Raw genomic sequence first — 69,758 nt, 5'->3', positions numbered from 1 at the left:
TTGTTATTACATCTTTTTAAAAAATGAACAATACATAAGAATATCCCTTTGTTGAACCTTGTTATTACATCTTTTTAAAAAATGAACAATACATAAGAATATCCCTTTGTTGAACCTTGTTATTACATCTTTTTAAAAAATGAACAATACATAAGAATATCCCTTTGTCTATGAAGTATGAATTCCCTAAATAAATCATAATCCACCAAATGGTCAAACTGAGCACAATCGATTTCATGAGTATTGCTGTTTGGTTCGCAGAATGTTGCTGAAGGAATTTGAATTGAAATAGGAATCTGTCAGGAATTTGAATCCAATTTCATATGCTGTTTGGTTGGCAGGAAATGAAATTGGAATTAATTCCAGATTCTGTTTGGTTCGTAAGAAATGAAATTGGAATTCATGTAAAATGACAGAATTGCCTTTTTTTCTGTTTTGTCTAAATTTTACTTTGTTTTTTAAGTTATATGTAAACATATATTATATAAATTATTGAAATAGTAAAATTTTAATTTATTGATTGAACATTCATGCAAACATATTATGAAAATCATGTTAATAAACATCATAAGTTAAAGTCATTCCACTTCGCATCATAATAATGTTACCAAAAAGCATATCAATATTTCGATACATCCCTATCTAAGATAGCAAAAACTTGCAAATCCAAAATACCAAGCAACATCCTAATAAACATCCCAAAAGAGCTTAAAAATCCAAAATACGAATTAACATCCTAATTAATAATACTACTCATCTTTAAAATCTTCGGAGGGATCTTCTCACTCAATTCGTTAATCTTCATGTCAAATTTAATACCTTGACTCAAATCCTTTGATATTTCTTTAAGAGTGTGTTTGGTTGACAGGAAATGATTGGAATTCGAGGGAAAAGGATTCCAATTCCCTCGAATTCCTGTGTTTGGTTCAACTTAAGGAAGGAAAGAGAATCCTAAATGAGGAAAACATTCCCTCATACATTGGAAACTACATTCCTTTAACAAACTGATGGAAATCTAGGAAAGTGAAATTTTACCATTATACCCGTTTTATTTTAACAAAACCCTTATAAAAACAAAAACCCTATCACAACGTCTTCCTCAAAATCGGACTCACCTCACAGCCGACATCACAGTGTGCTCGTCTTCTCCATTTTTTCATCAAAATCGAATTGCAGGCTTCATCAAACGCAACTCGTTCTCCATCTCTTCATCAAGTATGTGTATCGATACAACTCCCAATCGTGATTTCTCTTGCTGTCACTCTCTGGCACACTGTGTCTCTCCCTCGTAATCTTAATTCTACCCACTATTTATTGTATTGAAAAGTCGATTATAGGAAAATCGATTATCTGTTTTTATTCAGTAATGAACGATTTTTTTGAAACATGTATCCAGTTGTTTCTTGTTTTCTGATGAATAACACTGAACTTCTCTTTTCGATTTCCAGAAAATCGATTTCAGTGAATATAAAGTTTGTTCCTTTTTAGTTTTATCACTAATATCGTAGACAACAGAATATGATCTGTTTTTCTGTTGATCCAAATGCTTTCTATTGATTCAAACGTGAAAAACAAATGTGAAAATCAAATTAAATGTGAGAATCAAATTGTTCATCTTTTTTCTGTTTTGTTTAAATTTTACTTTGTTTTTTAAGTTATATGTAAACATATATTATATAAATTATTGAAATAGTAAAATTTTAATTTATTGATTGAACATTCATGCAAACATATTATGAAAATCATGTTAATAAACATCATAAGTTAAAGTCATTCCACTTTGCATCATAATAACGTTACCAAAAAGCATATCAATATTTCGATACATCCCTATCGAAGATACCAAAAACTTACAAATCCAAAATACCAAGGAACATCCTAATAAACATCCCAAAAGAGCTTAAAAATCCAAAATACGAATTAACATCCTAATTAATAATACTACTCATCTTTAAAATCTCCGAAGGGATCTTCTCACTCAATTCATTAATCTTCATGTCAAATTTAATACCTTGACTCAAATCCTTTGATATTTCTTTAAGAGTGCGTTTGGTTGACAGGAAATGATTGGAATTCTAGGGAAAAGGATTCCAATTCCCTCGAATTCCTGTGTTTGGTTCAACTTAAGGAAGGAAAGAGAATCCTAAATGAGGAAAACATTCCTTCATACATTGGAAACTACATTCCTTTAATAAACTGATGGAAATAAATCCATACTATCTAGGAAAGTGAAATTTTACCATTATACCCGTTTTATTTTAACAAAACCCTTATAAAAACAAAAACCCTATCACAACGTCTTCCTCAAAATCGGACTCACCTCACAGCCGACATCACAGTGTGCTCGTCTTCTCCATTTTTTCATCAAAATCGAATTGCAGGCTTCATCAAACGCAACTCGTTCTCCATCTCTTCATCAAGTATGTGTATCGATACAACTCCCAATCGTGATTTCTCTTGCTGTCACTCTCTGGCACACTGTGTCTCTCCCTCGTAATCTTAATTCTACCCACTATTTATTGTATTGAAAAGTCGATTATAGGAAAATCGATTATCTGTTTTTATTCAGTAATGAACGATTTTTTTGAAACATGTATCCAGTTGTTTCTTGTTTTCTGATGAATAACACTGAACTTCTCTTTTCGATTTCCAGAAAATCGATTTCAGTGAATATAAAGTTTGTTCCTTTTTAGTTTTATCACTAATATCGTAGACAACAGAATATGATCTGTTTTTCTGTTGATCCAAATGCTTTCTATTGATTCAAACGTGAAAAACAAATGTGAAAATCAAATTAAATGTGAGAATCAAATTGTTCATCTTTTTTCTGTTTTGTTTAAATTTTACTTTGTTTTTTAAGTTATATGTAAACATATATTATATAAATTATTGAAATAGTAAAATTTTAATTTATTGATTGAACATTCATGCAAACATATTATGAAAATCATGTTAATAAACATCATAAGTTAAAGTCATTCCACTTTGCATCATAATAACGTTACCAAAAAGCATATCAATATTTCGATACATCCCTATCGAAGATACCAAAAACTTACAAATCCAAAATACCAAGCAACATCCGAATAAACATCCCAAAAGAGCTTAAAAATCCAAAATACGAATTAACATCCTAATTAATAATACTACTCATCTTTAAAATCTCCGGAGGGATCTTCTCACTCAATTCGTTAATCTTCATGTCAAATTTAATACCTTGACTCAAATCCTTTGATATTTCTTTAAGAGTGCGTTTGGTTGACAGGAAATGATTGGAATTCTAGGGAAAAGGATTCCAATTCCCTCGAATTCCTGTGTTTGGTTCAACTTAAGGAAGGAAAGAGAATCCTAAATGAGGAAAACATTCCTTCATACATTGGAAACTACGTTCCTTTAACAAACTGATGGAAATAAATCCATACTATCTAGGAAAGTGAAATTTTACCATTATACCCCTTTTATTTTAACAAAACCCTTATAAAAACAAAAACCCTATCACAACGTCTTCCTCAAAATCGGACTCACCTCACAGCCGACATCACAGTGTGCTCGTCTTCTCCACTTTTTCATCAAAATCGAATTGCAGGCTTCATCAAACGCAACTCGTTCTCCATCTCTTCATCGGGTATGTGTATCGATACAACTCCCAATCGTGATTTCTCTTGCTGTCACTCTCTGGCGCACTCTGTCTCTCCCTCGTAATCTTAATTCTACCCACTATTTATTGTATTGAAAAGTCGATTATACGAAAATCGATTATCTGTTTTTATTCAGTAATGAACGAGTTTTTTAAACATGTATCCAGTTGTTTCTTGTTTTCTGTTGATTAACACTGAACTTCTCTTTTCGATTTCCATAAAATCGATTTCAGTGAATATAAAGTTTGTTCCTTTTTAGTTTTATCACTAATATCATAGACAACATAATATGATCTGTTTTTCTGTTGATCCAAATGCTTTCTATTGATTCAAACGTGAAAAACAAATGTGAAAATCAAATTAAATGTGAGGATCAAATTGTTCATCTTTTTTCTGTTTTGTTTAAATTTTACTTTGTTTTTTAAGTTATATGTAAACATATATTATATAAATTATTGAAATAGTAAAATTTTAATTTATTGATTGAACATTCATGCAAACATATTATGAAAATCATGTTAATAAACATCATAAGTTAAAGTCATTCCACTTCGCATCATAATAACGTTACCAAAAAGCATATCAATATTTCGATACATCCCTATCGAAGATACCAAAAACTTACAAATCCAAAATACCAAGCAACATCCTAATAAATATCCCAAAAGAGCTTAAAAATCCAAAATACGAATTAACATCCTAATTAATAGTACTACTCATCTTTAAAATCTCCGGAGGGATCTTCTCACTCAATTCGTTAATCTTCATGTCAAATTTAATACCTTGACTCAAATCCTTTGATATTTCTTTAAGAGTGCATTTGGTTGACAGGAAATGATTGGAATTCGAGGGAAAATGATTCCAATTCTCTCGAATTCCTGTGTTTGGTTCAACTTAAGGAAGGAAAGAGAATCCTAAATGAGGAAAACATTCCTTCATACATTGGAAACTACATTCCTTTAACAAACTGATGGAAATAAATCCATACCATCTAAGAAAGTGAAATTTTACCATTATACCCCTTTTATTTTAACAAAACCCTTCTAAAAACAAAACCCTATTACAACGTCTTCCTCAAAATCGGACTTACCTCACAGTCGACATCACAATGTGCTCGTGTTCTCCATTTTTTCATCAAAATCGAATTGCAGGCTTCATCAAACGCAACTCGTTTTCCATCTCTTCATTAGGTATGTGTATCGATACAACTCCCAATCGTGATTTCTCTTGCTGTCACTCTCTGGCGTACTCTGTCTCTCCCTCGTAATCTTAATTCTACCCACTATTTATTGTATTGAAAAGTCGATTATAGGAAAATCGATTATCTGTTTTTATTCAGTAATGAACGATTTTTGAAACATGTATCCAGTTGTTTCTTGTTTTCTGTTGATTAACACTGAACTTCTCTTTTCGATTTCCAGAAAATCGATTTCAGTGAATATAAAGTTTGTTCCTTTTTAGTTTTATCACTAATATCATAGACAACACAATATGATCTGTTTTTCTGTTGATCCAAATGCTTTCTGTTGATTCAAACGTGAAAAACAAATGTGAAAATCAAATTAAATGTGAGGATCAAATTGTTCATCTTTTTTCTGTTTTGTTTAAATTTTAATTTGTTTTCTAAGTTATATGTAAACATATATTATATAAATTATTGAAATAGTAAAATTTTAATTTATTGATTGAACATTCATGCAAACATATTATGAAAATCATGTTAATAAACATCATATGTTAAAGTCATTCCACTTCGCATCATAATAACATTACCAAAAAGCATATCAATATTTCGATACATCCCTATCGAAGATACCAAAAACTTACAAATCCAAAATACCAAGCAACATCCTAATAAACATCCCAAAAGAGCTTAAAAATCCAAAATACGAATTAACATCCTAATTAATAGTACTACTCATCTTTAAAATCACCGGAGGGATCTTCTCACTCAATTCGTTAATCTTCATGTCAAATTTAATACCTTGACTCAAATCCTTTGATATTTCTTTAAGAGTGCATTTGGTTGACAGGAAATGATTGGAATTCGAGGGAAAATGATTCCAATTCTCTCGAATTCCTGTGTTTGGTTCAACTTAAGGAAGGAAAGAGAATCCTTAATGAGGAAAACATTCCTTCATACATTGGAAACTACATTCCTTTAACAAACTGATGGAAATAAATCCATACCATCTAGGAAAGTGAAATTTTACCATTATACCCCTTTTATTTTAACAAAACCCTTATAAAAACAAAAACCCTATTACAACGTCTTCCTCAAAATCGGACTTACCTCACAGTCGACATCACAGTGTGCTCGTCTTCTCCACTTTTTCATCAAAATCGAATTGCAGGCTTCATCAAACGCAACTCGTTCTCCATCTCTTCGTCGGGTATGTGTATCGATACAACTCCCAATCGTGATTTCTCTTGCTGTCACTCTCTGGCGCACTCTGTCTCTCCCTCGAAATCTTAATTCTACCCACTATTTATTGTATTGAAAAGTCGATTATACGAAAATCGATTATCTGTTTTTATTCAGTAATGAACGATTTTTTGAAACATGTATCCAGTTGTTTCTTGTTTTCTGTTGATTAACACTGAACTTCTCTTTTCGATTTCCAGAAAATCGATTTCAGTGAATATAAAGTTTGTTCCTTTTTAGTTTTATCACTAATATTATAGACAACAGAATATGATCTGTTTTTCTGTTGATCCAAATGCTTTCTATTGATTCAAACGTGAAAAACAAATGTGAAAATCAAATTAAATGTGAGGATCAAATTGTTTATCTTTTTTCTGTTTTGTTTAAAATTTACTTTGTTTTTTAAGTTATATGTAAACATATATTATATAAATTATTGAAATAGTAAAATTTTAATTTATTGATTGAACATTCATGCAAACATATTATGAAAATCATGTTAATAAACATCATAAGTTAAAGTCATTCCACTTCGCATCATAATAACGTTACCAAAAAGCATATCAATATTTCGATACATCCCTATCGAAGATACCAAAAACTTACAAATCCAAAATACCGAGAAATATCCTAATAAACATCCCAAAAGAGCTTAAAAATCAAAAATACGAATTAACATCCTAATTAATAGTACTACTCATCTTTAAAATCTCCGGAGGGATCTTCTCACTCAATTCGTTAATTTTCATGTCAAATTTAATACCTTGACTCAAATCCTTTGATATTTCTTTAAGAGTGCGTTTGGTTGACAGGAAATGATTGGAATTCGAGGGAAAATGATTCCAATTCTCTCGAATTCCTGTGTTTGGTTCAACTTAAGGAAGGAAAGAGAATCCTTAATGAGGAAAACATTCCTTCATACATTGGAAACTACATTCCTTTAACAAACTGATGGAAATAAATCCATACCATCTAGGAAAGTGAAATTTTACCATTATACCCCTTTTATTTTAACAAAACCCTTATAAAAACAAAAACCCTATTACAACGTCTTCCTCAAAATCGGACTTACCTCACAGTCGACATCACAGTGTGCTCGTCTTCTCCACTTTTTCATCAAAATCGAATTGCAGGCTTCATCAAACGCAACTCGTTCTCCATCTCTTCGTCGGGTATGTGTATCGATACAACTCCCAATCGTGATTTCTCTTGCTGTCACTCTCTGGCGCACTCTGTCTCTCCCTCGAAATCTTAATTCTACCCACTATTTATTGTATTGAAAAGTCGATTATACGAAAATCGATTATCTGTTTTTATTCAGTAATGAACGATTTTTTGAAACATGTATCCAGTTGTTTCTTGTTTTCTGTTGATTAACACTGAACTTCTCTTTTCGATTTCCAGAAAATCGATTTCAGTGAATATAAAGTTTGTTCCTTTTTAGTTTTATCACTAATATTATAGACAACAGAATATGATCTGTTTTTCTGTTGATCCAAATGCTTTCTATTGATTCAAACGTGAAAAACAAATGTGAAAATAAAATTAAATGTGAGGATCAAATTGTTCATCTTTTTTCTGTTTTGTTTAAAATTTACTTTGTTTTTTAAGTTATATGTAAACATATATTATATAAATTATTGAAATAGTAAAATTTTAATTTATTGATTGAACATTCATGCAAACATATTATGAAAATCATGTTAATAAACATCATAAGTTAAAGTCATTCCACTACGCATCATAATAACGTTACCAAAAAGCATATCAATATTTCGATACATCCCTATCGAAGATACCAAAAACTTACAAATCCAAAATACCGAGAAATATCCTAATAAACATCCCAAAAGAGCTTAAAAATCAAAAATACGAATTAACATCCTAATTAATAGTACTACTCATCTTTAAAATCTCCGGAGGGATCTTCTCACTCAATTCGTTAATTTTCATGTCAAATTCAATACCTTGACTCAAATCCTTTGATATTTCTTTAAGAGTGCGTTTGGTTGACAGGAAATGATTAGAATTCGAGGGAAAATGATTCCAATTCTCTCGAATTCCTGTGTTTGGTTCAACTTAAGGAAGGAAAGAGAATCCTAAATGAGGAAAACATTCCTTCATACATTGGAAACTGCATTCCTTTAACAAACTGATGGAAATAAATCCATACCATCTAGGAAAGTGAAAATTTACCATTATACCCCTTTTATTTTAACAAAACCCTTCTAAAAACAAAAACCCTATCACAACGTCTTCCTCAAAATCGGACTTACCTCACAGTCGACATCACAGTGTGCTCGTCTTCTCCACTTTTTCATCAAAATCGAATTGCAGGCTTCATCAAACGCAACTCGTTCTCCATCTCTTCGTCGGGTATGTGTATCGATACAACTCCCAATCGTGATTTCTCTTGCTGTCACTCTCTGGCGCACTCTGTCTCTCCCTTGAAATCTTAATTCTACCCACTATTTATTGTATTGAAAAGTCGATTATACGAAAATCGATTATCTGTTTTTATTCAGTAATGAACGATTTTTTGAAACATGTATCCAGTTGTTTCTTGTTTTCTGTTGATTAACACTGAACTTCTCTTTTCGATTTCCAGAAAATCGATTTCAGTGAATATAAAGTTTGTTCCTTTTTAGTTTTATCACTAATATTATAGACAACAGAATATGATCTGTTTTTCTGTTGATCCAAATGCTTTCTATTGATTCAAACGTGAAAAACAAATGTGAAAATCAAATTAAATGTGAGGATCAAATTGTTCATCTTTTTTCTGTTTTGTTTAAAATTTACTTTGTTTTTTAAGTTATATGTAAACATATATTATATAAATTATTGAAATAGTAAAATTTTAATTTATTGATTGAACATTCATGCAAACATATTATGAAAATCATGTTAATAAACATCATAAGTTAAAGTCATTCCACTTCGCATCATAATAACGTTACCAAAAAGCATATCAATATTTCGATACATCCCTATCGAAGATACCAAAAACTTACAAATCCAAAATACCGAGAAATATCCTAATAAACATCCCAAAAGAGCTTAAAAATCAAAAATACGAATTAACATCCTAATTAATAGTACTACTCATCTTTAAAATCTCCGGAGGGATCTTCTCACTCAATTCGTTAATTTTCATGTCAAATTCAATACCTTGACTCAAATCCTTTGATATTTCTTTAAGAGTGCGTTTGGTTGACAGGAAATGATTGGAATTCGAGGGAAAATGATTCCAATTCTCTCGAATTCCTGTGTTTGGTTCAACTTAAGGAAGGAAAGAGAATCCTAAATGAGGAAAACATTCCTTCATACATTGGAAACTGCATTCCTTTAACAAACTGATGGAAATAAATCCATACCATCTAGGAAAGTGAAAATTTACCATTATACCCCTTTTATTTTAACAAAACCCTTTTAAAAACAAAAACCCTATCACAACGTCTTCCTCAAAATCGGACTTACCTCACAGTCGACATCACAGTGTGCTCGTCTTCTCCACTTTTTCATCAAAATCGAATTGCAGGCTTCATCAAACGCAACTCGTTCTCCATCTCTTCGTCGGGTATGTGTATCGATACAACTCCCAATCGTGATTTCTCTTGCTGTCACTCTCTGGCGCACTCTGTCTCTCCCTCGAAATCTTAATTCTACCCACTATTTATTGTATTGAAAAGTCGATTATACGAAAATCGATTATCTGTTTTTATTCAGTAATGAACGATTTTTTGAAACATGTATCCAGTTGTTTCTTGTTTTCTGTTGATTAACACTGAACTTCTCTTTTCGATTTCCAGAAAATCGATTTCAGTGAATATAAAGTTTGTTCCTTTTTAGTTTTATCACTAATATTATAGACAACAGAATATGATCTGTTTTTCTGTTGATCCAAATGCTTTCTATTGATTCAAACGTGAAAAACAAATGTGAAAATCAAATTAAATGTGAGGATCAAATTGTTCATCTTTTTTCTGTTTTGTTTAAAATTTACTTTGTTTTTTAAGTTATATGTAAACATATATTATATAAATTATTGAAATAGTAAAATTTTAATTTATTGATTGAACATTCATGCAAACATATTATGAAAATCATGTTAATAAACATCATAAGTTAAAGTCATTCCACTTCGCATCATAATAACGTTACCAAAAAGCATATCAATATTTCGATACATCCCTATCGAAGATACCAAAAACTTACAAATCCAAAATACCGAGAAATATCCTAATAAACATCCCAAAAGAGCTTAAAAATCAAAAATACGAATTAACATCCTAATTAATAGTACTACTCATCTTTAAAATCTCCGGAGGGATCTTCTCACTCAATTCGTTAATTTTCATGTCAAATTCAATACCTTGACTCAAATCCTTTGATATTTCTTTAAGAGTGCGTTTGGTTGACAGGAAATGATTGGAATTCGAGGGAAAATGATTCCAATTCTCTCGAATTCCTGTGTTTGGTTCAACTTAAGGAAGGAAAGAGAATCCTAAATGAGGAAAACATTCCTTCATACATTGGAAACTGCATTCCTTTAACAAACTGATGGAAATAAATCCATACCATCTAGGAAAGTGAAAATTTACCATTATACCCCTTTTATTTTAACAAAACCCTTCTAAAAACAAAAACCCTATCACAACGTCTTCCTCAAAATCGGACTTACCTCACAGTCGACATCACAGTGTGCTCGTGTTCTCCATTTTTTCATCAAAATCGAATTGCAGGCTTCATCAAACGCAACTCGTTCTCCATCTCTTCATTAGGTATGTGTATCGATACAACTCCCAATCGTGATTTCTCTTGCTGTCACTCTCTGGCGCACTCTGTCTCTCCCTCGTAATCTTAATTCTACCCACTATTTATTGTATTGAAAAGTCGATTATAGGAAAATCGATTATCTGTTTTTATTCAGTAATGAACGATTTTTTTGAAACATGTATCCAGTTGTTTCTTGTTTTCTGTTGATTAACACTGAACTTCTCTTTTCGATTTCCAGAAAATCGATTTCAGTGAATATAAAGTTTGTTCCTTTTTAGTTTTATCACTAATATCATAGACAACAGAATATGATCTGTTTTTCTGTTGATCCAAATGCTTTCTATTGATTCAAACGTGAAAAACAAATGTGAAAATCAAATTAAATGTGAGGATCAAATTGTTCATCTTTTTTCTGTTTTGTTTAAATTTTACTTTGTTTTCTAAGTTATATGTAAACATATATTATATAAATTATTGAAATAGTAAAATTTTTATTTATTGATTGAACATTCATGCAAACATATTATGAAAATCATGTTAATAAACATCATAAGTTAAAGTCATTCCACTTCGCATCATAATAACGTTACCAAAAAGCATATCAATATTTCGATACATCCCTATCGAAGATACCAAAAACTTACAAATCCAAAATACCGAGAAATATCCTAATAAACATCCCAAAAGAGCTTAAAAATCAAAAATACGAATTAACATCCTAATTAATAGTACTACTCATCTTTAAAATCTCCGGAGGGATCTTCTCACTCAATTCGTTAATTTTCATGTCAAATTTAATACCTTGACTCAAATCCTTTGATATTTCTTTAAGAGTGCGTTTGGTTGACAGGAAATGATTGGAATTCGAGGGAAAATGATTCCAATTCTCTCGAATTCCTGTGTTTGGTTCAACTTAAGGAAGGAAAGAGAATCCTTAATGAGGAAAACATTCCTTCATACATTGGAAACTACATTCCTTTAACAAACCGATGGAAATAAATCCATACCATCTAGGAAAGTGAAATTTTACCATTATACCCCTTTTATTTTAACAAAACCCTTATAAAAACAAAAACCCTATTACAACGTCTTCCTCAAAATCGGACTTACCTCACAGTCGACATCACAGTGTGCTCGTCTTCTCCACTTTTTCATCAAAATCGAATTGCAGGCTTCATCAAACGCAACTCGTTCTCCATCTCTTCGTCGGGTATGTGTATCGATACAACTCCCAATCGTGATTTCTCTTGCTGTCACTCTCTGGCGCACTCTGTCTCTCCCTCGTAATCTTAATTCTACCCACTATTTATTGTATTGAAAAGTCGATTATATGAAAATCGATTATCTGTTTTTATTCAGTAATGAACGATTTTTTGAAACATGTATCAAGTTGTTTCTTGTTTTCTGTTGATTAACACTGAACTTCTCTTTTCGATTTCCAGAAAATCGATTTCAGTGAATATAAAGTTTGTTCCTTTTTAGTTTTATCACTAATATCATAGACAACAGAATATGATCTGTTTTTTTGTTGATCCAAATGCTTTCTATTGATTCAAACGTGAAAAACAATTGTGAAAATCAAATTAAATGTGAGGATCAAATTGTTCATCTTTTTTCTGTTTTGTTTAAAATTTACTTTGTTTTTTAAGTTATATGTAAACATATATTATATAAATTATTGAAATAGTAAAATTTTAATTTATTGATTGAACATTCATGCAAACATATTATGAAAATCATGTTAATAAACATCATAAGTTAAAGTCATTCCACTTCGCATCATAATAACGTTACCAAAAAGCATATCAATATTTCGATACATCCCTATCGAAGATACCAAAAACTTACAAATCCAAAATACCGAGAAATATCCTAATAAACATCCCAAAAGAGCTTAAAAATCAAAAATACGAATTAACATCCTAATTAATAGTACTACTCATCTTTAAAATCTCCGGAGGGATCTTCTCACTCAATTCGTTAATTTTCATGTCAAATTTAATACCTTGACTCAAATCCTTTGATATTTCTTTAAGAGTGCGTTTGGTTGACAGGAAATGATTGGAATTCGAGGGAAAATGATTCCAATTCTCTCGAATTCCTGTGTTTGGTTCAACTTAAGGAAGGAAAGAGAATCATAAATGAGGAAAACATTCCTTCATACATTGGAAACTACATTCCTTTAACAAACTGATGGAAATAAATCCATACCATCTAGGAAAGTGAAAATTTACCATTATACCCCTTTTATTTTAACAAAACCCTTCTAAAAACAAAAACCCTATGACAACGTCTTCCTCAAAATCGGACTTACCTCACAGTCGACATCACAGTGTGCTCGTGTTCTCCATTTTTTCATCAAAATTGAATTGCAGGCTTCATCAAACGCAACTCGTTCTCCATCTCTTCATTAGGTATGTGTATCGTTACAACTCCCAATCGTGATTTCTCTTGCTGTCACTCTCTGGCGCACTCTGTCTCTCCCTCGTAATCTTAATTCTACCCACTATTTATTGTATTGAAAAGTCGATTATAGGAAAATCGATTATCTGTTTTTATTCAGTAATGAACGATTTTTTTGAAACATGTATCCAGTTGTTTCTTGTTTTCTGTTGATTAACACTGAACTTCTCTTTTCGATTTCCAGAAAATCGATTTCAGTGAATATAAAGTTTGTTCCTTTTTAGTTTTATCACTAATATCATAGACAACAGAATATGATCTGTTTTTCTGTTGATCCAAATGCTTTCTATTGATTCAAATGTGAAAATCAAATTAAATGTGAGGATCAAATTGTTCATCTTTTTTCTGTTTTGTTTAAATTTTACTTTGTTTTCTAAGTTATATGTAAACATATATTATATAAATTATTGAAATAGTAAAATTTTAATTTATTGATTGAACATTCATGCAAACATATTATGAAAATCATGTTAATAAACATCATAAGTTAAAGTCATTCCACTTCGCATCATAATAACGTTACCAAAAAGCATATCAATATTTCGATACATCCCTATCGAAGATACCAAAAACTTACAAATCCAAAATACCAAGCAACATCCTAATAAACATCCCAAAAGAGCTTAAAAATCCAAAATACGAATTAACATCCTAATTAATAGTACTACTCATCTTTAAAATCTCCGGAGGGATCTTCTCACTCAATTCGTTAATCTTCATGTCAAATTTAATACCTTGACTCAAATCCTTTGATATTTCTTTAAAAGTGCATTTAGTTGACAGGAAATGATTGGAATTCGAGGGAAAAGGATTCCAATTCCCTCGAATTCCTGTGTTTGGTTCAACTTAATGAAGGAAAGAGAATCCTAAATGAGGAAAACATTCCTTCATACATTGGAAACTACATTCCTTTAACAAACTGATGGAAATAAATCCATACCATCTAGGAAAGTGAAATTTTACCATTATACCCCTTTTATTTTAACAAAACCCTTCTAAAAACAAAAACCCTATCACAACGTCTTCTTTAAAATCTGACTCACCTCACAGCCGACATCACAGTGTGCTCGTCTTCTCCATTTTTTCATCAAAATCGAATTGCAGGCTTCATTAAACGCAACTCGTTCTCCATCTCTTCATCAGGTATGTGTATCGATACAACTCCCAATCGTGATTTCTCTTGCTGTCACTCTCTGGCGCACTCTGTCTCTCCCTCGTAATCTTAATTCTACCCACTATTTATTGTATTGAAAAGTCGATTATAGGAAAATCGATTATCTGTTTTTATTCAGTAATGAACGATTTTTTGAAACATGTATCAAGTTGTTTCTTGTTTTCTGTTGATTAACACTGAACTTCTCTTTTCGATTTCCAGAAAATCGATTTCAGTGAATATAAAGTTTGTTCCTTTTTAGTTTTATCACTAATATCATAGACAACAGAATATGATCTGTTTTTTTGTTGATCCAAATGCTTTCTATTGATTCAAACGTGAAAAACAAATGTGAAAATCAAATTAAATGTGAGAATCAAATTGTTCATCTTTTTTTCTTTTAACTTCAGCAACCATTAAAATTAAATGGTGTTGTGTACACTCTGAATATGATCTGAATTTGTATGAACAGGAAAATGTCCCGCCCTAGTTTAACAACATATAATCGTAGACAAAGACAAAATTCATTGATTTTGAAATGGTGGAACGTGGTTTTGCACATTGTTGTACTCCTCTTGTTAATGATGTTCAAAAACCATATAGATAAACGACGTATTAAGCGGATTTCTTCAAATATAGATCGATACCCAATACTACATGAAATAGTTTATGAGAGTGATACCGTGTCTATATCACAAATTAGGATTTCTCAAATGTGCTTTAAAAAGTTATGTCATATGCTTGAAACATTCGGAGGACTAAAATGAAGTAGGAATATGGATATTGATGAACAAGTTGCCATGTTTCTACATATTCTTGCTCATAATGTTAAGAATCGGGTCATCATAAGTCGCTTTCATCGTTCGGGAGAAACGATTAGTAGGCACTTTAGTCGAGTTTGTAATGCTGTCATACGATTGCATACTCGTTTGCTTAAGAGACCCGAACCTGTTCCCAATAACTCCACCGATCAAAGATGGAAATGGTTTAAGAATAGTTTAGGAGCTTTAGATGGAACATATATAAAGTGCCTAGTTCCAGCCGAAGAAAAGCCTAGATATAGAACAAGAAAGAATGACATTGCAACAAATGTTCTAGGGGTTTGTTCCCAAGATATGCAGTTTATCTACGTGTTACCGGGATGGGAGGGGTCGGCTGCAGATGGTAGAGTTCTTCAGGATGCTCTTCTTAGACCACATGGATTGAAAGTTCCAAGACCGGGTATGTAAATATTTTTTATATATATTTGTAACTATAAATCTTATTTATAAAATGTTATTAACTATAAATATTATTTGCAGGTTATTATTTAGTTGATGCTGGATATACAAATGGAGAGGGTTTTCTAGCCCCGTATAGAGGGCAAAAGTATCACTTAAATGAATGGCGTCATGGGCACCAACCAACTACAGCAAAGGAATTCTTTAACATGAAGCATTCATCAGCAAGAAATGTCATTGAACGATGTTATGGCATTTTGAAGGGAAGATGGGGAATATTAAAGGACAATTCATATTATCCAATTGAAATGAAAAATAAGATCATAATGACATGTTGTCTACTACATAACTTCATAAGACAAGAAATGGAAGTAGATCCTTTTGACAATGAATGTCATCGGGACGAGGGAACCGGAGATGTTGGACCTGAAGATGTTGATAATATTACTTCTGTAGGGACTTCGAATGAATGGACCATATTTAGAGATAATTTAGCGGAGTCCATGTTTGCATCTAGGGGCGCGTCAAATTAAATTGGCATTTTTCTTATCTATTTATGATGTATCTCTATGTTGGACAAATTGTTGTATTGTTTGCTTATCGTTACGTTGAACAATTGTTGCTTTTTTAATGTTATGTTGGACAAATTGTTGCTTTCTTAATGTTACGTTGAACAATTGTTGTTTTTTTAATGTTATGTTGGACAAATTGTTGCTTTCTTAATGTTATGTTGGACAAATTGTTGCTTTAATGTTTAAACTTTTTTTTTATTTTATCATTTATTGTATTATTTAGTGTTAAAAAAGGGTAATTTTGTTGTGTTTGATAGTTTTAATATTTCTTTAGTATACTTGAAGTTTAAATGCTATTTTGTTAGTGTTTGTTTGAATGTACAAGTAGAGACTGCGTAGATAATGTTTACAATTTGTTATTTTTGTTGTTTGTTTAGTTGCTGTATAACCTGAAAACTTGTATATTCTTATCGTATAATTGTTTATATAAAGTGAAAAATAGTTAAATTATAGTATGTGCAAAATAGTCGTTTGTATATATATTTGTCGTATAAGTATAACATTTGTATAAGTTGAAAATTTGTCGTATATATATTGTTAGAAATTGTTTGTGTTTGTCGTATAAGTTGAAAATTTGGATAAAGTTGTTGTATAACTTGCAAAATTGTTAATTTGGTTATCGTTTTATTTGAAAAATTGTTTGTTTATATGGTTATAAAATGTTACTTTTAATTAGAAAGATAAAAATTGTTTATATATTTGTCGTTTAAGTTGAAAATTTGTTTAAGTTGAAAATTTGTCGTTTAAGTTGAAAATTTGTTTAATAAAATGTTTATATAATTATGTATGATATTGTTTTTTATCGTAAATATATTTGTTGTATAACTTGGAAAATTGTTTATATATGTGTATGTTATTGTTTTTTCTCGGAAATATATAAATTATTAATTAAGAAATTGTATTTGCATTACTAATTGTTTATATACTTATTGCAGTTCGTAATCATATATTTTAAAAACAAAATATTTTTTAGTTCTCTAATTTGTTTTTGTGTTTTTTTGCAGCATGATTTTAGTTTTATCAATATGAAAGCCTTTGTGAACTTAAAAGGCTCGGGCGGTAACATATGGGAAGTATTTGAAGTTTTAGATGATGCCAGACGTGCCATTTTCAGAGATACCGTATTTAGTTATTTTATTGATGTCCCTCGTTTACAAGGGGACGCATTGTTGTTCCATAAAATGTTCATTCATCAGATCCGGCCGGACCCTGTTTTATCTCCAGATGGAATAAAACGATTATATTTTCGAGTAGGCAATACGAAAATGGTTTATGGGCCGGAAGAGTTTTGTTTGATAACCGGCTTCAATTTTGGGGAGTATCCAAAAAACATTGGGAGAAAAGGGTCGGAAAAATTATTAAGCAGTAAAAAAAGATGTTTATTGCGTGAACGGCTATTTCCGGACCATACTAATAGTTCGGTGAAAATCGGCGACCTGAAACGTTTAATTTTAAATCGAACATTCCTAGCACTTGACGACGTTGATGCAGTTAGAGTATGTTTGATATACATTTTGTGTGAATGTTTTTTGGGAAAAGAAGTTAATGATCGGGTGCCACAAGATTGATTTTTTTTTTACTATGTCAACTCGAACAGTGATCTGTTGTGTTATAAGTATAGTACACTGCATTCGTCAGTTAATTTTGACTATGAATTGCAGACATCTTAGAAGATTGGACTGCGATTTTGTGTAGAAACTACTATAAATTGACCTTAAGTTACATAAATACTTTATTAAATAAACCAATACAGCTGTTCAAATAATGTTTTTTAGATTCTACTCTCTTTCATTCAATCAAAATGAGTTCTATATCATGGAGCAATGAAGAGTTCTTGGTTCTTACACATGCTTATATTCATGTGTACGAGACAAGCAAGTTGAACGATCCAATATTTTGGAGCCGTTTAACCAATATTTTCAATGCTGAAAACCGAATGGCTACAAGAAACGATCGTGACGAACTAGACATCTTAGCAAGATGGTATGAAATGAAAACCGAAGTTCTATTATTCAACGATCTTTATACCAAAATTGACGACACCTGTTTAAATGCTACTGAGGAGGTCATCTTGGAAGCTACTAAGGAGGAATACAAGTCATTAAGTAACGGGTTGGAATTCCAGTCTGAAGCCGCTTGGAATATTTTGAAATATATCCCGTTTGTTTAAAATCTATTTTAGTTTATTATGTAAGTACTAGGTTATTTTCATGTATTTCGTATGTATTTTGTATGTATTTCGTTTGTTTAAAATCTATTTTAGTTTATTATGTGAGTACTAGGTTATTTTCATGTATTTCGTATGTATTTCATTTGTTTAAAATCTATTTTAGTTTATTATGTGAGCAACTCGTATGACTAATTTGAATTAATAAATGGCCATTGCATTAGTTTTCACAATACATTAGAATACATTAGTAACAAGGATTCCATGAACCATTAAAAACATTACAAGAATTATAGGAAAAACAACGACATAATACGAACAAAGCGTTAACGTAAAACACAAGTCCATGGGTTATTCTTAACAGAAATTAGAGCGGTCTACATGAAATACTGTTTATCTTTAACAACCTTCCAAACTTCCTCATATTCGAAGTCTTTGCCGTCATGCTCACAGATGTAAAAATCTGTAACAACTTCCAAGAACTCTTCTTCGTCACGATAACGAACATTGTTACTTTTCACATAATTACATGCTCGATTGAACCATGTCACTTCTTCCTTTACATCCATCCACTTAGTAACAACATCTGATTTTTCTCTTTTTTGTCCTTCTCCCATCTCATGGTTAAACAAAGATGTTATGCGAGTCCATTCATCACCAACTAGGCAATGCGGGGGAGCAAGTAACGATACACCATCCTTAACACTTAGCCAGCATCGTGTTAGAACTAAAACCTCGTTTGTCGTCCATGGCCTTTCAGAATTGGAACCAGGTACTTCATTCGAAGAACTTGCTGCATTCGACGACATTTCTAATAATGGGAGTTCGTTTCGTTTAGGTGATTTGGGTGTTTGGTTTTTAGATCTTAAACATCTATTTATATAAATAAATAGACTATGAATTAATACTTTGACTACGAAATGGTTATATTTGGACTACGATTTTCAGCTTTATGCAGTGTTTTATCATGTCAAACTATCATTTATCTCTTGTCACTTAAGGGTCCCACTACGATGTGCAGGTTACTACAGTGACTTGTCATTACTGTCTAGTTATTTCAAAGTTGGACTTGTCATTACTGTCTAGTATGTATAAATACCACTTATAGATCCAGTTTAATACAATATCGACTTTATTATGAGTTCCTCACACAAATTCGAAGTTTGCTCATGCAACGAAGTAGATTGTTACTATTGTGATTCGGTAGACCCTTTTTTTACACCCTCTTCAGCCGGGCCATATATGTCACATGAAAATTTTGAAGAATTAAAGAAGGCTGAAGCACAACAAGAAGAGGACAAAGAGTCATCCCGACTTCTCACTCAACTTGCTAATGATATTGAATCGGAATGCAAACAAGCTCAAGAATGGATTGACCTCAATAAAAAAAAAATCAAAGAACATAAAGATTGGATAAAAAAGAGTAAGAAGGCAACCAAAATGACTGAAAAATGGCTTGCTGAGAAGGATGAGCAGTTGATACACATTATGGTAAAAAAGGATCGTTTGGAAGACAAAATGAGAATTAGGGATGACTATATAACAATGGAGAAAGAGAAGTACCCATTGCAGTTCCCTGAGTTTAAAAATTAGTTACAAAGTTGTTGTAATATTATCATGAAACAGATTAGGTTGCAAAAGGATCGTTTGTTGTTTTTTTAAATAACATGTTGTAACTGTTAAAAAAAAATCTGCAAACTATATTTTATAATATAAAGGCTTCATTCATTGTTATAATAAACAAACTTAACTAAAATATGAAAGCATAGCAATGTCTTGTAAGAGTTAATAAAAATATTACAATACATAATAAGTAAACAAGTCATCATTACTCTTAATTTCAAGGTTGTTTTATATCAAAATCAGCGTTATAGGTTTGTGAGCAACCCGCTGAACCACCAATATTATATGCCATTTCTGCAGTAGAAATTATGTGACCTGCTCATTTAATGCAAACCTCGAGCAGTCTTGGTAATTGTTCACTGTTAAACATCTTATGACATGACCACAAGGTATCCCATCAAGTTGCCAATGCCTACATGTACATGTCATATGTTGAAAATCAACAATCACATTTTGTGCCCCCTTTTTGACCTTGCATTTCGTATTTGATATCATGCGAACATCCCATTTGGTAAAAGTTTTCTCGTTTTCTTTTACAACTTCATCCGCCCAAGGGGTAAGTATTGTTGTTGCTTCCGCTAAAAAAACAGCCAAAATGAAGAAGTTAAGATCAATAACATCAAAACTAATAAAACATTAATATTACAAATTTACTTAATACCTGCAAAGTTACGTCTTTGAAACCACCATTGTTGCATTGTAGCACGAAAAAAATCGATCAACATAAGTATTGGCACCTTATGTGCGTGTCTAGATAATGCATTTATAGACTCCGCACTGTTGGACGACATAAGATTGTATCGGTTCCCTTTAAAATGTGCCCTTGACCAGGTTTCTGGATTTATACTTTTTAAGTACTCCCATACTGGTTCTTTTGTCTTTTTCATAACATCCATGGCAGCATCAAAAGCATCAATTGTGTACGCCCTACACGCCTCCCAAAAAATTCCTTTAACCGTCTTACTCTTGCCGAATCTAGATACTATGTTGAAATACAAATGGACACCACATATTCCATGATGAGCATGAGGAAAAATGTTGGCAACGGATGTTGCTATAGATGGAGACTTATCAGATATAATTGTAAGCTCCTGCATATTTCCTATGCAATCATGTAGTTTTTGAAAAAACCATGTCCAAGAATCGGTACACTCATTTTTGCATATACCATATGCAACCGGTAATATTTGGTTTTGTCCGCCCTTAGTAACTGCAAGTAACATGGTACCTTTGAACTCGCCCTTTAGGTGAGCTCCATCTACTACTAGGGTCGGCTTACAAAAATTAACAAAAGCGCGTACCTACAATACATTGTATATCTATTCAAATACACCAAAATAAATATTAAAAAATTAATATAATATGATAATACTAACCGAGCAACCGAGTGCGACGTACAAAAACTCAAAGCGATCATCAGCATCTGTTTTAATATGTGTGACAGTACCCGGATTATGTTTGGCCAAGTTGTGACAATACACCGGAAGTTTGGTAAAAGAATCCTCTTTCTTACCCCTTAACGACAACAATGCATATTGCTTCGCACGCCATGCCTGACGGTATGAGATATTGATATTCAATTGAGCATTCATATCATTAACAATTTCTTTTCCCCGATAAACTCTACTATAGTCTTCAGCCAAAACATCAACAACATATTCACCCAAAACATATTTGTTTGCTTGTCGATGATTAGGTTGCAACAATGTTGAAGAACATGTGTGTACATCAACAAATTTATTCACTTGGAAAAGTCCATCAGAATTTTTAATTGCTTTTGCTCTTAGTAACCAAGAACAATTTTTCGAAACACACACAGCTTCATACCTTGATTTGGTGGATCTACTTGTCCTCGTCTAGAAACCTTCTCGAAGACATTTTTTACCAATACACCGCTTTAAAAGTTCTTTGTTCTTAAATATACTCTTACATTGAATCTTTTGAAGATTCATGTCTACCATCTGTGTTGGGATATCTTCATTAATATCAACTGGCCATGCTGGTACAGGGGGCATACCGTGAAAAAGGTTATCGGGAAACTTAGCTTTAACGTCATCACCCAACTCATCTCTATCGGAATTGCTTTGTAGCTCGGTTATATCTAAACATACATCATCAACATCAACATAATGCCCGTAAACATGATTTTTTTTTCATTTTTTTGACTTGAATTTTTTTTTCTTTTTAGTTTTATCTACCACACGCCTACTCATAACTTTAACTTCTTGTTCGACAACATCATCACAACGACCACCCACATCATCAAGATAAGTACCAACATCATCATCACCAACATGCTTATAATTCTCAGGATCCACATAGTGAATAGGCGAATAACTAACATTAACATTTTCAACAACATTGTGAAACTGAGGTACACTAGGAGTATTGAAAGTACCTATCGGATCGTTGCTCCCTTTATAACTGCATAAATTACCAACAAGCTGGTTTCCAATTTCACCACCCCATTAACCTCCTCAACTTCATCAACCACCACAAACACTTTCACAGCCCTTCATCCACTACATTTGATTACGTTTATCAACATTCTAACATCCATGTCCTCAACTATAGCTATATAATAATTTAATTCAGGATGGTGGAAATGAAGACTAATTCTATATTTGTCTAACAAACCAATTTTGCTTCTTACCAAAGATACAAAATCACTATAACTAATATACTCAGAAAATATCAAAGCAAGTTCAGAAATACCTCCCTGTGGACATATGTATTCCAGATTAGTTCCATTAACTTGCCATCTCCCACCGGTTACATGACAAACCAAATATTCAATCATTTTTTGAGCAAATTGTAGAGAAAGTTCCTAAACAAATAACAACCAAAATGATATTTTTCTACAAAAATTTTTATATAGCAACATGATTTCGTAGTCAAACCAATTCATTTCATAGTGAAACTAAAAATCTTTTAACCTCAGCATGAACCATCTCCATGATTCTTCACACTCTAAGGTTCCCAAACCAATTGCTAAGAGTAGTGGTTCATGATTTCCATCTAAAGCCACTGCGAAGTACATTGTTGTCAGATAGCTCCCAAGAAGGGGTAAATAACCCACATATATCAGCGGTATCATGCACCTAAGGAAGGTACGAATCTACATAAAAACTAACACATATTAGTGATAAGTAAAAACTAATCGAGATACATTACCATGAAATATTATATAACTCAATAAAAGAAGTATGTTATACCACGCAACCTAAAGCCACAAAACAGAATTGAAAGCGGTTGGTATCGGTTTTCTTAATGGCTGTGAAGGTATTAGGATTTTTTTCTTTGAAGGTTATGCAAGAAAATTGGTAGTTGAGAAAAGCTTCTTTCGCTGTAAGTACTCATTTTCAATACCGATGATAGTGCTCTACAATCATCACACAAATGCAATATGAAACAAATGCAATTATAAATAGAAAATATTGTATCTCTACTGTTCAAAATTCATAGTTTAACCTTTTAAATTCATAGTCAAACCAGTTCATTTCATAGTCAAATTTCACTGTCCGACATGACAATACTACAGAATGTACTTGTCTGCATTTCGTAGTTCAACTTTTTGAATTCATAGTCAAACCAGTTCATTTCATAGTCAAATTTCACTGATCGACATGACAATATTACAGAATGTACTTGTCTGCATTTCGTAGTTCAACTTTTTGAATTCATAGTCAAACCAGTTCATTTCATAGTCAAATTTCACCGACCGACATGACAATACTACAAAATGTACTTGTCTGCATTTCGTAGTTCAACCTTTTGAATTCATAGTAAAACCAGTTCATTTCATAGTCAAATTTCACCGACCGACATGACAATACTACAGAATGTACTTGTTTGCATTTCGTAGTTCAACTTTTTGAATTCATAGTTAAACAAGTTCATTTCATAGTCAAAAAGAATTGTCTGTAATTTCTATAAATGGGTGTCACTCAGTATGAAAAATTTAACTGAGAAAGTAATTTCGATTTAAAAGAAAAAGAAGGCTAATGGCATACTGCAATTGCGGAGGAGAACGTATCGTTAGGATTTCAGGTACAACTAAAAACCCAGGAAGATTGTTTTACGCTTGCCCATATTTGGTATCATGTTGTTAACGTCATTCAAATTTAAACCCTCGTGTTTACATGACAAAAATTTATTTTCTTACTGTCAATGTTAAATTTAACAGGGACCAAAATGATGGTTTATCAGTTGGGTTGATGAAGAGAAGGACCAATCATCTATGGTAATAACTAAAGTAGCTAACTCTAATAAGCTCTTTCAATCAGAAAATAAGAAGTTAAAGATAGTGTTAGTTTGTAGTTGGGTGTTGTTCTTGGCAGTTCTTGTTTACAAGTTGTAAGCTTTTCAATATTGTTTTTATGGTTTTGAAGTTGTTAGGTCAATAAATTATTGTATTTGTAACGTTAAAACAAATGTTGTAGTCGTTCTTATGTTGTATGTATTGATAAGTTATTAGTAGGTCATTAATTTGTTGTAACTGTCGTAACGTTAAATTTTTTGCCATCCGTTGAGTAAACTGTAAAAATAAACTAATAATCAAATCCAACATTAATTTAGATATACAATTATATAATCCAACTACATAGGACCAAGACTAGACCCCCAAAATTTTTTTGCCATCCGTTGACGGAACTCTAAAGCTGCGTTCTTTGGGTCAATAAGAACACGTATTGGTTGACCTGAAACGAATTGCTCCATAAACATACAAACAAAAACACCGCAATCTCCCAAATGACTACTTTGTTGGGAAACATTTTCTTCATAAATGAATTGCATATTCAATGGAATCCTTGGGATGTTCCTCCGGGCCCAATACTTAATCTTGTCCAAATAATTTGCCACCCGACGTTCAAATTTGGAAAAGATTCCTTCAGATTTGAATTTTTCATAAGCCCCTCTACCAAGACTGTCATAAATATGCACTTCCATTGACGCTAATCGTAGTTCCCCAAATAGCCAATGATTAGGGGATGAATGAATCGGCAATAAGACCTGTATAAGGATCAGAAAATAAAATTATGTTTTTTTACATCACGATACAAAACATAACAAAATAACGATATTATTTTCAATATAAACAATTAAGTTTACCGTATCAACATCCCACCAAGCAACCATGAAGTTGGGGTACGTAGCAATACCAGCCATAAACGCCCTCCAGTCCTATCATTCTTCCAAAACATGAGAAACAAAAAAATTTGGAGGCATTATTGTATGTCGGTCGCTCTCAAACCGTCTCTCCATCAATAGTCGGTACCAAATGGTTATATGCTGCACACATGATACTTTTGTTATTGACTAAAAAACAATTAACTTTTAAAATAATAAATTAACAATTAATTTACCGCTGATTCCAACCATCCGTCGTGTGTATGCCCAAACAATAAGCTCCAAAAATCTCTATCTAACACAAAATTAAACAAACGATGTTGGACATCATATGAATGAAATAAATAATTTTGGATGACAACCTCACCACCTGCTACGTAAGGTTGCAGGCGCAACATGGAGAAGTCATGAGCAACACCAAAAACTGGAGGAGGAACGGGGCTTGTTGATTTGATATCAACCTTCTTTTTTGTTCTTCTTTTTTGCTTCGGTGTCGTGTGCAACTAAAAACAATATTCAAATGTTTAAATCTATATCTTTCAGATAATTCACATAAACATAAAATCATGAGTTTATAAATAAAACGAATACCTCGGTGTAAGGAGGGCACAAATATTGTGATGGTTTTTGAGTCCTCGGTTTATCGGATGTAACTTCTTTGCCATCATACTCATCAAAATAATCTACAATTCCCGTTATTATTATTTCGTCTTCGTCCGGCACATCATCATCAAATTTGTTCCCCGCATTGTCATTCCTCTCCTCCGACTCCTACATTAAAAATAAAACTTTATACTTAATAACGAAATACACATAATTTAATAAGCAATAATATCTAATTAAATAAATGATTTAATCTACTAAAAACAAAATATAAATTAATGTAACTATAAGAACCTCTTTAACTTCACTATAATCATTTACATCAAACACATCATCAAATTTGTTCCCTGCATAGTCATTCCTCTCCTCCAACACCTACATTAAAAATATAACTTTTTACTTAATAACGAAAGACACATTATTAAAAAGTAATTATTAAAATCGTAAATGTAATATCTATAACAACCTTGTCGTCTTGAATATCACCAAAAACATTTTCAGTTGTATTGTTTTTATTCATCACTTCATCTTGCACAACCTATATTTTCAAATATAAAATATGAACACAGGTATTCATATATGTTAATAAAATTTAAAAAATAATGTAGCGTGTAACTAACCTGTTTATCATATTTTCTTTGTGACACTATCGGATCATCAAAAGTAATGTCGTTCCAAAATTGTTCAGTATTCACTTCTTCAACAAAAACCTCTGTAGGTTGTCGGTTCATAAACACATGCTGCTTCAGTGCATGTAGCCGTTTCAACACCTCGTCTAAGTTGTGTTTCTCACTGCCCCTACCTCTACCATGAGAGCGACCACTGGATGACATACTAGACGAAGATTCGTCTTGTCTCCTAAAATGGTCCCGTACTGGGGATAGAACTGCTTTCCCTTCACCATATACATACTCTTGAAATGACATATAATAACAAGATGTCATCTCACCATCACCCGGTAACATGTTTTGTCTTGGTGGTTGCCCCTCCTAAAAAATTCAACATATTAAAAATGCATATAAAAGTATAATAATCAAGTTTATTAATAATAAACGAAAAATTTATAAACCTGTATCTTTGACCAAATCTTGTTCACGTCAACCCATTTCAATTTTTTTGTTCCACTCCATCGTTTCATCCGAGGCAAGTCTTTATTTTTTCTCAATACAAATCCACATGCACGAACAGCCAGAATCATCTCATATATCCATATCTACATTTTTTTTTACAATTACAGTAATAAAAGTTAAAATTAAAATAAAAAACATAACAATAAAACAATTTAAATATAAGAAAATTTTTATACCCTTATTGGAGCCGTAAATCCTGAGACGGAGTACTTTAAAGTTTGATGACGCTCAGAAAGTGATAAATAATTATGTATTTTGTTCCATATATCCTCAAGGTCAACATAAGTAAAATCCCAAAAATAGCCACCCCAAGCGAAACTAACAAAACAAAAAACAAAATTGGTTTTTATATAAATTATAACTTTAATAAAATAAAACTTTTAACGTAAACAAAATATACCTGTTCCAGAGATCCAAATTCTCAGCCAAAAAAACCAATCTTGTGGCACCCAATCATTAACTTCTTTTCCCAAAAAACATTCACACAAAATGTATATCAAACATACTCTAACTGCATTAACGTCGTCAAGTACTAGGAATGTTCGATTTAAAATTAAACGTTTCAGGTCGCCGATTTTCACCGAACTATTAGTATGGTCCGGAAATAGCCGTTCACGCAATAAACATCTTTTTTTACTGCTTAATAATTTTTCCGACCCTTTTCTCCCAATGTTTTTTGGATACTCCCCAAAATTGAAGCCGGTTATCAAACAAAACTCTTCCGGCCCATAAACCATTTTCGTATTGCCTACTCGAAAATATAATCGTTTTATTCCATCTGGAGATAAAACAGGGTCCGGCCGGATCTGATGAAGGAACATTTTATGGAACAACAATGCGTCCCCTTGTAAACGAGGGACATCAATAAAATAACTAAATACGGTATCTCTGAAAATGGCACGTCTGGCATCATCTAAAACTTCAAATACTTCCCATATGTTACCGCCCGAGCCTTTTAAGTTCACAAAGGCTTTCATATTGATAAAACTAAAATCATGCTGCAAAAAAACACAAAAACAAATTAGAGAACTAAAAAATATTTTGTTTTTAAAATATATGATTACGAACTGCAATAAGTATATAAACAATTAGTAATGCAATACAATTTCTTAATTAATAATTTATATATTTCCGAGAAAAAACAATAACATACACATATATAAACAATTTTCCAAGTTATACAACAAATATATTTACGATAAAAAACGATATCATACATAATTATATAAACATTTTATTAAACAAATTTTCAACTTAAACGACAAATTTTCAACTTAAACAAATTTTCAACTTAAACGACAAATATATAAACAATTTTTATCTTTCTAATTAAAAGTAACATTTTATAACCATATAAACAAACAATTTTTCAAATAAAACGATAACCAAATTAACAATTTTGCAAGTTATACAACAACTTTATCCAAATTTTCAACTTATACGACAAACACAAACAATTTCTAACAATATATATACGACAAATTTTCAACTTATACAAATGTTATACTTATACGACAAATATATATACAAACGACTATTTTGCACATACTATAATTTAACTATTTTTCACTTTATATAAACAATTATACGATAAGAATATACAAGTTTTCAGGTTATACAGCAACTAAACAAACAACAAAAATAACAAATTGTAAACATTATCTACACAGTCTCTACTTGTACATTCAAACAAACACTAACAAAATAGCATTTAAACTTCAAGTATACTAAAGAAATATTAAAACTATCAAACACAACAAAATTACCCTTTTTTAACACTAAATAATACAATAAATGATAAAATAAAAAAAGTTTAAACATTAAAAGAGTTAAAATCTAACCATATTTGCGGGATTGTTGACATAATCCTCCATTTTCTTCAAAAACTAGCCAAAATTCCGAGAGAAGCCCAAAGATAGAGAGAGTTTTTGTGTAGAGAAGGGTGAAAAATGGAGAAAAAAACGTTTATATAGTGAAAGAGAAGGGGATTTCGCAAATGGACAACGATTTCGCAGATGACACATCTCATCTGCGAATGTACAAGCACCTAAAGCACAGTTGTGCTTTAGGTGCTTGTACATTCGCAGATGAGATGCTGATTTCGCAGATGGGGCATCTCCATTTGAACAGGGTCAGCCCATTCCCTACAATGGAGACTGAAGTTTCTACAACCTCACTGAAGGGGGTTCTGCTGATAGAGTCCTACCGATCATGGTGCGTAGGATTTCTTGGAACACGATAATGGCTTAGGCGACTATAAATCAAGTCTTGGAAGTTGACGCCAACTCTGGTGTTAACATTGTCTACATTCGCCAACTAGAGTCTGCTCATGAAAGGACTCTGGTCCGCAATGCAAATCTACAGAGGGAACTTGCTGAAACCCGAGCTGAAGTTAGAGAACTTCGAGCTCAGCAAGCAAGGTCGGACAGGCGTATAAGGGACATTGAACGTCTACTGTCAGGATCAAGGACTCATGCTAGCAGTTCTCGTCGCCGATAGAATATCGTCAACTCATCTTTTGGATATAACCTAGTTTATGTAAAACTTTGGTCTAATTTCCTATCTGTATAAATCTTAGACCTGTTAGGTCTTGATCTAGTCTTAATTCTGTCAAAATTTTCCATCTTGGTTGATGTAAGGCCTACTTCTAGGCCATTTTTCCCGAACTTGTTACATCTGTAATTCCAGTATTATTGACAGATATCTAATCTTATGGAAATTATTATCCAAATGCTATCTTCTTCAGTTAGTCATACTATTCCTTCTGTTGTTGGGCTATGGGAATTTAGTCCATGAGACACATTCATTAATCATTTATTCTTATCCATGTCGTCATCTTTTAAACGTACATTTAAAGATGCCGCCACGCAGAAGTACAAGGCGAAACCCAAACAACGAAGCACCAATACCACCACCTGAACCTCTTCAACCACCAAATCCTTTCGATGCCAACATGTTCCAGGCAGCTTTCACAGCAGCAGTTGCAGCTGCTGTGTCAGCAATCAACGCTCCTGCCCCTAGTGGATCAGGAACAGGTGCACCACCCTCGAATCACGGCGAGAGCCATGGACACCCTCGAGAATGCACCTACAAGGACTTCACAAACGCCAAACCCCGCAGCTTCAATGGTACTGGTGGGGTTATGGTGTTAAGACAGTGGATTGAGAAGATGGAATCTGTCTTCGAGATCTGCGGATGCCAAGAAGGCAACAAGGTCAAGTTTGCAGCTTGTACCTTCTCTGAGCGAGCACTAACATGGTGGAACAGCCATGTTAACTATCTAACTTTGGTGGTGGCGTATTCCATCGGCTGGGAAAAGTTGAAAGACATGCTGATGAAAGAATACTGTCCTCGAGGTGAAATACAAAAACTCGAGCAAGAATTCTGGGGGCTACAAATGGTTGGATCCGACATCACTACCTACACAAATAGGTTCTGTGATTTGGCAAACTTATGCCCTGATATGGTTGCTCTCCAGAGCAAAAAGATCGAGAGATATATATGGGGACTGTCGCCCCAGATCCAGTCAAGTGTGATCGCTTCCAGGCCTATTACCTTTGATAGCGCCAAGGAACTGGCACAATCCCTCATTGATCACCGGAAACCTCAGAACCCAACAATCCCTACACCCGTACCCCAAAAGTCCAACCCCGACAACAACAAGAAGGGGTGGAATAAGAGGAAAAGAGGGGCTTCGCAAGGATCCTCCAATAAACAACAACGTGTGGCGATCAATGTTGCCACAGTGACTCCTGTTGTCCCTGCGAACCCCTTACCAGCAAAAACTTATGCTGGAACTCTTCCGAAGTGCAACAAATGCAGCTTCCACCACCACGGACCTTGCAAGGAGATGTTCTGCTCTAACTGCAACAGGAAGGGGCACACCGCCCGTTTCTGCAAGGCTCCAACAGCTCAAGCCGCCCAGGTTCCTAATGTTGGTATGGGCCAAACTTGCTACGGTTGTGGCGAAGTGGGCCACTACAAGAGGAACTGCCCTAAAGCAAGAATGGCTGGAGGGGTAGGAAGAGTTATGGACCTAGGCCACGAGGAAGCGGTAGCTGATCCAACGATAGTTACTGGTACGTTCCTCCTCGATAACTCATATGCTTGCATACTTTTCGATAGTGGAGCCGAGAAAAGCTTTGTAAGTCACAAATTTGCACACCTTCTTAAACAAAAACCATGTGCATTAGATAGTTCATTCACGGTAGAAATGGCTAACGGGAAAACAGAGAGTACAAACTGCATATACGTAGGTTGTACCTTAACTTTAGATGGCCATACTTTCAAGATAGATCTCATGCCAGTCCCAATTAAATGTTTCGACGTTATCATCGGTATGGATTGGTTGAGTCTTCTTCGCGTCGACATTATGCGCTTCGAAAAAGCAGTTCGTCTTAACCTTCCTAACAACAAAACTTTAGTTATCTACGGCGACAAACCTAGTACGAGCCTTCACATCATTTCGTGCATTCAAGCCCAGAAGTGCTTACGGAAAGAGTACCATGCATTTCTCGCACACGTCGTCGATACCAGTCAAGAACTGAAAGACATCCAGAAAATCCCAGAAGTGCGCGACTTTCCCGACATATTCCCAGAAGAACTTCCCGGTTTACCACCACAACGCTAAGTCGAGTTCAGAATCGACTTAGTGCCAGGGGATACCCCCGTAGCCAAATATCCTTATCGACTGGCACCGGCTAAAATGCGGGAACTTTCCAGTCAACTTAACGAACTCCTCAAGAAGGGATTCATTCGACCAAGCTTCTCACCATGGGGAGCACCGGTCTTGTTCGTCAAGAAGAAAGATGGATCGTTTCGCATGTGCATCGACTATAGAGAACTCAACAAACTTACCATTAAAAATCGTTATCCCTTGCCCCGCATCGACGATTTATTTGATCAACTTCAAGGAGCCAACTACTTCTCGAAGATAGATCTGCGATCCGGATATCACCAACTACGAGTGTTAGAGGAGGATGTTCCCAAGACAGACTTCCGAACTCGTTATGGACACTACGAGTTTGTAGTGATGCCGTTCGGATTAACTAACGCACCCGAAGTATTCATGGATCTGATGAATAGGGTGTGTCGTCCTTACTTGGATCAGTTCATCATCGTCTTCATTGATGACATACTCATCTACTCTCGAAGTAAGGAGGAGCATAGTCAACATCTCCGTAAAATCTTAGAAACATTGCGATCGGAGAAGCTCTACGCGAAGTTCTCGAAGTGCGAATTTTGGATTCGGCGAGTCGAATTCTTGGTCCATGTTGTTAGCGAAGAGGGAATACACGTGGACCCTTCCAAAATTAAGGCCATCGAGAACTGGTCAGCACCAAAGACACCTACTGAAATTCGTCAATTTCTAGGTCTAGCTGGCTACTATCGCAGGTTCATTCAGAACTTCTCCAGCATAGCGAAACCTCTTACAACCCTGACCCAGAAAGGCGTGGCCTTTGACTGGGAAGAGAACAGGAAAGAGCGTTCCAAACGCTCAAACGAGCCTTGTGCACCGCCCCGATATTATCCCTTCCCGAAGGGATAGAAGACTTCATTGTCTATTGCAATGCATCCAATCAAGGACTCGGATGTGTTCTGATGCAGCGAGGTAAAGTCATAGCCTATGCCTCGAGACAGCTGAAGACACATGAGGTTAACTACACAACCCACGATCTTGAACTAGGAGCAGTTGTGTTTGCTCTGAAGATCTGGTGACATTACCTGTACGGTACAAAAAGCACGATCTTTACAGACCATAAGAGTCTACAACACATTTTCGACCAGAAAGAGCTCAACATGAGACAACGACGGTGGGTCGAGTTACTCAGTGATTATGAGTGCGAAATTCGTTATCATCCGGGTAAAGGCAATGTAGTAGCCGACGCCCTAAGTCGGAAAAAATATACTGGTCGTAGAGTCAGATCTTTGACTCTAACTATCCATTCACACTTGTCCACGCAAATAAAGGAGGCTCAGCTCGACGCTTTGAAACCTGAAAACGTGGCTGGTGAATCCCTTAGAGGGATGGATAAGAACTTGGAAGTCAAGGGTGGCGGAGCCTTATACCTCATGGATCGGATCTGGACACCGAAACACGGTGGCTTCAGAGACTTGGTCATGACCGAAGCTCACAACACTCGTTATTCCGTCCACCCGGGTTCAGATAAGATGTATCTGGATCTTAAAAAGTTATACTGGTGGCCTAACATGAAAGCAGATATTGCTACCTTCGTGAGTAAATGTCTTACTTGCGCAAAGGTCAAGGTCGAATACCAGAAACCCTCCGGTCTTCTACAACAGCCGGAGATACCAGAATGGAAGTGGGAGCGGATCACTATGGACTTCATAACCAAGTTTCCCAAGACGACGGGTGGACTTGATTCCATATGGGTCATCGTCGATAGACTGACCAAGTCTGCACACTTCCTACCGATCAAAGAAACAGACAAGATGGAGAAACTTACCAGAACTTACATTAGGGAGATTGTAAGGCTACACGGTGTTCCTTTATCTATCATCTCGGACCAAGATAGTAGATTCACTTCGAGGTTCTGGCAATCATTACAAAGTTCCCTAGGAACTAGGCTGGACATGAGTACAGCCTACCATCTACAGACCGACGGGCAAAGTGAGAGAACTATCCAAACCTTAGAAGATATGTTGCTTGCCTATGTGATTGACTTTGGAAAAGCTTGGGATATCCATTTACCCCTTGTTGAATTTTCCTACAACAACAATTATCATACGAGCATAAAGGTAGCTCCATTCGAGGCCCTCTATGGCCGAAAGTGCAGATCCCCTCTGTGCTGGGCTGAAGTGGGTGATACCCAGTTAGCTAAGGGACGAGTCCCCAAAAGCACTATCACGGGTCCGGAGATCATTCGGGAAACGACAGAGAAGATCGTTCAAATTCGTGAACGGTTGAAAGCCTCTAGAGACCGACAAAAAAAGCTACGCTGACAAGCGTAGGAAACCATTGGAGTTCCAGGTGGGCGACCGAGTCCTACTGAAGGTCTCACCCTGGAAGGGCTTGATACGCTTTGGAAAGCGTGGGAAGCTTAATCGAAGATACATAGGGCCTTTCGAGATTCTCGCAAGAATCGGCCCTGTGGCTTACAAGCTCAATCTACCGCAAGAACTCAGTAACGTACATTCTACCTTCCACGTGTCAAACTTGAAAAAGTGTCTATCCGACGAGACTCTTGTTATTCCACTCGACGAGATCGAGATCAACGAGAGCCTCAACTTCGTGGAGGAACCAATAGAGATCATGGACCGAGAGGTCAAGCAAACAAAGCAGAGTCGTATCCCGATAGTGAAGGTGCATTGGAACGCAAAGCGTGGACCGGAATTCACTTGGGAACGTGAGGATCAGATGAAACTGAAATACCCTCACCTTTTTGCTTAGTTATTTGTAATTTCTTATTTGCTTAAATTCTAATTTCGGGACAAAATTCCTTCTAACGGGGGGATGATGTGACAACCCGGAATTTCCATTCTGTACAAACTATATCACTTCAATAGAAGTTGTAGCAGTCACAATTAATTTTCAGACTTTTCGCGTAAGTTTCCAATTGAAATGAAAAATAAGATCATAATGACATGTTGTCTACTACATAACTTCATAAGACAAGAAATGGAAGTAGATCCTTTTGACAATGAATGTCATCGGGACGAGGGAACCGGAGATGTTGGACCTGAAGATGTTGATAATATTACTTCTGTAGGGACTTCGAATGAATGGACCATATTTAGAGATAATTTAGCGGAGTCCATGTTTGCATCTAGGGGCGCGGCAAATTAAATTGGCATTTTGCTTATCTATTTATGATGTATCTCTATGTTGGACAAATTGTTGTATTGTTTGCTTATCATTACGTTGAACAATTGTTGCTTTTTTAATGTTATGTTGGACAAATTGTTGCTTTCTTAATGTTATGTTGAACAATTGGCATTTTGCTTGTCTATTTATAATGTATCTAAAATTAGTTGTGATACTTATCTATTGGTTTTTGTTGTGTTTATATAGGTATGACAAGTCAAATTAGAAATTATAAGACATGGACAAACAATGAAGAAGCAAAGCTAGTTGAGGCATTAGTGAATATGACAAATGCTGGAGGATTTAAAGCCGATAATGGTTTTAAGTCGGGTTATTTGCAACATCTTGAGCAAGCATTAAAACAATCACTTCCGGACTCGGGTATTTTAGGTAAGCCACATATTGAGTCAAAGATAAAAACCATGAAGAGAGATTGACAATGTGTCTACGATATGGTAAACGGTTCAAACACAAGCGGGTTTGGTTATGATTCTGAAAAGCATTGTGTTACTGCTGAGGATCCGGTTTGGGAGGCGTACCTACAGTTACATGATGTTATAATATTTTTATTTTTATAGATTATAATGAAGTGACTATATAGAAATATTTTATTTTTTATATAAGTTATCATGTTGGTAAATAGGTTCATAAAGAAGCGACTAGATGGAAACACAAATCATTTCCTTACTATGAAGATCTTTGCATTGTTTTTGGAAAAGACCGCGCTCAAGGAAATAGAGCTAGAGATTTCATTGAGATGGAGCAAGATGTGAACTTAGAAGAAGAAATGCAAGAGTTGGATGATGACATACTTGAATCCGAGGAAATTAGTCATAATACATCAGTGCAAAATGATGAAACTTCACCTAGTGTTCGCTCTAATAAAAGGAAACGGCGTGCCGATGATGTGTTCCATAATGCGGTTGGTTTGATTACTGAAAGTCTTTTTGAACAACAAAAGAACATCCAACATAGCCAAACATTATCTTCTGCATCCTGTTTATTTGACTCTAATCATGTGATATCATCTCAACACTTTCAAACACACGTTGAAAATTATAAGCATGTGTGTTAGGGAACAATAGTTGTTAGTTTCTGATGTAATAATGGATGCAAAATGTTGCCTGTTACAACCTTAGAGTATTGACAAAAGTATCCCTATTATTCTAATTTAAAAGCTAGCTACATTTATCATATATACTTAAACTATATTTATTAGCAACCCATCATGATCCATTTTTTATTAAAAAATAAATTTCTTTCTCGTATATATCTAAAGTATCCAACCAGGCAAATTCAAAATTTAACCATTTAACACAACCAGAATTTTGTATTATATGGAAACTAAAAACAATAAGATATATTGTTTTATAAATTTTCAATAAACATATAATCAGATCTATAAATAATTATTAAAATTAAAAGAAATGACCATTCATAGACTGCCATGTGTGTAGATCATGGTCGTGACTATGAGATTGCCAGCCGACCACATACTCTCAATTGGTCTTCCAATTTTATTATTTATTTAATTTTCTTTCTTGGTTGTTTAAGTTTTCCAACCAATCGGTCGCCCTCCTTTACCAATAAACATGGCAAAGCTGTAGAACACACATACCTCATACCACTAGCTTTCCTTCCATGTGAAAGATTTTTCATTTTGAAACTATAAATGGTCAGTTACCAATGCATGTTCCAATACTGAATGCCTTAAAAATGGTTAGTTTTATAAAATTATTGCTTACATACCGATAATCATTTAATCACACACTCAATATACAAAATAGGATTATGATACGACATCACCAAAGTTTTTATTTTTTATTTTTTATTTTATTTATTTATTTATTTTTTATTAATAAGAACGCTAAAAAAAGTTTGGACGGTCAATACGCAAAATAGGATTACGATGCGACATCATTGACCATGATGCTGGAAACTAAACGGTTAATAAATACCATTTTTTGGCACATTAAAGTTAAATTAAATTTTCATAATTTACAGAAATGCCCAAATTTGGTATTTTGGTCATTATTCTAAAAAGGGCCCCTAGGTTTTACAAATTTGTTATTAGCCACTATTTTGAATATTTGTGACGTTTAGTCATGTTCCATTACATTAACTAAAATTTATTTGTTCTTAAAAAAGATGTACATATTTTAATGGCAAAAAACATATACTCTTTGGTTTACATTTTATTGCACCTTACATGTGAAAGATGTTTGAGGAAATATGAAAGAAAGAGATATTAAAGGGGTCTAAATGAAAAATCCCCCTAGCATTTAACGATGATGCCCGCGTCCAACTACCCATCCCAACAGATATTATATTTGGCAAAAGTCACCGCCAGCATTAACCGTCCAATTAAATGATGCCACCAGCCAACAACAGATTATACAAATATTAATAAGTTTCTGTATATAGTTATAAATCTCTATATTTCCCATGTTTACAAAGAAACTAAAACAGAAAACAGATGGAGAACAATAGTATTATGCAGAATAATGAAAGCAGCCAAGAAGAACAAAAGAAGATTATGCAAATGAGGACTTTAGTTGAAAAGCAAGATCCAACCTCCAAGGTACATGACTTAATGCTAAATGTACAAGTCAAACTCGATCTAGTAATTATCTTATCTTAATATATAGTATAATTCAAATTTGTGTATTAGGAATATGATGATTTGGAAATCAGAAGGTTTCTTCGTGCTCGTGATATGGACATTGAGAAAGCCTCTGCTATGTTTTTAAAGTTTGTTAAATGGAGAAAAACATTTGTTCCAAATGGTTCAATTTCTGTATCGGAAATCCAAAATGAATTAGCGCAAAATAAGATGTTCATGCAAGGAACTGATAAAAGTGGACGCTTGATAACAGTCGTGTTTGGTGGAAGACATTACCAAAACAAAACAGGAGGCCTCGAAGAGTTCAAACGTATGTTAATGTTTCTTACACTCACAAAATTAATTTTCCTTTTTTTTTTTTCTCTCAAATTAATTGCGATTAGAATTAAACCACAGGTTTTGTGACCTTCATACTTGAAAGAATAACTTCAAGGTATGACCATATATATATATATAAAAAAAAAGTTTAAATAATATTTTTTTATATAACAAATATTTCAAATATGAATATATCAGGATGCCAGCTGGACAGGAAAAGTTTGTTGCTATTGCAGATGTAAAAGGATGGGGATATTCAAACAGTGATATACGTGGATATCTTGCCTCCCTATCTATTTTGCAGGTTTACAACCATCTAATTCATTCTTCACTGATATAATTGGGTACATATTTTTTTTAACTATAATGTCCGAATAAGAAAAAAACAAAAACTGAAAGTACAATTATATAACTGGGTAGATCTTTCAAGAAAAATAGAATTGAAAGTATAAATTAGTAAGATTGATGTTTATGACAGGATTATTATCCAGAAAGGCTTGGGAAAATGTTTGTGGTGCATGCTCCTTCCATATTTATGACAGCATGGAAGATGATTTATCCTTTTATTGATGAAAAAACAAAGAAAAAGGTAAGGTGGAATTATTGGCGAATAAGATCAAGCACACGAAGTAAAAGTAATAAAATATGATTGAATTTATGTTTACATTACATTGCAGATCGTATTTGTTGATAGTAAGCAGCTGAAGTCAACACTTTTAAAAGACATTGACGAAAGTCAACTTCCAGAAATCTATGGAGGCAAAATGAAATTGGTTCCCATCCAAGATAGCTAGTTTGATTTATGTTCTCCTAAGAAGTGAGATCATTCATTAAAGAAAGAGTCATAAGGGGCTGTTTCTTTTTTCTGTTTTACTCATTAAGCATTGTATGGGTAAGGTGCTGAATGGATAAATCATGTATGATGTCTGGATTCCGGAGGGAGTATGTTTGTATCAACTTTGGACTGTATAAACAGTCTGAATATGAAAATTTGACCATTTCACCACCAACAGTTGATAGTTATTTAAGGACTGTTATAAATTGAAAGTGTGAACATTGGTGAAAGTTAATTGAGAATAACAAAGATGTAGCACATTTTATATTTTAAATGGAGAATCACAAAGAGACATTTATAAAGAAACAAATGATTTTTGATTTTTGTCAAATTAGCATGCATAGCTTGATAATTTTGTTATGAAAAACAGAGAAATATTTTCTCAGTTTTGATTTTTTTTTTTTTTTTTTGATTTTTTTCCTTTTTGTGGCGTGAACTGTGATGAAGAAGGAGAATTTTTTTTATGAATCATGCTTATGTGGTATCAGAAAACAAACAATTCACGAAGAAATCATGGATTATTAGATTTGATTATGAGGAAGGACCAAGAAATCACAAAGAATACTAGACGTACTGCTGGGAAAAAAATTGAAATGAATGAATTTAAGGTTAAAAATAACGTCTCAATGGATAAACACACCCTCACCCAGCCCATTAAGATGTTCCATGTATTAAATTAAAAATAAATAACCGTTATATATACGATTTTAGACTTTAGATTAAGGTGCTATTCATTTTTTTAACTTAATGGGCTTGATGGATTAAACATTTAATGGAACCTAATGATTTCATGGGTTAAGAGACTAAGGATGTGTTTGACAAAACTAGTTGGAAACTAAAAGTTGTAGTTTTTATTTGTGCAGACGTGTTCAACAAAAGTAGTTGTTAGTTTTTAAAGGAGTAAAATTAGATAAAACCAAAAGCTACTTGAAGTAGTCTTTGATTTAGGAGCTTTTGTTTAAAATAAATGCTAAAAACTCATACTACCGAGCGAAGTTTTTTCTTAAAGCTAAAAGCTTCCAACAACTTTCAAAAGCTCCATGACGAATACCTATTGGTCCATTTTTTATCCCAACTCTTCTTACGTTACAAGTAACTATTCCTGCATTAAAAGTGATGAATATTGTGAATTTTGATTTTTTGGAATGCTAGGGTAAAATGATCATTTAGTAAATGGTTTATTAAATCTAGAAAATAAAGAGACCTTCTGCATACAACACTTCATCAAAACACATATCATTACCCATTCAACTACTTCACCCATATTTCACCCATATAGTATTCGATAGAAAAAAAAAAAAAAAAAAAAGCCTCTTAGTGTTGTCCATATTAAGCCCATTAAGTCAAAATGAAACAACACTTAAGTAAAGTGTGTTGTTTATAATGGTTGGTTTTAGAACTTGTTACAAGTAAAACTAGTTATAAAAAAAACTCGCTATCTTTTTGAAGAACCCAAATGCTTCATCAATATCGTTTGCACATTTTAACAAACATCTTCTTGGCAATAAAAATATCAAAGTCTCCCATTTTCATAAAACTTGCAATGATCAAATTGGAAGAAACTACATTAAACTTATGATAACAAACTTCATTAAGTAATTGGCAAGCAAAAGTGAAAAGATTAAAAAATACATAAGCAGTAACCAGCATTGATGTGAGAGATGCTTTCCAATAACAAATGTTGAATTAGTTGAAAGTACAAAATGTGAAGAAAATAAAGAATACACAAGAATTTAAGTGGTTTGTTAGTTTATATGATCAGTGTTACATATTTCATTCACAATGATCATCAAGTAAACGTTTTTAGATTGTATGCTAATGGAAAATTTATCACATGCCAGTTGGCACTTATGGTAGTTACCACTTACCACTAGGGTCCACAAACAATTTCCAATATGCATATGGATGGTAGCATTGAGATGTCAATATTATTGAGTTCCACATAAAAAATGTGTTGCATGATTATTAGTTTATAAGCATGCTTATTTACATGTACTAAGTGAAAAATTATGATGCCCATTAACTCATTCTGACCAAATTAAGTAAAAAAGAAACAACTTACAAAGCCCTATTTAGTGATTTCATAATTCAAGTTCTCTGTCAAAAGACTAAAAGTAATATATAATTACAGAGAGAATCACTGCACACAGAAAATATAAATCTGTATAAATATGGGCATGTAAATCTAACATTAACAAGTTTAGAGAGGAAGTAAAAACAGATGGAGGGAAATAGTGGTATTGTGCAGAATAATGAAATCAGCCAAGAAGAACACAAGAAGATTAAGCAAATCAGGGATATAGTTGAAAAGCAAGATCCCACCTCCAAGGTATATGTCTTAATGCATAACGTACAAGTCACTGTATCCTGCTCTTCTTAACATCTAATTCAATAAATCTCTAGATTTTTTTGAATGCTAAGATCAAGAAAGTAAGAGTAATAATTAAAATTGTATATTAGGAGTATGATGATTTGACAATCAGAAGGTTTCTTCGTGCTCAAGATCTGGATGTAGACAAAGCTTCTGCTATGTTTTTAAAGTTTATTAAATGGAGAAAAACATTTGTTCCAAATGGTTCAATTTCTGTATCTGAAATCCCAAATGAATTAGCACAAAACAAATTGTTCATGCAAGGAACAGATAGAAGTGGACGCTTGATTACACTCGTGTTTGGTGGCAAACATTACCAAAATAAAATAGGAGGTCTAGAAGAATTCAAGCGTATGTTCTTTAACTTATTACTTAACAATATATATATATTTTCAATACTTTTTCTAATTAATTTGTGATTAATCACAGGTTTCGTGACTCACTTTTGAAAGAATAACTTCAAGGTATGACTATATTGGAACTAAAAAAATACTCAATAACCGATTTTTGACTAATATTATCTAGAAAAATACTGGATAACCGATTTTTGTTAAATGAATATATCAGGATGCCAGCTGGACAGGAAAAGTTTGTTGCTATTGCAGATGTTGAAGGATGGGGATATTCAAACAGTGATATACGTGCATATCTTGCCTCCATCTCTATTTTGCAGGTATTTATGTTGTGTATATTTTATATTCATATGCAAGAAATAGCAACTTACTTTCACTTGTTATAATTGGGTAGAATTTTTTTCTTAAACTCTTAATAAGGAAAAAAATAACTGTATAATGTTGTAGTAGGAAGAAATGAAAGCAGGATGATATAATACACAGATAAATAAAAAAATATGTTGCTATTTCTTGCATATAGTCCTAGTATAAGTTTATTTTCTGATGTAAAAAATGATGTTTATGACAGGAGTATTATCCAGAAAGACTTGGAAAAATGTTTTTTGTGCATGTTCCTTACATATTTATGGCAGCATGGAAGATGATTTATCCTTTTATCAATAAAAAAACAAGGGAAAAGGTAAGATTGTCTACATCCTAAAGTAAACACCTTCATATGGAAGTCATCCATGGTGCAAACAATAATATCATGTACAAAAGTATAATGGAATTTATGTTTACCCTACATTGCAGATCATATTTGTTGAAAATAAGGAGCTGAAGTCAACACTTCTGAAAGACATTGATGAGAGTCAACTTCCAGAAATTTATGGAGGCAAACTGAAATTAGTTCCCATTCAAGATAGTTAATTTATTATGTAAAATGCTATGAAAATCGTTGTAACAAATATTCATAATAACTTACCAGTTACCAATAATCGCCACATGTACAAACACCATCTTCTATGCGATGAAAGCGGGCCCTGTCCCTTACAATAATCACCCTTTTCAATACTTTAGAAACCAATTTCAGCCAAGAGTGACAATCAAGACATGTCCTTAAATTCTTTGAAACCCTAATTTCAGATCCAGGGGTTGATTTTAGTATCCCATAAGCCAATGCCAACTTTTCACTATGATAATTCAGATTCTCCTCCTTTTCCTCTTCAGATATATCCATTAAAACCAATTCTGTAACAGGAACATATCCTTCATGTCTAATACGCCCAATCAATGCTTCTAGAACCTTGTAGAGTGATTCCGTTTCACAATGTGATTTATCTCCTGCTTTAAATTGATGAATGACTCCATTAACTTCAATCCAACTTTTTCCCTTACTTTTATTAACACCATTCCTTTTCATCATACTCCTCACTTTTTCAGATTTATCCCATTTATTTACTGAACAATATGTGTTTGAGAGTAACACGTAATCTCCACTATCAAGATTTGATATTTTTGCAACTGCAAATTCACCCAACTCAAGATTTCTATGTGTTCTACAAGCACTAAGAAATGCCCTCCATATAACAACATCAGGGTCCATTGGCATCTCTTGAATCACTTCATAAGCTTCTTCTAGAAGCCCAGCTCGCCCAAACAGATCAACCATTGATCCATAATGTTCAAGTTGTGGTGTAATTTTGTATTTTGTTCTCATTAGGTCAAAATACTCGCGACCCTGTTGAGTCAACCCACAATGGCTACATGCAGTCAAGATTCCAATGAAAGTAATTTGATCAGGTAAAAAATTGTCAGCTTCCATCTTTGAGAAAGTTTCAATGGCATCCATGGCAAGACCATGCATTGCTAGACCATTGATCATGGCATTCCAAACAGAAACATGATCATGTCTTACACTTTCAAAAATTGCTTTTGATGTTTCAATTCTACCACATTTTGAGTACATGTCTATAAGTGCAGAACTCAGAATAAAATTGAGTTCGATTCTTTTTTCGGTTAGCAAACCATGTATCCATTTAGCTTGGTCTAAAGCTCCAACACGAGCACATGCAGTGATTATGGATGAAAATGTGAATTTGTCTGGCTCTATGTTTGAACTTAACATCTTTTTGAAGATCCCAAATGCCTCTTGAAATTGTACATTCTTAACAAAACCTCCTATCATTGAGTTCCAGGATATTAAATCTCGTTTGGGCATTTTACGGAATATTTTCTTGGCAATATCAATGTTTCCCATTTTCATGAAACTTGCAATGATCAAATTGCATGAAACTACATTGAACTTGTGATAAGGAACTTCATTAAGTAATTGACGAGCAAAAGAGAGAAGATTGAAAGATAGATATGTAGTAACCAGAAGTGATGTGAGAGATGGGCATGTCTGGTACCCGAGTTTAATGATTCTTGCATGTGTTCCGCTAACAGATGTTGAATTAGTTGAAAATTTGCATTCTTCCAGAGAACGGAGTAACAATTGATGGTTTGAAACTGTTGTTCCATAAAAGGAGAATGGATTTAATATACACAAGAGTTTCCAAGTGAAAAGTTCATAACAGAAGTTCTTTGAAGTGTAACCTATTCTTTTGCGACCTCAAAAATAAAGCACCAATATTTCTAGCATTAACATTTATGTTTAGAAATCGCATATATTGTTCTACACAAAGCTTCAAATATATCGATTATAATGTGTGCTGAAAACTAGTGCGTGTATGAGAGCAATGATTTACGAGAAGTGATTATAATGTGTCAATAAACAGATGAAACAATGATGCCAGTGATTTGCAAAGTCCGATGGATGCTGTCAATTGTGTCAATGCTGTGTGCGTCAAAATAATGTGTATGAGAGTAATTCCACGAAAAGTGTTCGCAATCCAGTAGGGAAATAGATGGAGTTAAAAATAAATTGATTAAAGTTTTGTTCAGCGAGTCTGTGAGAGATGAAGATGTAAGTAACCTGAAGGTTCGTTAGGAGGAAGCACGATACTGGATGCTGCGTGGTTTAAGCGCCATTGCCAGATGCAAGTACGCTTATCCTGCCAATAAATCCGTTTAATAATCGCGATCCTCATCACCTACAATGAATTAAGTATGACTGTTGGTAAGAACAACACCAGCAGCCCCGCTTGATTGTCCGTGTAGTGTTCAACAGTAGAGATTCCCCCGCCATTGATGGAGGAGACATGGACGCCGACTGTTTAGCAGTTTAGGAATACACTTTTGGGCTTCTAGTTAGTGCTTCGATAGTTCCATAGCCCAGCTCAGTTTGGCCCAAAATATAACAATATACCTTCCAATTTCGATTCATATGCTATAGCCATAATGCCAATGACCTATACATACATTGACAGTTTAACACAAAAATTATAACTCACAATTTTATTTAACTTTCATGTCAGTTTCTATAATTATTACTTAAATATATCTTTTTATAAAGATAGTATTATATTGAGATATTTTCTTATAAAACACCTTTTGTCTATTTATGTTATGACACCCATGTAGTGATTGATTTGACCAAGATATACTGTTAGATTATCCACAATTTTGTATTAACATTGATGTATGATATCATCAATAAACTTTAAGGTAAAACAAATAAATTTGTTTTATCATCACTAATAAACACTATTATATACTATTTGGAACATTTTCGTGCTTTTAATTAACCAAATTTCCATAAATTCAAATTTTGCATCATCATCTTGCTTCAATTTATTGTCATCTTGCTCAATTTGTTTTTTAGAAGCATTTAATAACACTGGATCAACCGATCAACTTGCTACAATGGCATCTACATATAAATTACTTGAATGAATATCATTTGTGTAAAATTATATGGGTATGGGTGTAAAATGTCCTAACAATCACGATCTTTCCACAATGAAGAACAATTTTACCATTTTCACTCACTTTAATGAAGAAGAATCCATGCTTATAAGATAAAAACTAGAAATAATTTGTGTATGGTTTCATATTGTATTTTAAAATTAATCATAATATAAAATATCAAATAACAATAATAATAGACAAGAGAGTATCTGATCGTATGAGTTGAATACTTGTATGATATTATTGATAGATGATCTGATCATATGAGATGAATTCTTGGAAGGTATTTTTAAAACATATAATATGTTATTCAAAAGTTAAAAACTTCAATAAATAGATTTGAGAGTAAACTTATTTCATAATTTTCGTTTTGTTTTATAGGAGCAATGATCCTTATGTAGGCAATAATTTACAAACGACGAAAGGACTAACTATTGTTAGTCAAATACTTATAGTAGACATATACGTAATTTTAGATTATTACATATAGGACATACAACTGATGCTACTATTCATCGTTGAGTACATGTTATGCACACTACACACATTATTAAATATTTGCCACTAGCTATTACATATGTAATGCACAGTAAACACATTATTATATATTTGACGTTTACTATTACATATCGGACATAAAAAAATATCTTGTAACTATTACATTTTTGACAGGTAGTATAATTGTATCGTACTTGAAACGATAGTTTTGTACTTGATTTCGACATCATTGTTTCATTATCGACGCTTCTTCTAGATTTTCTATACCCCTTTGGAAGTGTCATAAATATACATAAAGCTTCTACTCCTTCATATAAATCAATAAAAAAAAGTTAAAATTTCGTTACATAAACAAATGATTTAAATCTTATTTAAAACTCATAAGATCTACTTACATATTTATAACTTTCAAAAGATTTTACCTTAAACCGTCAAAGAGATTAATTACTCTTAATCCTCGCCGGCACACCGTAAATATTCCATCTCCTAACCGTTATAAAAACGCCAGGTAGCAGAAATCCTTTACATAGTCATATTTGTCCCACCCCACTCTCTACTCTCTGCAAGCACCCTCGGACCTTTCATCTTTCAGGTTATTTCGCCATTTTTTTTATCTTCGTCTTCTTCGTTCTATTTGATTACAAATTAGGGTTTTTGTATATTTGTGTCTACATGTGGCCGTATTGTTTCGATTCTTGGACACATTGCTTCCTTGCGGTTTTCAATATGTTGTTGATGTCGAAATGTAAGATTTATTCACCCGAGTATCTTGGGAAGGAATCCAAACGAAATTTGTTCATAATCTGCATCCGATTTTAATTCCAAATCGCGAATTCCATGCGACCTAACACCACCTATAATTTTTTTCCTTCTTGGGGTTACTTTGAGTCCTGACTGTGTGTGTGTTTAAATTTAGTCTTATCGAGATTTCTTACAGAACCTAATTGAATATTGCGCAATTTTTGAAAAAGCACAATGAAAGATGATCTCACAGAATTCCTGTACATAATTTACTTCATTATTTGTTTGTCATCTCTTATTAGTTGGTTATGCATCAAATTGGACTGGTTATTGTTTTATAGAATTCATTCCAAGTTTGAAACATATATAAAATTGAGATAAAACAATATAGCTTACAAGATCATGTTTATTAGAATCTTTAGAATCATGTGCGTTTCTATTAATACATACAGATATTGAATGTTCTTGCTTCCTGACATTGAGGTGTTATCTTGATTCTGCAGTATTAACAGTTTTCATCATGGCCAAAAAACAAGGGCAAGATTCAAGCAGACCTCCTGCCAAGAAACATTTCAAGAAGTTAACAAACAACATATCTAAAGACACTGTTCATTATTCTTCAGAAAACAGTGCTCTTGCTTCTGTGAATGATAAAAAAGAGGAATTATGTGGTTACATATTCATGTGTAGTGGAAAAACAAAACCAGAATGTTATATAAACCGAGTTTTTGGTCTTCCTTCTGGTAGAAGACAAGTTGTTGAAAAGATCAAACCAGGCACCAAGCTTTTTCTGTTTGATACTGATGTGAAGCTTCTTTATGGTGTCTATGAGGCATCATCCAATGGAGGAATGAACTTGGAATCTGCTGCTTTTGGTGGAATGTTTCCAGCACAGGTTAAATCTTTTCTTTATAATTTTATATAAAATAATCATAATCTAAAATTCTGTCTTTTTTGTAGGTAAGATTCAAGATCTACAAGGAATCTCTTCCACTCCCTTTAGGTACATTCAGACATGCCATTAAAGAAAATTATCAAGGATCAAAGTTTGCACCAGAACTTAATAGTCAACAGGTAAAACACAATTTCTTTCTGTCATTTTCCCCAATTTTCCCAAAACTTATATAAATACCCATTTGGGGTATTTTCGTAAAATTGCAGGTGGGGGCACTTCTGTCATTGTTTCGTCCCATCCCTGCTCAATACCCTACAGCACCTAATGGTGCACCTGAACCACAGAGGATACCTGCCACAAATAATATTAACGGATGGATCAACAGCTCATTAACAACGCCTTTACAAAATACGTATAGACAACCAATTCATAATCTTCCTCAATTGGGTCAGCAAAACGGGCTAAACCTAAACCCAAATTTACATAATTGCCATCCAGTTGTTGCCCCCGCCCATCAGGCCCCACCTCTGTATCATCAACCATATCCAAGGTAACATGGGATAAAATTGTAATTTTGAAAAATGTAATCTAAAATTTGGTTTTTTTGACAGGTATATGACAATGCATCCGTGTGATCAAAGATTTGGATTGGATGCAGATAGGTATTTGGGTCACAACTCTTACCCTATCCCACCAGTTGCTTATGGTTCTCCTCTGCATTTGCGGCCTATGACTCCTTATGGTGGACCGCATCCTCCTCAATCTCATACACAATCGCAAGGGCATGAGGTGCCAGTTTCATCTTATTACTTGAATCATGCGGGGTTGCGTTGACAGTTGACAGGTGGCGAAAGATTGGGTACTTAGAAGAACGTGATGATGTGGATTTGGTTGTAAATTTCTGGTGAGGGGTAGTTACTAGTTAGAATCTTTGTGAATATTTTGTGACTTTACTTTGCATCAGAAACTTGAAAAATGTATGAGGTTAACTTTTCTATTAATAGAGAATACTTCCCTTCTAAATGGAAGAATAGAGAGCTATATTTGCCAAGTTGAGATGTGTTATCTCTAACGGATCAAATAGCTAAACTAAAAATAGCTGAAAATAAACAGATTAAATGACCCAGGAGTATTCAAATGCCAACAAACATCACAATCCTAAAACCCCACAACAAAGAAGCCCCAACATTCGATGCTTTGATAGTTTGATTTATCCAAAAGAGGATAATGAAGACGATTTTGTTTTTTCAAAATTCGCAAGTGTTTTGACAAAGTTCTAGACATTAGTAGGGGCCGATGTTATTCCAAAATAAAAAAGGTCGTGAATAGAAAAAAAAAAGTTTTTTAAAACTCAAAACAATAAAGACTATGAAAAGTCCACACAAAGTTTGCATTTAGCTGGCATAGGGTTAGGGTGTAGCTTAAATGATGTCATGTTTAGCATTTGAGGTAAAACAAATAAATCTATGGCTTTTTATTTATACACTCCACGCTACTACACTCCGGACTATAAATTCATAATTTTTTTAAATTTTCGAGACTATCTAATAAACTATTTAATGATTTATGTTTTTCTCTCTCCTCTGTAACCATTTTCTCTCTCTTGTTATCGTAAATATATATGATTTATATTTTTTTCTCTCTTTTATAACTATTTTCTCTCTCATTTGTTATTTAATATATATTTTTCTCTCTCCTATTTTTTCTTTTTTATTTGTTTTATTCTAACTTGTATTTATATATTTCCAAATAATATAGTGGGGATAATGATTTAAAAGGGTAATATATTTTTCGATTTGTCCACATTTAGTCATTGAGTTTTTTTTCGTCCACATTTACCCCTTCAACTTGTTAAATTGTACACATTCAGTCCTTATGACCGGTTACTCCAGGTTAGCCAGGAAAAATGACTTAATAGGGTAATATATTTATCATTTTGTACACATTTAGTCCTTAATATTTGTATACACATTTAGTCCTTAATATTTTTTTATTTCAAAATAAGTCATTTTTGTTTTTGTACACATTCAATACTTATGAATATTTTATTTAGGTTTTTCTCACGATATCTTATGTGGAACAATCATTGATGAAGTGTATGAGGCTGTTGATGTTTATGTGTAATGTCTCATTTTCACAACAAAAATTTTCATTTTTAAATTAGGTAAAACTCTCTAATTGTAAATCCATTATTAAGAAAAAAACGTTTATTTCAAAATATATTTATCGAAAATCGGAGTAATATAAGAAACGTGGAATCGTCAATATTGTTGATGAGTGTGTACAGTCATGCATCGCCTTTCCACAATCAACGATAGAACCTGAAAACATAAACAACTGGGAAAGCACAAAGTTTAGTGAGTTTCCCCTAAAATACTTGATACAACAAATGTATTATCATGCATAACGGGCCCACACTCATCAGATTGAAATACTTTGGCCCAATCAATAATCGGACTGGAATGCCAACATGCAACAGGTGCAATCAGTCATCGGACTGAAATACCCAGGGTTTGTTGGCATGTCGTCTTAACCCAACCGCTCTTCTCGACCCTCCATGCCTACAACTTATAGTCGGCCCGCACCAGGTATCTTGACCAACAACATATAGCAGGACCACCTCAACCTATCCCACCACTATATGGCTATCTCACATCAGATGTCGTGAGAAAAAAAATTAAAGAAATAATTAATAAGTACTGAATGAATACAAAAACAAAAGTGACTTATTTTGCGACAAAAAAATATATTAAGGACTAAATGTGTACAAAAATATTAAGGACTAAATGTGTACAAAATGAGAAATATATTACCTTATTAAGTCATTTTTACCGGCTAACCTGGAGTTGCCGGTCATAAGGACTAAATGTGTACAGTTTAACAAGTTGAAGGGGTAAATATGGACAAAAAAAAACTCAGTGACTAAATGTGTACAAATCGAAAAATATATTACCCTTTTAAGTCATTATCCCTAATATACTGTCTACTATGTTGGCAATATAATCAATATGTGCGCTCTTTTTTTTTTTTTTTTCTTTTTGAATCCTTAGTTTTTTTGAAGCATATTTCAAAATAAATCGTACCAATAAATGGTCCAATCCTTATTAGATTAAAAAAAACGTTACAAGGGGTAGTTGTAATTATTTTTTTAGTAAATGCATTTTTATATTATATTATATATATATATATATATATATATATATATATATATATATATATATATATATATGATTTTAGGAATCATAACAATTGTTTTAAATAGTTAGTATTAACATAATAACATATGTAAAACGCAATAAGTTAAAAGACAAAAAAGATGTTACTTTTCAAATATTTTTAGAAACTAGACTTGTTTTTTTTTCTATATTTTTGTAGATTTTAAACAAAATCCGAAAAATAAAAAATATTGAACAAGTCAAATACACAAGGCCTTTTTGTAAATGTTGAACTTATTATTATTATTATTATTATTATTATTATTATTATTATTATTATTACATTTTCTCAATGTCTATTGAGATTAATTATATTTTTTTCCTAGAAAATATAAACCTCTCTATAAAAAATATTGTTGCCGGCGAAATTGCTAACCGGAAAACTGTGTCGCCGATGGACTCGTCATATTCTTATTTTCGCCGTCGGTTGTAGTCGGGTCCGTACGTTCTTCATCATTCTCAACTAAAGTTTCGAGTTTAAAAAATCAAATAGAAAATTTAAAAATTATGTTCCGGCAGTCGTACGCCGCCTCTTCTAGCTTCCGCTATCTGCCAGTCGTTGTCGGCTTCTGCTCTCTGCCTTCTCTCATTTACATGCAGTAGTGATGTCGTGGTCCGATGCAACGACGATTCTGTGGTTGTGATGGTCTGATGACGACGGTCGTCGCATTGTGGTGGGGGTGTCAAATAACAAACGAGTAAGTAATACAATCTGAGAAAAATACGTTGACGTTGTTATGTTACAGTTAACGTTTTTTTTTTTTGTTTTTTTAATTGGAGAATTGGGCTAACAAATGGGCTACGTTTTTATTTATTTATTTATTTTATTATTTATTTTTTTGAAGAATTGGGCGGCAGACTTTTTAACAATATAATTTTTTTAATCAATTTTTTTAACGCTAAACAAATTGTTTGATCAACTTGTTTAATTATTTCAAATACATTTTTTTATTTCTATTTAAAGTATTATTTTATAAAAAAATAGTTAATACTATTATTCTTATTTATTTTATAAAAAACGTTTCAAAAAAACTTAGATAATAATAGAGTTAGTAATTTTATTTGTATATAATAAAATAGTAAATAAAGTTTAAAAAAATTAGATAATAATAATAATAATGTAATAATTAAATAATAAAGTAATGAAATGATTAAGATATAATAGGCTAATATATAAAGATGTATATAGGGAGTTTATTAGACTAGAGTGGAATGTCCATAACACCACCTTAATTTGACATGACTCTTTTGACTATTTTATATTGTTTTTAAATTCATTTTAAATGTATTATATATTTATAATTTATTCTCTTTAGTTATTGTAATTGTAACTATAAAATAATATTTATGACTTTTTGTTAGGCTTTTCTAAGTACGTAACAAAACACTTTTTTATAATTTTAAATGTAGAACGATGAAATCAAAAATGTTATAAAGATAAGACAAAATTGCAAAAATGGTCCCTGTGGTATGCATTTTTTTGGGGTTTTAGTCCAAACTCAGACTTTTTTGGCTTCGTGGTCCTTTTGACCATGTTTGTACGTAAATTTGGTCCCTCGTAAAATTGAAATGACTATAATGCCCTTCTAATATATTTTTTATGTTTTTTTCTATTTAATTTAAATGAAAAAGAATAAATAATTAATTTGGGCCCACATATCTCTCTCTCTCTCTCTCTCTCTCTCTCTCTTCGTTGGAAATCATTGAAGAACCCTAAGGTTTTCCAAATCATTGAAATTAGAGTTTAAATTCCAATTGAGCATGCTCCCTTCGAGATTAATCGCTTCCATCTTCATACTCCAAATTTCATCGGGAATTTCACAACTTAAATCATTGAATGAGAGATCAAGCTTAGTTTCCCAATTAAATTCTTGTAGTTATCATCCTCTTCACCTTCAATCTCTTCATCTTCTTCCCTATTTTTTGTTGTTTCATCTTTCAAGTCCTGATTCAGGCTTGAGTCCCAAATCCGATAGTAGTCGCTTCAACCCTAATTGACACGAATCATTCTTGTGGATATCAGGAGGAATAATGATGGATTTTGAGAAAATTTGTGGCTTAACGAAGTAATTTGCTCTCTCGAGTCGGATGGCGTATGATGCTTCCAGTGTGCTCACAGCTAAGTGACCGATTATCGATCCTGTTAGTCGGAGTGATGAAGATTTGAAATTCGTAATCACAATCTCTAAGCTTATAGCATCTTCTTTCAAAGTTACAATGTGTTTGATTTCAATTTTATGCTACTAATCAGTTCTGCCTAAGAACATTAGGGCAATTTCAATTCATTCATACAGAGGAACGGTGGATTTGGGTGGGCCGATGGTTGAAGGTGATGAATTTGTATTTCAATTACTTTTTTTTCGAATTTGATCTGGAAGATGGATATAGGTTTTAAGTTGAATCTGATGAGTGTATGTGATTTCAAAAAAAACCCTAGAAATTGTAATGTGTTTTTCTTGTTGCTATTTCTCTTACGATTTTTGTTTAGTTTTTGCAATTGATGATTCGGAAACTGCGTTTTGTTGCTTATGTCAAATCGTGTGATCTCAGGAGACAACTCCAAGAGGATGGATTATAGCGTTGGTGATGATTTTGAAGATGCTGGAACAAAGGACCTCTGTTTCTTCAATCGCTGATGCATTTGAGGAAATTTCGGATCTGATTATAGCAGGAGGAAATGGTGATTTTGTTGTTTTGAAATTTCGGATCTGATTATTGTATCTTCAAATGTTATTAAAAGAAAATCATGTTTGGAGATGGATTTTAATGTAGGTGTGATGGATTTCCGTTTTGATTTTATGTTATTTGGGTATTATATGTTTGTTGAATCTGAACCCAGATCTTCATACAGTTCATCCCATGATCTGGGTTTGTATGATCGTATTAATTGGAGAGAGAGAGAGAGAGAGAGAGAGAGGTGGGACATTTTTTATTTTTTTAATTGTTAAAATAAATAAATAAATATTAAATTTTAAGAATAATGAAAGAAAAATGAAAAATAAATACCCCAAGGGTATTATAGTCATTTCAATTTTCGGAGGGACCATTTTCACATACAAACCACTCCAAAAGGACTACGAAACCAAAAAAGTCACTGTTTGGACTAAAACCCCAAAAAAATACATACCACAGGGACCATTTTTGCAATTTTGTCTAAAGATAAACAAAAAGATAAAAATATATAAATAATGTTTTAAAAATAAAATAGATGAAAGTCCAAATGAATAATAAATAAGACGACTATATATGTAATGATACACATAATTCAATGAGATTTCTTATCCACAATTCAAATACCATTTCTTATCTGATACACAATTCAACGATATTGATACATAATTCAGGCTGGTTAATCATAACATAAATAATATTTTCTTATAAATAGACCCATCCACTTTCATTTTCAACGTACCAAATTTTGGAAAACAATCTATTTTAAGTAACAACATGAGTTGGTCTAAATATTTTGCCGTCATTTGATGAATTAAATTACGCTATATGTTCATTTATTACTATTAAGATATTTATGTTTATGTATATCATTTATTACTATTAAAATAAGTTATTTCAATAGTGGTCGGTCATTCTCTAATTGTAGTTTTCCCCCTTAAAAAAACTGCCTGCTTGCGGTTGGTTCTTGTGTTCTAATTCTAACATAATACTAATGTATATTTGATTTATCAGTTACATGATAGGCTTAAGATTGTTAAATACAGGCTGATTGATGCTGTCTGGATTTTTTCGTGAAGGTTTGGATAAATTTACATCAAGTGTTTTACTCCTAAAACTCTCTATATTTAAATCTAGGGAAAATGACTCTTGAGGGTAATTAACTTTTGCGTTTGTACTCATTTGGTCCCTTTTCTTTTTTTTGTATTCAATATACCATCGAACTTGTTGTTGGTGTTTACCATAGCCCTTTTGACCGGCTTTTGACCTGTGATAGCCGGTCAAAGGGTTATGGTGAACACAAACAACAAGTTCGATGGTATATTGAGTACAAAAAAAAGGAAAGGGACCAAATGAGAACAAACGCAATAGTTGGTTACCCTCCTGATTCATTTTCCCTTTACTAATTTACAACAAATCCCACATCATCTCTTACTAATATTAATGACTTTATGAGATTCATTCTTGATTTTCTTCAAAACATAACCTACGAAAAGACATTATTCATACATGTACAACTTTGTAATGCACTTGAATATTTATTAGGAGAATCTTGACTAAGCAGACGCATTTCATGACTACATTTATATTTGCAATCAAATGATTTATCGTATCATGGATTCTAGACAAGTCTACAAACGAGTGGAATCACAAGTGCAGTGATTTTGGAGTTTACTTAGCTTTAAGATCGAACTCATGGGATAAGATACACATCAATATGTATAATATCATGTTGTTTTTGTAGACACATCACCATCATATTGTACATATTGATGTTGTATCTTATCCCATGAGTTCGATCTTAAAGCTAAGTAAACTCAAAAATCATAGCACTTGTGATTCCACTCGTTTGTAGACTTGTCTAGAATCCATGATATGATAAATCATTTTATTGGAAATGTAAATGTAGTCATGAAATGCGCCTGCTTAGTCAAGATTCCCATAATAAATATTCAAGTGCATTACAAAGTTGTACATGTATGAATAATGCCCTTTCGTAGGTTATGTTTTGAAAAGAAGCAAGAATGAATCTCATAAAGTCATTAATATCAGTAGGAGATGATGTGGGATTTGTTGTAAATTAGTAAAGGGAAAATGAATCAGGAGGGTAACCAACTGTTACGTTTGTTCTCATTTGGTCCCTTTCCTTTTTTTTGTACTCAATATACCATCGAACTTGTTGTTTGTGTTCACCATAACCCTTTGACCGGCTATCACAGGTCAAAAGCCGGTCAAAAGGGCTATGGTAAACACCAACAACAAGTTCGATGGTATATTGAATACAAAAAAAAGAAAAGGGACCAAATGAGTACAAACGCAAAAGTTAATTACCCTCAAGAGTCATTTTCCCTTAAATCTATTTCTATATCTCTATAACTCATGAAGTAAACACATTAAAAATATATACAGGTGACAGGTCTTAGTCTTTTGTTAAATATAAGAAAACATATTTAGCAAGGTTTGTAACTTTTCCAAATCATAGGAATGGTTTTATTAACCAAAATTGTAAAATGAGAAATACCTTAGAGACAATTTATGTAATTTACTCTTTATATTATTTAAAGTAAAAAACATCATTGGTTTAACTCCACCGTTATCTCCTGGAAACCTTCTTGGTCCGGTCGAGGTCTTAAACTAGTAGTACTATTTTCCACTCCAATTCAACATTAAAAAGTCGACCCCCTTTTACCTCACTTGAATTTCCATTTTCATTTTTTCTAAACATCAGCAGCAGCAGCGATGGGCAATTGTTGCTCCGACGTTACCGATGGCAAGGCCGCCGTCGGCGGCTCTCCATATAATCCCGATGCTCCTGGTCCTAATGATGCCGTAGATGTTTTTCTCAAATCTCGTGGTTACCATGGCCTCTTTTCTCAGATCGAGGTACTCTCTCTCTCTCTCTCTCTCTCTCTCTCTCTCTCTCATATTTATTTTTCTAATTTCCGATCATTTTTAGGATGACTTTTCTGTTTGCTTACCTGTATTACTTGTTTTGCTTACGTCCAGTGGAGTGTGTAATATTTGACCTATCACGCGTAGTGTAATACATTGTAGAAATGTAGAGTGAAGGTGTTAAGTGTTAAGTGTTAGTTCTTAATTACTCGAGGTTTTTGATCGATGAATCCGTTGACTAGTTTGTTATGTTTCATGCTGGTTTTTGAAAAAGAGGTTCGGACTATGTGCAGGTTTAGATCGAGGGAGGTAATTTTCAGCCCAAAGATGAAGCTATGTCTGTTTTGGGTATTATAGTGTGTAGCAGCATGTAGTTGCTTCCTATAGAAAGGGGACAATGGGCTGGTTTTCAATTTTGATTTTGATGTATCTCCTGATTGTAGAATTTATAACAGCACTACTATTTTAAATTGTAAGCATCGTTTCTAAACAAGTGTTCTTTGATGTTCACTCGTAAGTAAGATAGACATATGGTTAATTATGATTATCAATGTATTGTTGTTATACCTGATAACCTACATATATGTCAAACTGATGTAATTAATTATCAAATTCTTGCAGCTGTCTTTGTCTGCTTCAAACTTGCGTGACATGGATATGTTTTCCAAGGTATGTTCTCATTATTTATGAACACCGATTTAAACATGACTTCATGTACTTATAAATCTATGCATTTTGAGTGAAATATTGATTTGTTTCTTGTTTTTTAGAAGCTGATAAACTTTCTTGCTCTCTAACAAATATATGATTTTATCTATAGAGTGATCCCATGGCAGTTATATATACAAAAGGAAATGATGGCTCATTACAAGAGATTGGTCGTACAGAAATTGTTCTAAATTCATTAAATCCACAGTGGATCACAAAACACACTGTTACCTATCATTTTGAAATGGTTCAAATGCTGTTGTAAGTTCTACTAGGTCAGATTTTCTATTTCATACATGTACATTGATTTTAAATTATATCTAAACAAAATGTCATCTTACATTACAGGTTCAGGGTATATGATGTTGATAGAAAACTCCATGGCCCACAAGTAAAGGTGTAATAAATTATATAATTCTATTATCTATTAACTTTTCTCAAACATTTGACACTCAAAGTTTTATGTTTGTTCTGCAGACACTTAAGTTGGATGAACAACAATTCCTGGGAGAGGCTACTTGTACATTATCCGAGGTATGAACTATGAACTATGAACAATCAATCTTTTTGCTTTTTTAGTTTCTTGGAAATATGATGAAACATCTATGTTATATATAATTAAAACTGAAATCTGTAAGTTTTGGTTTTTATAAAAGATTGATGTTATTTCTATGTAGATAGTCACCAAACCAAATTGGTTGTTGACCATGGATCTTGTGGATGTAATAGAGTCAACCAACACCTCACGTCCAAAAAACAAAGGGAAGCTCAATGTTCATGCAGAAGAAGTTTTTGTGTCCAAGACTACAACTGAGTTAACATTTAGGTGCTCAGATTTAAAGAATATGGATTTCTTCTCCAAAAGTGTATGTACTTCATTCCTTTTTTAATCATTATAATAGAGTAGACTTTCAATTTACTTATTTCATATTGTTTGTTTCAGGATACCTTTTTAGTAATTTCAAAATGTGTGGAGGGTGGGACTACTATTCCAGTTTACAAAACAGAAGTTCTGAAAAATAATTTAAACCCAATTTGGAAACCATTTCTTTTGTACACTTCACAAGTGGGTAGCAAGGTAATAAAATATGTTATCATTCAGTCTCATATATATGCAATATGGAGTCACTTTTTTTTTTATTACTTTTTAATTCTTTTATTTAAATCTATCCAGGACACTCCACTGAGTATTGAGTGCTTCAACTATAATAGTAACGGAAATCACAATCCACTTGGGTAGGAAATCGTTATATTTCTTTATTATTAATTAAAATCGTAATTTTTTTTTTTTTTTTTTTTTTTTTTTTTTTTTTTTTTTTAATATTTTGGGTCATTCAGCAAAGTCCAGAAGTCGCTTGCTGAGTTAGAAAAATTATCTTCTAGTGGTCAGGGAGTGCATATGTTTCCATCACTTGAGAAAGATAATCAGAAAAAGGTTTTAACCACTAATCCATGTATTTATATTTTATATGTTTTTAATTATTCATCTGACTCTATAGATATTATCATGTTTTGCTCTTACCTATTTATAATTTATAATATAATATATACACAGATACTGAAAAGTCAACTCTTTGTGGATAAGTTTTCTGAAAGGGTCCAACATACCTTCCTTGATTACTTGGCTGGTGGCTGTGAATTGAACTTCATGGTGGCTGTTGATTTTACAAGTATTTGTGCTCTTTTTCTACACATACAACTACGATTTTGTTGTCAAACAAACCTACTTACTTACCTCATGTTTTATATAATACTATATTTTTTTTTCTTCAGATTCTAATGGAAATCCACGTCAGCCAGATTCTTTGCATTATATCGATCATTCTGGACGTCCAAATGCATACCAAAAAGTGAGAAGCTACAATTTCTGTTATTTATAGGAAATATAATCACTTGTTAAACAAATAGAAATACAAATAGTAATGAGGTTCCACTTGTTTTAGGCAATACTTGAAATTGGTGAAGTGCTTCACTTTTATGATTATGACAAGAAATTTCCTTTATGGGGTTTTGGAGCTCGCCCTTCTGATGGCCCAGTCTCTCATTGCTTCAACCTAAACGGAAGCAGTGTCAACTCAGAGGTGAACCTGAAACTTTTAATTTTTCTTATAAGGGCATTCACGTCTTTTTCTTTCTCACTAAGGAAAGATTTACAGCAATTCTCTTGTCCAATTTGTTGATGATGCTGCTAAGGTTTAACTGTTTTTTTTTTATTATTATGGAAATTTTAGGTTGAAGGGATTGAAGGTATCATGACAGCATATAGACAGGCTCTTTTTAATGTTTCACTAGCGGGCCCCACCATATTTGGACCTGTGATAAAGGCTGCAGGACTGAGAGCTGGGCAGGCTTTGGCAGCTAATGAGAAGAAGTATTTTGTTCTATTAATCATCACGGTATTCACATACAATTTAACAATTTAACACAATGATAAATATGAAATGAAATACGTTTTCATTTGTTAACAAACAGGATGGAGTCATATCAGATCTCCAAGAAACGAAGGATGCCCTCGTAAAGGCGTCAGATCTTCCATTGTCCATCCTAATCATTGGGGTTGGTGGAGCTGATTTTACGGAGATGGAGGTAGTACAATTTTTTTATTTTTTTTTCTCATACCAAAGGGTAAAACTGTCATTTACTCTACTCACATTCCATGCAGATTTTAGATGCAGATAAAGGTGAAAGTCTCCAAAGCTCAACAGGCCGGCTTGCATCACGCGATATAGTTCAATTTGTTCCTTTCAGGGATGTTATACAAGGTAATAATAAGTCTTCCTTCAATCCTAAATCCTTCTCTTTTGTATGCACTTAAAGAAAATATGTTTTTTTTTTTTTTTTTTTGAATATGGTAAAAAATAGTTGTGATTTATTTGTTATTTTGCAGGTGGAGAAGTGTCTGTTGCTCAATCCCTTTTAGCAGAATTACCCTCACAATTCTTAACCTACATGAGAAACCGTGATATTCTTCCTTGATACGTACATAACTTAATGAGTGCTTTCTGTCATTTCTGTCTTTGTACAGTTTCATTCCACGTCTTTTTTTTTTCTTTAATATTTTGAGGGCGTTGTGATATGAATGGACTTGGTGGATCCAATAAATGTAGTCATTAATTAAATCCATGTTTGTCACATGTATGATAATGTCGTTTCCACTTTGGTCACAATGTGTGTTTAGTTTGACCCCCCGAATACGCTAGCAAAATGTAAAAAGTTATGGTTGAAATTCAATAGCCTTGTTTTTAAATGATATATGGGCATGAATGGTTGTGATTTGATTTTTTGGCAACCTATATATTTTTTGATAAACTCATATATGATCTGTTTAATAAACATGTTGACGGGTTGAAAAACTTAACCCGAACCTGTTTATTTCGTGTCGTGCCGTAGGCCGCGTCGAAAATTGTCAAGCATAATTGAATATTTGCAAGAAGTGGGCTTACTTGACATGTTTGAAACTTGACAGACTTCGAAATGAGTCGGTTTGTATTAATCCACGCATTATTTAATTTCTTGTTAATTTTTTAATGTAATTACAACCAAAAAAGTTATTACATAATAATTTGTTAAGTCTTGACGATTAGAGGTGGCAATACAGGGGTTTCACTTTCATCATTAGGTATCTATATTCTATAATCTATGGGTATACATATTTAGAGTTGTTTTTTTTTTCAATAAGCACAAATGAAATGGTTAAATCTTTAAGTCCAGGGCCGGCCCTAAGGGTGTGCAAAGTGTGCAGCCGCACAGGGCCCCCGAGAAAAATAGGGCCCAATTTTAACCAAATTATATATATTAAATATATTAATATATTTTATTTTATACAGCAAAATAAACGAAGTTTAGGTAAATCAGATGGCTTCGAGGATTAAGTATGCGCGCTTGTTAAATTCGTGACGAGGGTTCGATTCTTTTTCCCTCTATCTTAAAAGTCATCTTATTTGTTTTCATAAGTTTTAGTTTTGCCCCTTTAGTTTTAGTAGTTAGTTTTGCTTAATGAACTAGTTTTCAAAATGTATATATATACCCTCTAAAATTTTATAATTTCGCATTGACCATTTTTCATTAATTAAATTTATATTTTAATTTTTCTTTCCACAATTCATCATTCTTGAATTATATATATATATATATATATATATATATATATATATATATATATATATATATATATATATATATATATATATATATATATATATATATATATAGGTTCAAATGTTTTCACTATCTATTGTGTGCATGTATGACCGATTCTGGACCAATCATTTTAGTTATTTTAAGAAAGTAATTAATATATATTAAATGCTGAAGATGTAATTAATATTCATTATATCTTCAACATGTAATATGCATTAATTACTTTCTAAAAATAACTAAAATGATTGGTCCAGAAGCAGTCATACATACACACAATAGATAATGAAAACAAAATAACCTAACCCTCTATATATATATATATATATATATATATATATATATATATATATATATATATATGGGTCCATTTTCATGTTTCGTACATGGCCTTCAAAAACAAGGGACCGGCCCTGTTTAAGTCAACCAACTCAAGTCTTGCACTAATTTTGTTTGAATTTATCAATAATAAGTTGGTAGGAAGCAGAAACAGTCAAGTCTATTCTTAGTGGTACTAAGAAATTACTTGAAAGCCGACAAAAATAACTTAGCTTTAACCATATCTAAACCAGAGGGATCTGGACCATTTCATTAGCCTTTTTTTTTAAATAATAATAATAATAATAATAATAATAATAAATGATAAATTAGAATTTTTGGTTCGCTAATAAAAGAAAGTTGTTCCTTTGTAAAGGTTAAATGTTACAAAACTTGAATGTTCGCCCAAAATTGTTATTCGTGCCCATCGTTATATTATAAATCGTATCTTTGCAATTGCTTATTTAAAATAATTTATATTTTATTTCATAAAAATATTTATTAGTCTGAGATATCAAAATGAGGTTTTAAAAAATGTTTGATTAGCTTATATTGTATTAAAACGTAATAAGTTAATAAAAACAATGTATAAACATGTAAATGATAAAAAAAAAAAAAAAACAGATAAAATGGTAAATTGATATGCACATCGTTCATGATGAAAATAAAAAATGAGTTTGCAATTCATATGAATTTTAAGGGTTAAAACATGGGTAAATATGTAAATTAGTTTCCACATATCATAACCAAGTTAAAATAAAATAGCTTATCAAAAAAGCAATTCTTTATTTTTATTTTTATTTTATATATATATATATATATATATATATATATATATATATATATATATATATATATATATATATATATATAGATTCTATGGAAAACAAGAAACCCTAAAAATCATAAAGATGCATAAAAAAATATTTAGACATCACAAATCTTTTTTTTTTATTTTATTTTTTATTTTCTATTATGATTTTTCGTAGCTTTTTATGTATTTTCACTGAAATTTTTTTGAAAAAAAACAAAAAAAAATTGATTTTTTCAACGAATTTCTAAAAAAACCTGTGATTTTTTGTTATATAAATTCAAAAACAAAAGATTTGTGATGTCTAAGTATTTTTTATGCATTTTTATGATTTTTAGGGTTTTTCTGTTATATATATATATATATATATATATATATATATATATATATATATATATATATATTAATGCACAAAAGGTTTAGCAATAGTAAAGTTTTGGGTTTTTGCCATAATTTTTTACTCACTTTCACACTTTTGGATCTGCAGTCTATTTTTATACTTTTACCTCCTATTTTTATACTTTTACCTCCTACAGACCGGATGAATCATAACTCTTGCCAATGTCTTCCACCATCTTCGTTGCATTCTCTAAAAGGTGAATATGCTTCTTCCCCAAGATTTACCGAATTCAATGTCCTCCTCCGCTAGTATCTTCGTCAATTACCACCACCAACCGATTCTCCCTTCTCCTATCTCAACCCATAAATCGATTGAAGGAATGGTTGGTACCACCACCAAAAGGTTCTGTACGAAAGTATTGCTTCACAATAATCACATCGATTATTTGTCCCTGAGGCAATGATCGAGGTTTGAGGGTTTTTTAGATGGTATGGGCGAATGGAATTTATCGGCTTTCTTCATCTCCAATATTTAGATTCAGATGATGTTGCATTGTTACTACTCGACCAACCTGCTTTTCGAAACATGAAGTTTATTGAATTTCTTCATCTCTATTTAGATGATATTAGTACGTTGTCACTACTCCACTAACCTGTTTTCGGAGGTATCTCTTCCCACTTTCTTTACATTCGTATGTGTAACATCCTGTTTCGAAAGTTTCTTATTTCATGATTATAGACAATAAATGGATCAAGTAAAGACCTTGGGCTTCAATGGAATATGGTTTAGACCTTATTGGATGATGATAATGTTGGATAAGTGATTAAAGCCATGGTTTGTGTCTTGGAGTCAAAGGGTAAAATGAGAAAAGTGATGTTTCAGACTTCTTTCATGAATTAAGGATTTTTGTTCGGTGTGTTTTAATTCAAAAGTAATTAGATAGGCTATGGGGATCGTTGATCCCTTTCCGTTCATATAAAGAACCCTGAAAACGGAGTTGAAACGAAGAAGTTATGACTGTTTGAAGTTGGAGTGAATTGGGTGAAAACCAGTTCTCAAGAGGTGAGAATATATTCTCACAATATGAGAACTGCATAGCCCAAAAGCCCACAAATTTTTTGGGTTTTCAAGGTATTTAAAGGTAAGGATTCATGTTTTAGGGTATTTTCTTAGCCTCCAACATATCTAAAACCTCTTGGGAGAAACCCTAGCCTCCATTTTCAAGATTTGAGCCTCCATTCTCTTCTCTCATCAATTTTTAGAGTTTTTGGTAGTTTTGGAGCAATGTTTTCATGTAATATTGATCCTTGAAGCTTGACAATTGAAGATCTCAACTTTCATCTACCTTCTAGACATTTGTAAGTTATAAAGTTGCAAGCTTTATTGAATTTCATCTTTGGATCTAAGTGTATTTGTTGTTTTGTTCCATTTTAATGAGTTTTGAGTGAAAGTCAGGAATAAAGTTTGTAACTTTATTACTCTCCAAGGTCCCAAGAACATTGTATTTTTCAGATATGGACTCCAACATCCTTTTAATTAGTTTAGAATGTTTTCTTGGACCACATGGACTAGGAAAGTTTTGATATTTTTCCTTCACTTTCAGCTATGTAAGTTATTTTGGTCATTTAGGCCATTTTGGTGTATCAAAGTTTAGATCTTGAAAGATTGATACATTATTATGGATAAAGTTGGAAACTTTATTCATCTAAACATCATGTTGATTCAAATCTAAAGGTTGGAGACTTGGACTTAATGGATTTAGCTGAGAAATATGCATTCTTGGCTCCTTTGAGACCTTAAAGACTAGATCTTGGTTGTTTGGATCATCCTAATGGATAAAGTTGGAAAATTGATCCATTATGAAGTTATTTTGGAGCTAGATCTAAGGTTATAGGCCTTGGTCTGAAGAGATTAAGCACTTAATGAAGATATTGGCAATTTGACCTAAAAGTCACGACGTGACATAGGATGTGTCACAACGTGACAGTGCCCAGAATCATGATTGTGTTTGTCATCAAATTCTCACAACGTGACCAAGGAATGGTCACGACGTGACACTGAGTTTGTCTAAGCTGACCGTTGTCCTTGTGGACTTTGACTGTTGACTTTTGACCAATTTGAATTTTGGTCAAACTTAGGTAGAATTGAGTATTTGACTAAGGATTGGTCTCAATTTGGTTTTAGGAAATTTGGATTGGCTGTTCTGATGCTGATGCATCTGTTGGGTAGTTCAGGTGTGTTTTCTCACTATACTTGCCTGTTTGGTAGTATATACTTGCTGACCAACTGGATCTTATTTTCAGTTACTATGATATGTGTTACTATTTTTACTGAGACTTTGGGTAGACTCCAGGGTTGCTGATAAGCCACAGGGTGTGTTGTTCGCCCACTAAGACTTTGGGTAGTCTCCAGGGTTGTGATAACCCACATGGCGTGCTGTTTGCTCATTGAGACTTTAGGTAGTCTCCAAGGTTGCTGATAACCCATAATTATTTATTTGTGTTGTGTTGTATGTGGTATTTTTGGGGAACTCACTAAGCTTTGTGCTTACAGTTGTGGATTAAATATTTTGTAGGTACTTATTGAATTGCGAAGACGAAACTGTACACACATCAACAAATTATGATTTGAGATTCCGCATCATCTTTTTATTAACTCTGATTCCTGAATAATGGTTTATGAATAAATGGTTGTAACTTTACTAAAAATGGATGTTATATTATTATTAAAAATAGAAAATATAGCCCTGGTTTTTGGAATGTTTCAAGTTGGTATTAGAGCCCTGGTTTGAGGGATTTGGATGACCAGTCGTGAGATTCCATACTCAAACTATGGAGCTGATGATTTTTCTAAATATTTTTGGAAAATTTTCATTTCAAGAGAAGAAAAGGGAAGATGCGATGTGTATAGTCAGCCGAAACACAAAAAAGTGATTTCCCAAAATACCCATACTTGCTTTATATGTTGTGATTGACTTGTTGTTATATGTGTTATAATATGATGTGTATGCTACAAGATAGGCTAAGGATCTGTTAGATTAGATGTCTAAGCCAATACCTAAATTGGTATATACTTGAATTATTAACAAAGTCCTTTTGGGTTGCTCTCAAACTTAGTAATTAAATATGACGACTTTTAGAAAGAGAAAAATTTATTGATTTATTGTATGATTAATAAATAGCAATAAATGGAATTATTAATAAGTTATGAGAATAATATATATATATATATATATATATATATATATATATGTGTGTGTGTGTGTGTGTGTGTGTCCACGACTATAGATTGTACTATTAAAGGATTTTAGTTCTAATAATTATTACTTATGTGTATCCTAAATATACAAGCGTTACACCAACGAAGATGGGAGGTCCTGGATGCCTAACGGTTTCGTGTGAAATTGGAAATGCCATGAAGACATTTGCTTTAGCCGAATATGGAACTACCATAAATTTGATGACTTATTCTTTTTATCAAAAGCTTGACCTTTCGAAATCGAAGGCCACAAGAATGACAATCCTTATGGCTCGTCACTCGGTTACTTATCATCGAGGCATAGTTGAAGAGTTCTTGGTTAAAATTGGAAAATTTGTTTTTCCAATTGATTTTATGGTCATAGATATGAAAGAGGATGAAGATGTACCAATTATTCTTGGATGCCCACTACTCAACACTGCAAAATCCTTTGCAAATATTTAAGAGTCAAAGCTTAGCTTGCGAGTGGGGAAGGAGGCGATTACATTTAGGGTTGATGAAAAAATCAAGAACTCGAAGGCACAAGATGAAGTATTCCTTATAGATGGGGTAAATGAAGAAAATGAGATTGAAGAATTGGAAAAATTAATGACAGAAGAAGTACAAACAAGAGAAAAGACAAAACCAAAGGAAGAAGTCAAGCTTACTAAGCCAAGGGCCTCAACTCAAATGGTTTTTGAAGTCTTTGCCTTTACCACACCAAAAGCTCAAGTTAAGGAAGAACATAAAAATGAAGAACTTAGTCCAAGTGACGAAGAAGAGGATCAAGATAGCAAGAATACCAAGCTTGATAAAATGGAAGTGGACAAGAAGGAACCTGATGAAGATAAAAAGAAGAGCACCATAGCTAAAAAATCTCAAGGAGTCAAGAAAAAACATGATACATGTGACAAACCAATAAAGAAAGAGAATTCAAAGAAGGCTTATAAAAGACGAGTTGCGGCTTACAATAGGAAAAACCTTGAGATGAAGGAGAACATAGAGATTCTGCTCCTAACCGGCACAACGTAGAGCATAAAGGAGTCTGGCTCACGACTCCATCAAAAGAAGCGCTTCTCGGGAGGCAACCCGAGCTCGATTTGTATTTTTTTTCATTTTTATTTTAGTTTTATTTGTTTTTCTTTTGTTGTTACTTTTTAGGATTAATCATTATTTTATCTTGTATTAAAATGAAGTGTGGGATCACAAAGTAAGTGGTAAAATTTTTGGAAAAGAAAACAAATGGATATTAGACATTTTTTGGTACCCACGACGTGACCATTCATTGCCACAACGTGGAGAACAAAAAAGGCCTGATCACATTTTTGATATGTGCATATTTATTCATATATTTCATGCATATTTTTAATACTTTTAGCTACAATTATCATTATTTTGGGACATAAGGTACGTATCATGTTTGAAATATGTTTTGTAGTAGCAAAGACATGCTTGGGATGTAAACGAAGCAAACGAGAAGCTAGAAGCAGGAAAGAGTGGGCTAAGATGTTTAAAGGCAAAAGAAGACCAAATTCCTGAAGCCCACGATGTGGCTACTCTTTACCATGTCGTGGTGGTTCGAAGATTCACAACTAATGAGCTAACTTGGAGAATACATGATTTAATAAAAGACCATGACGTGACACCTATTCACCATGTCGTGGTGGTCAGATTTAAGGAAACTATATATACTGAGACATTAGGTCAAATTAAAGGACAGAAGGCCGATTTTCTAAGAGGGGTTGGGACTAAAACCCTTTGGAAAACCTAAGGAAGATTAGAAATCAATTGGAGCTCAAGAGTTAAAAAGATTTAGAAGAAATCTACATAGATCTATTTGGTTTGCTAAGCATTATTCATGTCTAGTCTAAATTTCATTGATTTAGTGTGTTTTCTTATTATGATGAGAGTCTAAAAACCTTATACTTCTGTTTGGTGAAGATGAACCTGATCCTTATGTATTGATTTCGACTTATGGATGACTTATGTTGATTTTAATTGTGTTTGATAATTAAAATCCTAGCATGTTGAAGTTCTACTCTATATTGCTTATTAATCAAGTTCTGTGTGATAGATGATCATTCTAGTTGCATGAATTTGTTACCTAATTGTTTATGTTCATTAAATAATTAGATCTAAGATTAATCACATCTTAGATTAGGTAATAAAAGCTAGTAACTTTAACTGTGTTAGAGAGCATAATTAATCTTAATTTGTTTTTGGATGCTTAACTTGTTCATAGTAAAATAACTATTCGATTTATCATTCATAGTCCAATTTGTGCTTATATCAATTTTGTGTTTAATTTATGCTTGGTCATTGCATGGTAATTCATAAATTGGTATATTTAGGTATTTGATCATAATAACTAATTAATGAATTGGTAATTAACAGAATCCGTCCACTAGAAATAAACCATAGGAAAAGGCGAAATCGGATATGAACAGAAGTACTCTTTAAATCTTGAAGTAAATTCATTTTATTTGCTTGCTTAGTTGTTAATTTGGTAGTAATTTGAATTAAGTTCTTCTGATCTTGCAAAATCAGTAAAACCCCCACTTTAAGTTTGTTTTCTTAGTTTAATTAAAAGTAGTTATTTTATTAATTAAATTATGTTCCTTGTGTTCGACATCCGACTTACCTAAGCTATTCTATAAACCAACTAGGTACACTACCTATAGGTGCATAAATTAATTAATTTAATAAGGTTATAAATTTAAAACTAGTAGGTACTTCTGCACCGCATCAATTTTCAACTTAATTTCTCATGACGTGAGCCTTACAAACTCACGAAGTAAATAGCGAGGGGACCAATACCTTTTCTACCTTAAACAAAACCCATTTGACTATTAATTTCTCAAACACTTGCGACGTGAGAAGTGAAGAAACTCTCTCTTGGCCCCCCACTTCGATTTCTACTACAAGTGTTTATTTCTTCCACTTTTCGTTCGTAATCAATATCACCGATATTATTTTTTCGTTCATAATCACTTCGATTTCTGCTGCAAGTGTTTATTTCTTCCACCCCTGACATTGTATCGAAGTCACAACGCGAGCTTTGAGCCTCACAACGTGAATACCGAGCAACATAATTATATTGTTTTCGGTTCAACTTAAATTTTGTGGTTGTTTTTGGTTTTGTTTGTTTATTGTTTTGTAGAATTCATGGGTCCAAGGAAAGCTACTCAACAGCTACGAGGAGACTTATCCAACCTTCACCCGTTTTACAAATTTCCAAATGACCTTTCACGTGAGATTTTGAACAACTACACCTACCGATTAGGGTGGTTACACAACAAAGATCTTGCTATTTCACCAACCATTGATTGGGCTAAGTTGAATAAAGTTGTAATTTTGGAGAGACTAAACTCGTATCTTACAAAGTTGTTTGTGGGAAATGGCGTTTCCATTACTTGAAATGGTTGGAGGAACTTATTTTCCATCAAGGAGCCGGTTTACAAGGAGCTATGTGTCGAATTCTTCGCTAGCGTGTCTTTTGAAGGAAATATAGTGGATCCTCAGTACACTAGTATTCCGACTTGGAGGTCAATATCGGGAATGCAGTCTGGTTGACTTGGCATGGAGGATGGTGGTTTGTATGAGCAACATGAAGCCATGTCACCTCAATTTGATATATTTTTGCGATCGGCTGCACGAGATTTTTCTGAGGGGGTCGATAATTATGCATGCTTGTGGCATTGTTGTCTTGGGTACATAAACATGAAACGCGTCACCCAAATCCAAAAGGATGGAGTGCTGGAATCATTCGACTTAAGGTTGAATGATGAATATGAATTATGTCTATTGGGAAAGATGACAAAATCACCTTTCGGATGATGAATATGAATCATGTCTATTGGGAAAGATGACAAAGTCACCTTTCACTGGAACATGTGAAAGAGGTGAAAGATTGTTAGACCTTATCCATATAGATGTGTGTGGTCCTTTCAGATCCGCCACAAGGGATGTTAATCGCTACTACGTGACATTTACTGATGATTATAACAGATATGAGTATATCTACTTAATCAAACATAAATTTGAAACCTTTGAATAGTTCAAAGAATTTCAACATGAAGTAGAGAATTAGTTGAACAGGAGTAAAGATGCTCCGATCTGATATAGGTGGAGAATATATTAATATCGAGTTCCATGACTATCTAAAGGAATGTGGAATCGTTTCACAAATGAATCATCCCAGAACACCACAACTTAATGGTGTGGCTGAGAAGCGTAA

The 69,758-nt window shown here is 32.9% G+C and overlaps 4 protein-coding genes and 2 pseudogenes across 9 annotated transcripts; 5 read left to right on the top strand and 1 right to left on the bottom strand.

Annotated features, from left to right (window-relative positions):
• The first annotated feature begins 34,974 nt into the window (after positions 1–34,974).
• On the top strand, positions 34,975–36,335 carry LOC145053798 (uncharacterized; annotated as a pseudogene).
• Positions 36,336–37,123: 788 nt separating this feature from the next.
• LOC145083636 (CRAL-TRIO domain-containing protein YKL091C-like) lies at positions 37,124–38,679 on the top strand. Its single transcript, XM_079023393.1, has 6 exons — positions 37,124–37,309; positions 37,400–37,661; positions 37,748–37,784; positions 37,868–37,973; positions 38,148–38,258; positions 38,347–38,679. The coding sequence occupies exons 1-6, from the start codon at positions 37,205–37,207 to the stop codon at positions 38,461–38,463; spliced, it is 738 nt and encodes a 245-aa protein (XP_078879519.1). The 5' UTR covers positions 37,124–37,204; the 3' UTR covers positions 38,464–38,679.
• A 1,464-nt stretch (positions 38,680–40,143) lies between these two features.
• LOC145083599 (Tetratricopeptide repeat (TPR)-like superfamily protein) lies at positions 40,144–44,425 on the bottom strand. 2 transcript variants are annotated; one of them, XR_013698083.1, is made up of 4 exons: positions 44,185–44,425; positions 42,193–43,718; positions 42,009–42,107; positions 40,144–40,644 (listed from the first exon to the last, which is right to left on the bottom strand). XR_013698083.1 is itself a non-coding variant. In XM_079023392.1 (3 exons), the coding sequence occupies exons 1-2, from the start codon at positions 44,297–44,299 to the stop codon at positions 42,196–42,198; spliced, it is 1,638 nt and encodes a 545-aa protein (XP_078879518.1). In that variant the 5' UTR covers positions 44,300–44,425; the 3' UTR covers positions 41,851–42,107; positions 42,193–42,195. The 2 variants fall into 2 exon arrangements, 1 of the variants encoding a protein (XP_078879518.1); XM_079023392.1 differs by lacking the exon at positions 40,144–40,644 and having other exon boundaries at positions 41,851–42,107.
• Positions 40,684–42,205, top strand: LOC145083620 (uncharacterized; annotated as a pseudogene). Its single transcript, XR_013698094.1, has 6 exons — positions 40,684–40,833; positions 40,965–41,226; positions 41,305–41,339; positions 41,443–41,548; positions 41,797–41,907; positions 42,021–42,205. The product of XR_013698094.1 is annotated as an uncharacterized LOC145083620 (transcript).
• Positions 44,426–46,035: 1,610 nt separating the features above from the next.
• On the top strand, positions 46,036–48,216 carry LOC145083583 (uncharacterized). Its single transcript, XM_079023391.1, has 5 exons — positions 46,036–46,149; positions 46,802–47,193; positions 47,259–47,372; positions 47,460–47,743; positions 47,805–48,216. The coding sequence occupies exons 2-5, from the start codon at positions 46,819–46,821 to the stop codon at positions 48,025–48,027; spliced, it is 996 nt and encodes a 331-aa protein (XP_078879517.1). The 5' UTR covers positions 46,036–46,149; positions 46,802–46,818; the 3' UTR covers positions 48,028–48,216.
• Positions 48,217–53,865: 5,649 nt separating this feature from the next.
• Positions 53,866–59,925, top strand: LOC145083537 (protein BONZAI 1-like). 4 transcript variants are annotated; one of them, XM_079023386.1, is made up of 17 exons: positions 53,866–54,157; positions 55,807–55,961; positions 56,592–56,639; positions 56,791–56,939; positions 57,027–57,075; positions 57,156–57,212; positions 57,356–57,544; positions 57,622–57,756; positions 57,853–57,914; positions 58,017–58,113; positions 58,234–58,348; positions 58,452–58,528; positions 58,622–58,759; positions 58,910–59,074; positions 59,151–59,264; positions 59,341–59,440; positions 59,566–59,925. In XM_079023386.1, the coding sequence occupies exons 1-17, from the start codon at positions 54,133–54,135 to the stop codon at positions 59,652–59,654; spliced, it is 1,764 nt and encodes a 587-aa protein (XP_078879512.1). In that variant the 5' UTR covers positions 53,866–54,132; the 3' UTR covers positions 59,655–59,925. The 4 variants fall into 4 exon arrangements, with proteins under 4 accessions (XP_078879512.1, XP_078879513.1, XP_078879514.1 ...); XM_079023387.1 differs by lacking the exon at positions 53,866–54,157 and adding an exon at positions 56,264–56,279 and having other exon boundaries at positions 55,825–55,961; XM_079023388.1 differs by lacking the exons at positions 53,866–54,157; positions 55,807–55,961 and adding an exon at positions 56,301–56,442.
• Positions 59,926–69,758: the final 9,833 nt, after the last annotated feature.

Source organism: Lactuca serriola, chromosome 1, assembly GCF_051521515.1.
Source record: "Lactuca serriola cultivar US96UC23 chromosome 1, Lser_US96UC23_V15, whole genome shotgun sequence".
Classification (NCBI taxonomy): domain Eukaryota; kingdom Viridiplantae; phylum Streptophyta; class Magnoliopsida; order Asterales; family Asteraceae; genus Lactuca; species Lactuca serriola.
Note: the sequence above shows the minus strand (reverse complement) of the source record. Positions and strands in the feature narration are given on the sequence as shown.

Coding starts and splice junctions, on each gene's coding strand:
- LOC145083636 (XM_079023393.1), top strand. CDS start 37,205: ATGGAGAACAATAGTATTATGCAGAATAATGAAAGCAGCCAAGAAGAA. Junction 37,310..37,399: donor AGCAAGATCCAACCTCCAAG/GTACATGACTTA, acceptor TTTGTGTATTAG/GAATATGATGATTTGGAAAT. Junction 37,785..37,867: donor CTTGAAAGAATAACTTCAAG/GTATGACCATAT, acceptor TGAATATATCAG/GATGCCAGCTGGACAGGAAA.
- LOC145083599 (XM_079023392.1), bottom strand. CDS start 44,299: ATGAGGATCGCGATTATTAAACGGATTTATTGGCAGGATAAGCGTACT. Junction 43,719..44,184: donor TCCTCCTAACGAACCTTCAG/GTTACTTACATC, acceptor ATGGAACAACAG/TTTCAAACCATCAATTGTTA.
- LOC145083583 (XM_079023391.1), top strand. CDS start 46,819: ATGGCCAAAAAACAAGGGCAAGATTCAAGCAGACCTCCTGCCAAGAAA. Junction 47,194..47,258: donor GTGGAATGTTTCCAGCACAG/GTTAAATCTTTT, acceptor TCTTTTTTGTAG/GTAAGATTCAAGATCTACAA. Junction 47,373..47,459: donor CAGAACTTAATAGTCAACAG/GTAAAACACAAT, acceptor GTAAAATTGCAG/GTGGGGGCACTTCTGTCATT.
- LOC145083537 (XM_079023386.1), top strand. CDS start 54,133: ATGCTGTCTGGATTTTTTCGTGAAG. Junction 58,114..58,233: donor AGAAAGATAATCAGAAAAAG/GTTTTAACCACT, acceptor ATATATACACAG/ATACTGAAAAGTCAACTCTT. Junction 59,075..59,150: donor TTGTTCTATTAATCATCACG/GTATTCACATAC, acceptor GTTAACAAACAG/GATGGAGTCATATCAGATCT.